The 60,948-nt window shown below is 39.0% G+C and overlaps 4 protein-coding genes across 10 annotated transcripts in view; all 4 read right to left on the bottom strand.

Annotated features, from left to right (window-relative positions):
* Positions 1–6,897: 6,897 nt before the first annotated feature.
* On the bottom strand, positions 6,898–11,152 carry LOC132859058 (E3 SUMO-protein ligase ZBED1-like). Its single transcript, XM_060889637.1, has 3 exons — positions 11,006–11,152; positions 9,883–9,960; positions 6,898–9,030 (listed from the first exon to the last, which is right to left on the bottom strand). Exons 1-3 carry the CDS (start codon positions 11,028–11,030, stop codon positions 7,643–7,645), a joined length of 1,491 nt encoding a protein of 496 aa, XP_060745620.1. The 5' UTR covers positions 11,031–11,152; the 3' UTR covers positions 6,898–7,642.
* A 14,104-nt stretch (positions 11,153–25,256) lies between these two features.
* On the bottom strand, positions 25,257–38,840 carry LOC132862728 (E3 SUMO-protein ligase ZBED1-like). Of its 4 annotated transcripts, XM_060894933.1 has the most exons (7): positions 38,687–38,840; positions 37,959–38,036; positions 37,570–37,671; positions 37,050–37,127; positions 36,777–36,878; positions 28,174–28,251; positions 25,257–27,301 (listed from the first exon to the last, which is right to left on the bottom strand). In XM_060894933.1, exons 1-7 carry the CDS (start codon positions 38,709–38,711, stop codon positions 25,920–25,922), a joined length of 1,845 nt encoding a protein of 614 aa, XP_060750916.1. In that variant the 5' UTR covers positions 38,712–38,840; the 3' UTR covers positions 25,257–25,919. The 4 variants fall into 4 exon arrangements, with proteins under 4 accessions (XP_060750916.1, XP_060750930.1, XP_060750939.1 ...); XM_060894939.1 differs by lacking the exons at positions 25,257–27,301; positions 28,174–28,251 and adding an exon at positions 34,133–36,197; XM_060894947.1 differs by lacking the exons at positions 36,777–36,878; positions 37,050–37,127; positions 37,570–37,671; positions 37,959–38,036; positions 38,687–38,840 and adding an exon at positions 28,996–29,142.
* A 12,462-nt stretch (positions 38,841–51,302) lies between these two features.
* The window catches only part of LOC132862687 (T-cell surface antigen CD2-like), a 17,383-nt gene continuing 7,737 nt past the window's right edge, over positions 51,303–60,948 (bottom strand). For 2 of the 3 annotated variants that reach the window (XM_060894883.1, XM_060894875.1), the window contains 4 exons: positions 52,581–52,859; positions 52,186–52,416; positions 51,910–52,071; positions 51,303–51,553 (listed from right to left, as the gene is read on the bottom strand). In XM_060894883.1, coding sequence (XP_060750866.1) covers positions 51,420–51,553; positions 51,910–52,071; positions 52,186–52,416; positions 52,581–52,859 — 806 coding nt within the window. In that variant the 3' untranslated portion in view covers positions 51,303–51,419. Of the gene's footprint in view, positions 51,554–51,909; positions 52,072–52,185; positions 52,417–52,580; positions 52,860–52,971; positions 53,182–60,948 lie in introns of those variants that run through there. The other variant, XM_060894866.1, reaches the window with a different exon arrangement.
* The window catches only part of LOC132862713 (uncharacterized), a 9,486-nt gene continuing 2,899 nt past the window's right edge, over positions 54,362–60,948 (bottom strand). Inside the window, exons 2-6 of one of the 2 annotated variants that reach the window (XM_060894922.1) lie at positions 56,338–56,399; positions 55,947–56,225; positions 55,550–55,780; positions 55,300–55,419; positions 54,362–54,706 (exon numbers count right to left, since the gene is read on the bottom strand). In XM_060894922.1, the coding sequence (XP_060750905.1) occupies positions 54,570–54,706; positions 55,300–55,419; positions 55,550–55,780; positions 55,947–56,225; positions 56,338–56,399 (829 nt within the window). In that variant the 3' untranslated portion in view covers positions 54,362–54,569. Of the gene's footprint in view, positions 54,707–55,299; positions 55,420–55,549; positions 55,781–55,946; positions 56,226–56,337; positions 56,548–60,948 lie in introns of those variants that run through there. The other variant, XM_060894914.1, reaches the window with a different exon arrangement.

Genomic DNA, 60,948 nt, shown 5'->3' with positions numbered 1-60,948 from the left:
CCACTCGGATTCAGGTCGGGGGGGCCATTCCTCTCAATCACGCCCCTCCATGTATCACTGTCGCTGCCCACGTGGGCGTTGAAGTCCCCCAGTAGAACGACTGAGTCCCCAGTCGGAGCACTTTCCAGCACCCCTCCCAGAGACGCCAAGAAAGTCGTGTACTCTACACTGCCATTTGGCCCGAAAGCACAAATAACAGTGAGAGACCTCTCCCCGACCCGAAGGCGCAGGGAAACGACCCTCTCGTTCACCGGGGCAAACTCCAACACATGGCTGCTGAGCTGGGGGGCTATGAGCAAGCCCACACCAGCCCACCGCCTCTCACCGCGGGCAACTCCAGAGTAGTAGAGAGCCCAGCCTCTCTCGAGGAATTGGGTTCCAGAGCCCAAGCTGTGCGTGGATATCTAGTCGGTATCTCTCAACCTCCCGCACCAGCTCAGGTTCCTCCCCCCCCAGCGAGGTGACATTCCATGTCCCTAGAGCCAGATTCCGTGTCGATGGATTGGGTTGCCTAGGCTCCCGCCTTCAACTGCCACCCAATCCACATTGCACCAGCCCATTACGGTTTCTCCTGCAGGTGGTGGGCCCACAGGAGATCGGCCCCACGTCGCTCCTTCGGGCTGAGCCCGGCCGGGCCCCATGGGGTAAGACCCGGCCACCAGGCGCTCGCATGCGAGCCCCAACCCCGGGCCTGGCTCCAGGGTGGGGCCCCGGTTGCGCCATACCGGGCGACGTCACAGACCTTGCTGTATTTTTCTTCATAAGGGGTATTGAACCGCTCTTTGTCTGGCCCGTCACCCAGGACCTGTTTGCCTTGGGAGACCCTACCAGGGGCAGAAAGCCCCAGACAACATAGCTCCTAGGATCATTCAGGCATGCAAACCCCTCCTCCACAATAAGGTGGCGGTTCAAGGAGGGGTATTTTAATATATTGTATTTATATTTAGTATAAATGCATTTTATCTTATATCATTTACTGTGTGCTTGACATTTAGCAAAGACTCAGCTAGGCGGATATTTGGTTGTTTATCCGATAAAGCTTTATCGGGTCTGAATTCATATTCCTTTCTTCTCCAATCAGGACCATGTACTACCACTTTCTGTTTGAAACAATTTCCACACATCCTTTTCATTAATAATACTATTGGAAAAAGTCTGATATTTTTGTATATTAATGAAAAAACTTCAAAAACACAAACTTTCTATGAGCACATAGAGTTATTATCTTCCAGAGGAAATGTGTTACCTGCTTTGGTGAAGGTGTGGTCTTTGTACACACGTCTAAAAGACAGTTGTTTGTTTGTGTACGGATGATGACTCCTCTCTGTTTGGAAAAGAATATTATTATTCATTCATTCATCTTCTACCGCTTATCCGAACTACCTCGGGTCACGGGGAGCCTGTGCCTATCTCAGGCGTTATCGGGCATCAAGGCAGGATACACCCTGGAAGGAGTGGCAACCCATCGCAGGGCACACACACACTCTCATTCACTCACACAATCACACACTAGGGACAATTTTTCAGAGATGCCAATCAACCTACCATGCATGTCTTTGGACCGGGGAGGAAACCGGAGTACCCAGAGGAAACCCCAGAGGCACGGGGAGAACATGCAAACTCCACACACACAAGGTGGAGGCGGGAATCGAACCCCGACCCTGGAGGTGTGAGGCGAACGTGCTAACCACTAAGCAACCGTGCCCCCTAGAATATTATTGATCATGTGACAGTTTTCTTCATCTTATTGACCAGATCACAGAGTTCCCTCAAAGAAACAGTTTGAAAACAAGAAAAGGAAGCCGGACTTGCCAGTGAAAACAGTGACAGAGCTGATAAGTGCATGGTAAAAGAGGATCGAATAGCTAACACTTTATCTGAAAAAAAAAGTAAAAATTTTTCACAGAGTTCAGTTGAGGGTTCCACATGAAACTGACAACCTGGATTTATTATTGAATTAATCGTGGAAAACAGAATTCTAGGTCTATGAGAGTGCTTCTTAATCAAGTCTGAAAAATACTTAGACCTAGCTGATGTTGCAGCTTTCTGAAAGTTAAACAAACAATCTTTGAAAAACTCACGAGACACAGTCAACGAATCCTGTTTCCATTTCCTCTCTGCTTGACGACATGCCCGCCTGAGAGAACGAGCATTATCGTCAAGCCAATAATAACCTTTCTGTCTGGATGACTTTAACTTAAAAGGTGCAATAGCATCTAAAATATTAGAACAAGTCAGTTCATCAGGCCCAATGGAAGACTCAACAGCATTCAAAATAAATCCTTCAACAGCGTTAGCATGATATATATATATTATTATTTTTTTTTTTTTTGACAAACCAAAGGTTTCTATGTCAGACACAGAGGTTTGGCCTGCCTTGGATCTGAGCTACTCTGAGTGAACAAATGCAAATGTGCCAGGCCTCATAGGTGATGGGTGTGTTTGCACAACAAAAGCAGGGAATCGAGCTGAAGAACTGTGAAAATCTCAACGGGGGGAATCACACCTTGGTACCCGCACCAGAAAATAAAAAAGGCAGTAAATCTAGTGTTAAAGACATATCATATAACGTGGACTTTTATATATCTGTCAAAAAGCCATGTTGACAATGCTGATTTGAATCATGGTTGATTTAAAAAATATAAAAAGTCCTCCAAATTTTTATGAGCATATTAATTAAAGATGTTATTTCATTATTTACTACAAGAACAAATTCGAAATCACATTTAAACGATTTTGCTTTCCCAAAAGATCAAATTAAAGAAAGATATTTAATAAATCATTATAATACTTTTAACTAAACGAAACATATAAAATTCATGGATGTTAGCTAGCCACATGCTAACTGCTACATGATTCCTCTTAGAGCAAAACACAAAATGCTATTGTTAGCAAAGCTTTGTTAGCAAAACTCTGTAAGCAATTAAATTGTTGCTTGAGATAAACATTTTCCAACAATTTCAACACTAAACTTAACACCACTATGTTATATTTGTACTTATCTCTCCAGCATGTGGAGGTTTCTAACATTCAATACAGATACAAGCATTAGTGATTTACATTCCTTAACCACAGCACAAACAATGACTTCAAAATGCCCTAAGAAGACATCATTCATTTTCTACCGCTTATCCGAACTACCTCGGGTCATGGGGAGCCTGTGCCTATCTCAGGCGTCATTGGGCATCAAGGCAGGATACACCCTGGACGGAGTGCCAACCCATCGCAGGGCACACACACACACACTCTCATTCACTCACACAATCACACACACTACGGACAATTTTCCAGAGATGCCAATCAACCTACCATGCCTCTTTGGACCAGAGGAGGAAAGCGGAGTACCCGGAGGAAACCCCCGAGGCACGGAGAGAACATGCAAACTCCACACACACAAGGCGGAGGCGGGAATCGAACCCCCAACCCTGGGGGTGTGAGGCAAACGTGCTAACCACTAAGACACCATGCCCCCCTAAGAAGACTTAAAAAATTATATTTATTTAGGTGAAAAAACTAATAGGTTAGAAATTTACAAATTATCGATGAGCAGTGTATCTATATGTGTTTCTATACCCATCTGTATATATACTATATACTTGCTGTAGGATACCAAAGGATAGTTTATGTAATCTTTAATATGAAGGTCAAATCAAAAAAGTATGCAAAAAAGTAGTGTTTAGTAGCAATTATATCAAAGCAAACGCAAACATCGCAATTTAAACAAAATAAACACATGAAAACACAGAACAATACAATATATTGAACACATAGGATTCCAACAAAATAATACAAGAATTCCCCATATAATCAACAGCAAAAAATAATCAGATTTATTTCAATAATACAAAAAAATCTTTATTTAGAAGAAAAATCTATAAACTTTGAAATTGTGGAGTTTGCCGTGAGGATACATTTATTTAAATACACTGTATTTATGGACAGAATCTTCAGTGTCAGTGGATAATTACTTATCTAATTGCCATTTCTGGTTTGTCTGCTTCTTCAATCTGCAGCTCTTATACAATGATTTTTTTTTTCAGTATTATAACATTTATGAATGGATGAATAAAGGACAGTAATATAACATTTATGAATAAGACAAATAACATGAACCATCTTTAACGTGACCATGATTACATTTGTGAAACAAGATGAACCTGCTAGACGAATGTGAGTCATGGCTGTGTTAGGTATTCTACAATGTCTTCCTTCTTCTTGAAAAATCAACATGGGCACCGACATCAACATGTTTATTATGCAGTCATACAGTAATCCCCGTTTACAAGGAACACATCAAAATCTTTGCTTTTTTAAATTATTTACTGCATATATGCATGATTCTACATAACCTCCATTTTATTTTATTCAGAGTTCCAGTGCCTAGCCAGAGAATGTATGTTGTACTTTTAGGGATTGCATTGTATTTGTTACATAAAGTTTACCAGTTATATTTTAGAACTACATAATGCCTAGTACATGAAATAAATTAAGGTACACTTAAATCATAGATCGTTAAGATCACACTCATTAAAATCTTTACTTACTGTATATACATTGTGTAATGTGTAAAAAAACAACAAAATGATGTAAGAATGGTCAGTGGAAACCAAAATCATCAACCCACTGTGGGATGGATTCAAAATCGTCAAACTTAATAATGTGTCAATAGTGTGTAGGACTCCCACATGCCTGTATGCACTCCTGACCACATCTGCATGCTATACAATAGCAGATTGTGTCCTGGAGGATTTCTGTCTGAGGTGCTGCTTGGCAGCTACATATCCTTTGATACATAACGCCACAGAGCTTCTCAAATGGTTTCAGGTGTGGGGAATGTAAGGGCCAGTCAATGGCATCCATGCCTTTGTCATCCAGAAACTGCCTACACACTCTGGCCACATGAGGCCAGCAATGTCATACACCAGGAGGAACCCAGGGTCAACTTCACCAGTATAAAGCTAAAAAAAACACAAAACTGGAGACAAATCAGTCAGGGAGGATAAGGAGAGAGCAATTGTAAACACATGCAAATCCATTCCCATTCTGGAGGTTTTCTTGCTGTTGCCTCTTTGTTTATTCTTTCATTTATACGAAAGCAGCTGAAACTGATTTACAATCTCACTTTCTTCTGAACTGGACAGACTGATATCCCTAAAGTTTAACTGCCTTGGTGATATTCTGTGATAATTGAGTATTTATTTATTTATTTATTTATTTATTTGCACAGTGTTGTTAAACTATTAAGAAATAATTAGATTAGGGAAAACAGGAAGATTAATCAGTTCATTTTCAGCTTTTTAATGACAAGAATTTTCATATTGTTAATTCTTTGATCCTATGTAGTTTTTCATTATGTCATGCATGTTTGAATTATACTAGTTTAAATCCTTGGGATATAATTTTTATAAAAAGAAATCAATGAATACAACAGAACTCCACAGAATCACTTCTCTTCTTTGACATGTTCCACAAATTGAATAAAACTTTCGTTACTGACAGGTTTTGTAGTTTCTACCCTGAAGATGAGCAATGTCTGTATTAGTATGAGCTTTTTGTGGTTTCGCTTTTGTTGAAATCTAGGTTTGTCAGACTAATAAATCTTCTCATTTGTCTTGTATTTACCTAAAGGAGGTGTGACTCAACATGCCTCCTCACACGACTCTGAATAGCATATAGTTTCACAGATGTGTAATATCACTTTCAAAAAGTAGTCCCACTACAGAATATAAAAGAATGACATAATTCATATGAATAACATGTATGACATGACATAATTCATATTAAAAGTCCTTGTCCTTAGTTATCGTGCTAAGCAATAGTGTGAAGACTGATTTTTCTACTGCGGTCTCATTGGAACGAAAGCTAAAATTTAAACTCATTGAACTTGTCTTACCCTAATTTGCATGGGTTCTGTGCACGCAAAACACTTCTCATTGCTATGCAAAAGCACAGGTTTTTTAAATAAATTCCTTAGTTTTAGAAATCAAGTTACAATACCTTGTTTCACTTTCTGTAAGTTTTACAAAAAAAGACAAACATACATAAATCCATTGCACAAAAATAGATGACTTTTCATTGCTGATGAAAATCGTCAAAGATTAAAGAGATTTATTTTCAGCATTGTTTGTCAGGGAATTAAAGACCATATTAAAAGTTTCATTATATAAATTTATTGATATCTGTGATGGTATAAATCCCTGTGTTTTGTGGATCACTTTGACCCACTGGAGATCCCCAAAGGGAGCAAATGATGTAATCAAAGGGTTAAATAATACTCTTGTATGGCAGATTATGATTTTATACAGTGTATGGACAAAGGTATGTGGTTCTTGCCAAAAACAATTTTCTAGAATGGCTTTGTATGCTGTAGCATTACATTTTTCCTTTATTATAACTAAGAGGCTCAAACCCTGGACCAACATGACAGTGCTACAATGCTCAAAAATGAGCTCCATGAAGAAATGGTTGCCAAGCTTGGAGGTCAAGAACACGAGTGACCTCAACCCCATTGAACACCTTTGTGATAGACTAGAACCCTGACTGCACCCCAGACTCATGATTGTGTCATGATAGTGTCTGATCTGGGATGTGGGATGTGGCAGCCTAGTGGTTAAGGTGTTGGGCTACCAATCAGAAGGTTGTAAGTTCGATTCCTACGTCCACCAAGCTGCCACTGCTGGGCCCCTGAGCAAGGCCCTTAATTGCTCAGGTGTATAAAAGTATGAGATAAAAATGTAAGCTAAATGCTGCAAATGTAAATGATCTCACTAATGCTCTTTAAGCTGAATGCTCATTAATCCCCACAGCCATGCTCCAAAATCTAGTGGAAATCCTTTGTAGCAACAGGGTCTTACTCTAGAATGGAATGTTTACGAAGCACATACAGTATGGTTAATTATATTTAATTTGTCTTACATGATCAGACAGTACAGTATTGCTTCATACAGTTACATTTATATCTCTCTACACAGTGTTTCAGAGCTTTTTTTTTTTTTACATACTCTATATAAATAGGTAAAAATCACAGAAGGTTTGAAAAAGCAGAAGTTAAATAAAGACAGCATTTCTTTTTTGGCATTGGCATGGTCTCTCAGCTTGAGTTACTGTCAGTCCAGCGTTTCAGATGTTCTCTCCATCTTCATCCAGGATATCTTTGGGTTCACTGGTTTTCTCCCACAAAAATGACACAAACATGCTGGTCAGTGGTTTGGTGATATTGTGTGTGAGTGTGTGTGTGTATGTGTTTGCATGGTGCCCTGTAATGGACTGGTTGTTCCATCCAGACTAAGTGTCCTCACACAATGTAGCGATCATGTTGTTGGATCACGTGTTCACATCTTGATTTGACATAAGCCTTACGACTTCATGTTTTAATTATCTTCCCAGATGTCCAAATGTCCATGATACTCCTGCATGATCACATCATGAACACTCTAGAAACATTAATAACAAGACAAATGTCTTCTTATTAATGTAAACAGAACTCCTTTGATGTTCAATTGAGTGAAGAGATGACAATGTTGCTCGATTTTAAATGCCGTGAATGAGATTTACCACAAGTGATAAGAGAATTCAAATAGTTCAGGAAAGTGTGTAGTTTTTAGAAAGTCTAGTAGAACAGCGTTTCCTACACCACCATAATTCATATCTTTTGGTGATTACCATTCAGAAACAGCATCATGTTGATATCTTTCAGCTCCAAGGATTTCCTCCTGTTGAAAAGAAACCGGGATTTGTCCTCATGTATCATCCGCTCTATTGGAATAGCAGTGGAGATCACACTGAGGTATTTGTGTGCAACCATGGACATGTCATTAGACTTGCTCATAGCTTCCCAGTATTGAAGAGGACTGTGAGTTGCTGAGACATCACCTTCAATAGCATACTGCAGGAATAAATCTTCATAATCCACCTTGCCTGAAATGTTTCTCTGGCAATCGTTACTCATCACAGCACTTGCCAGTTTGCACAGTTCTTCTTGGATCTTTGTTTTGACTATTTCCTCTTCAGTCTTCAGTACACTGCTTTTGAATCTAGGGTCCAGTGCTGTGCTAACAGTGAACCATACATTTTTGTTGATGTTTCCAAAGTGGTGATGACATTTCTCAATGAGCCTCAAGGCTACACTGTTGTCTTCTTGTCCTAGCCTTTGGAGGCTCAACTGAAGCTTATCAAGCAGAGGTATGATGTTGGAGATTTGAACATATCCACGTGTCCCAATCTCCCATGTCACGTCTTTAACAACAGTAAGAGCCTTTGTTATATTTTCAAGCAACTTCCTTTCATTTCCATTCAGCCAAAGATTATCTTCTTGTTTGTAACTGGAGAGTTGGGAAAAGTTCGGCCACTGCTTGCAGATCGTTTCCACCATGTTTAGTGTCGAAAGCCAGTCAACACAAGAAGACTGGGCCAAGTGGTCACTCCATGATGCTTCATTTTTCTGGTGGAAAAACTGAACAATATGGCGGCATTTCTTCAGCAGATATCTCCAATCAGGGCTAGCTACAACTTCTAGGATGACTTTGTTGAGAGTGTGGCTGAAGCAGGGTATGTATGTCCAGTTTGAATTTTGACAAACCTTTTTCATTCCATCAACATTAATGACCACCACCTGAATTTTCTCTGTGATCTCCCATTCTGCTGAAATTCTCCATAGCTGCCGATGAACATTTTCTGGCGTGTGTTCGCCAAGTAGCTGAGCCGTGTCCAGTGTGTAGGATTTCAGTTTCCACTTATTATCAATGAAGTGACATGTTACTGTCAGATAGGATTCTTCTTTGCTTGAGATCCACAGTTCAGCAGAGAGCACTGGGTATATGGCGGTTCTTACTGCATCCATCACTTTCCTCTTTGTGGAACCGTACATATTCACCAGTTCTTTTCGCATCTCAGAGGCACTCAGTGCAGGATAAGCACTGGGATTTAGAGCGTTCATGAAACGGCGGTATCCGTGTTCTTCAACGAGTGTTGGTGTCTGCAGATCTGTAACAATCATCTCCAGAAGGTGTTTCTTCAAATCAAAATGTTCTCCTGAAAATAAAAGAAAATAAAACACAAAACAAGAATGATATATATGCAGTCAAATCAACTGCAGTTAACCCTTGTATGTTGTTCGTATTTTTGTTACTCAGCCAGTGTTGGTGGGTCTGCTGGACCCGCTGCATTTTTAGGTTTTTAATTCAACACAATCAAAAATTTTATGTTAAAATACTCTACAGATGTTTACTTCATCCCAGTTACAAGCAATATAAACAGCATATATGGTTAATATTTGCCCTTTACCTTTATTACATCACATTTTTTTAATTAAAATTGTTTTTTAATAAAATGTAATAAAAAAAAAAAAAAAAAAGAAAATCAAATTTAATTAAGTTATGAGAGGGAAAAATCGTCAAATTTACAAGGATGCAAAGTTTTTCAAAACTATTGATGTTTATGAATATGGGTCCCACAGATCCGAACAACATACAAGGGTTAAATGAGCTTCATGTGTCTCTTAAAACATGTAACAAAATATTTAAATAATATATTTTAGTATATTGTATTTATATTTAGTATAAATGCATTTTATCTTATATCATTTACTGTGTGCTTGACATTTATCAAAGACTCAGCTAGGCGGATATTTGGTTGTTTATCCGATAAAGCTTTATCGGGTCTCAATTCATATTCCTTTTTTCTCCGATCAGGATCATGTAATTGTCTACAACCACTTTCTGTTTGAAACAATTTCCACAAATCCTTTACATTAATAATACTATTGGAAAAAGTCTGATATTTTTGTACATTAATGACAAAACTTAAATTCCTGCCACATATTACTTATGTGTACACAAACTTTCTATGAGCACATAGAGTTATCTTCCAGAGGAAATGTGTTACCTGCTTTGGTGAAGGTGTGGTCTTTGTACACACGTCTAAACGACCGCTTTTTGTTTGTGTACGGATGATGACTCCTCTCTGTTTGGAAAAGAATATTATTATTCATTCATTCATTCATTCATCTTCTACCGCTTATCCGAACTACCTCGGGTCACGGGGAGCCTGTGCCTATCTCAGGCGTCATTGGGCTTCAAGGCAGGATACACCCTGGACGGAGTGCCAACCCATCGCAGGGCACACACACACACTCTCATTCACTCACACAATCACACACTAGGGACAATTTTCCAGAGATGCCAATCAACCTACCATGCATGTCTTTGGACCGGGGGAAGAAACTGGAGTACCCAGAGGAAACCCCCGAGGCACGGTGAGAACATGCAAACTCCACACACACAAGGTGGAGGCGGGAATCGAACCCCGACCCTGGAGGTGTGAGGCCAACGTGCTAACCACTAAGCAACCGTGCCCCCTAGAATATTATTATAAACAATATAATTTTGAAAATCTGTCTAATATGTATCATTAAAACAATAAAATGAAATGTATAAATCAGCCTATATGTTTTTTACACAACAGTACGTTCAGCAAATTCAAATAACAGAAATAGTTTCTCACTATTATATTATACAAAATATAATTATTCAAGTCTTCAAGAAGTATGAAGACATGGTAACATATCTGATATGACCATGATTTAAATTCGAATACCATATTACACTAGGCTTCAACGTCATCATATTTTTGCTAGGTTATAACAACTATAATAAATGTTAATATACTATAGAACTGAAAAATTAAAAATAAAAAAATAAACAAACTTTTTTGCATTTGTTGTGGAAAAAGAAAACAGCACATTCAGAAGGTCATACCCTTACAAACAGCTTCTTAGTAAAATTTTCTATCCCACATTGCATAGAGTTCACAAAAGTATAATTTTTCTGCATAATCTTCAGTTAACTCCATTTACTTGTTCAGAGTTTCAGTGCTTTTCAACAAATTTATGATTTTTTAATGAAATTTTCCTAATTAACCTGATTACATAATGCATTTTTAAATCACATCGCTTTAAGTCATTTGTTCAAAACTTTCAAAAAGAAAAATAGAAATCCTAGATACTCACCAGGATGACTTCTCTTCTTTTCCATGTTTCACAGAGCTTTTAGTGCCTTTTTATTATACCCAGGCTTTGTTGTCTCTATTCAGGAACAATGTGTGAGTTTCTGTGTCCCAGTTAGAAATGATCTTGTTTTACGTTGTTGCTACTCCACCCCTGTGCAGCTTGGATGCAGTTTCACTTTTATTTTTGTAGAAGCTAAAGTATTACCTTGTTCTTGGGGGTGGGTTTTCTTCTCATTGGGCGTGTTCTTTTCCAAATAGTGACATGACATACAGCTAAGTATAGTGAACACACACACTGTGTAAACACACCCGGAGCAGTGGGCAGCCATTTATGCTGTGGCGCCCAGGGAGCATTTGGGAGGCTTTACACAAAATAACACAAAGTGTGTATATTTAATTATATACACACTAATAATATTTATATTTAAAAACAAATTATATATATATATATATATTTTTTTTTTTTTTTGTTTGACAAACCAAAGGTTTCTGTCAGACACAGAGGTTTGGCCTGCCTTGGATCTGAGCTACTCTGAGTGAACAAATGCAAATGTGCCAGGCCTCATAGGTGATGGGTGTGTTTGCACAACAAAAGCAGGAGGGGAATTGAGCTGAAGAACTGTGAAACGGGGGGAATCACACCTCGGTACCCGCTCCAGAAAATAAAAAAGGCAGTAAATCTAGTGTTAAAGACATATCATATAATGTGGACTTTTATACATCTGTCAAAAAGCCATGTTGACAATACTGATTTGAATCATGGTTGATTTAAAAAATATAAAAAGTCCTCCAAGTTTTTATAAGCATATTAATAAAAGATGTTATTTCATTATTTACTACAAGAACAAATTCGAAATCACATTTAAACGATTTTTCTTTCCCAAAAGATCGAATTAAAGAAAGATATTTAATAAATCATTATAATACTTTTAACTAAACAAAACATATAAAATTCATGGTTGTTAGCTAGCCACATGCTAACTGCTACATGATTCCTCTTAGAGCAAAACACAAAATGCTAGCAAAGCATTGTTAACAAAACACTGTAAGCAATTAAATTGTTGCTTGAGATAAACATTTTTCAACAATTTCAACACTAAACTTAACACCACTATGTTATATTTGTACTTATGTCTCCATCATGTGGAGGTTCCTAACAGTCAATACAGATACGAGCATTAGTGATTCACATTCCTTAACCACAGCACAAATAATGACTTCAAAATGCCCTAAGAAGACATCATTCATTCATTCATTCATTCATTTTCTACCGCCTATCCGAACTACCTCGGGTCACGGGGAGCCTGTGCCTATCTCAGGCGTCATCGGGCATCAAGGCAGGATACACCCTGGATGGAGTGCCAACCCATCGCAGGGCACACACACACACACACTCTCATTCACTCACGCAATCACTCACTACGAACAATTCCAGAGATGCCAATCAACATACCATGCATGTCTGTGGACCGGGGGAGGAAACCGGAGTACCCGGAGGAAACCCCCGAGGCACGGGGAGAACATGCAAACTCCACACACACAAGGTGGAGGCGGGAATTGAACCCCAACCCTGGAGGTGTGAGGTGAAAAAACTAATAGGTTAAATTTACAAATTATCGATGAGCAGTGTATCTATATGTGTATCTATACCCATCTGTATATACAGTATACTATATACTTGCTGTAGGATACCAAAGGATAGTTTATGTAATGGTTAATATGAAGGTCAAATCAAAAAAGTATGCAAAAAAGTAGTGTTTAGTAGCAATTATATCAAAGCAAACGCACACATCGCAATTTAAACAAAATAAACACATGAAAACACTGAACAATACAATATATAGAACACATAGGATTCCAACAAAATAATACAAGAATTCCCCATATAATCAACAGCAAATAATAATCAGATTTTTTTTCAATAATGAATACAAATATTTAGAAGAAATATATAAACTTTGAAATAGTGGAGTTTGCTGTGAAGATACATTTATTTATTAAATACACTGTATTTATGGACAGAGTCTTCAGTGTCAGTGGATAATTACTTATCTAATTGCCATTTTTGGTTTGTCTGCTTCCTCAATCTGCAGCTCTTATACAATGATTTTTTTTTCAGTAATATAACATTTATAAATGGATGAATAAAGGACAGTAATATAAAATTTATGAATAAGACAATTAACATGAACCATCTTTAACGTGACCATGATTACATTTGTAAAACAAGATGAACCTGCTATTCGAATGTGAGTCATGGTTGTGTTAGGTATTCTACAATGTCTTCCTTCTTCTTGAAAAATCAACATGGGCACCGACATCAACATGTTTATTATGCAGTCATACAGTAATCCCCGTTTACAAGGAACACATCAAAATCTTTGCTTTTTTAAATTATTTACTGCATATATGCATGATTCTACATAACCTCCATTTTATTTTATTCAGAGTTCCAGTGCCTAGCCAGAGAATGTATGCTGTACTTTTAGGGATTGCATTGTATTTGTTACATATATTTTAGAACTACATAATGCCTAGTACATGACAAAAATTAAGGTACACTTAAATCATAGATCGTTAAGATCACACTCATTAAAATCTTTACTTACTGTATATACATTGTGTAATGTGTAAAAAAACAACAAAATGATGTAAGAATGGTCAGTGGAAACCAAAATCATCAACCCATTGTGGGATGGATTCAAAATCATCAAACTTAATAACGTGTCAATAGTGTGTAGGACTCCCACATGCCTGTATGCACTCCTGACCACATCTGCATGCTACTGATGAAATGGCAGATTGTGTCCTGGAGGATTTCTGTCTGAGGTGCTGCTTGGCGGCTACATACAGTATCCATACATAACACCACAGAGCTTCTCAAATGGTTTCAGGTGTGGGGAATGTAAGGGCCAGTCAATGGCATCCATGCCTTTGTCATCCAGAAACTGCCTACACACTCAGGCCACATGAGGCCAGCAATGTCATACACCAGGAGGGACCCAGGGTCAACTTCACCAGTATAAAGGTATACAACAAAATGCCACAGAATCACCTCTCTTCTTTGACATGTTCCACAAATTGGATAAAACTTTCGTTACTGACAGGTTTTGTAGTTTCTACCCTGAAGATGAGCAATGTCTGTATTAGTATGAGCTTTTTGTGGTTTCGCTTTTGTTGAAATCTAGGTTTGTCAGACTAACAAATCTTCTCATTTGTCTTGTATTTACCTAAAGGAGGTGTGACTCATCATCCCTCCTCACACGACTCTGTATAGCATATAGTTTCACAGATGTGTAATATCACTTTCAAAAAGTAGTCCCACTACAGAATATAAAAAAATGACATAATTCATATAAATAACATGTATGACATGACATAATTCATATTAAAAGTCCTTGTCCTTAGTTATCGTGCTAAGCAATAGTGTGAAGACTGATTTTTCTACTGCTGTCTCATTGGAACGAAAGCTAAAATTTAAACTCATTGAACGTGTCTTACCCTAATTTGCATGGGTTCTGTGCACGCAAAACACTTCTCATTGCTATGCAAAAGCACAGGTTTTTTAAATAAATTCCTTAGTTTTAGGAAGCAAGTTACAATACCTTGTTTCACTTTCTGTAAGTTTTACAAAAAAAGACAAACATACATAAATCCATTGCACAAAAATAGATGACTTTTCATTGCTGATGAAAATCGTCAAAGATTAAAGAGATTTATTTTCAGCATTGTTTGTCAGGGAATTAAAGACCATATTAAAAGTTTCATTATATAAATTTATTGATATCTGGTATAAATCCCTGTGTTTTGTGGATCACTTTGACCCACTGGAGATCCCCAAAGGGAGCAAATGATGTAATCAAAGGGTTAAATAATACTCTTGTATGGCAGATTATGATTTTATACAGTGTATGGACAAAGGTATGTGGTTCTTGCCAAAAACAATTTTCTAGAATGGCTTTGTATACTGTAGCATTACATTTTTCCTTTATTATAACTAAGAGGCTTAAACCTGGACCAACATGACAGTGCTACAATGCTTAAAATGAGCTCCATGAAGAAATGGTTGCCAAGCTTGGAGGTCAGATGACGAGAGACCTCAACCCCATTGAACACCTTTGTGATGGACTAGAACCCTGACTGCACCCCAGACTCATGATTGTGTCATGATAGTGTCTGATCCGGGATGTGGGATGTGGCAGCCTAGTGATTCCTACGTCCACCAAGCTGCCACTGCTGGGCCCCTGAGCAAGGCCCTTAATTGCTCAGGTGTATAAAAGTATGAGATAAAAATGTAAGCTAAATGCTGCAAATGTAAATGATCTCACTAATGCTCTTTAAGCTGAATGCTCATTAATCCCCACAGCCATGCTCCAAAATCTAGTGAAAATCCTTTGTAGCAACAGGGTCTTACTCTAGAATGGAATGTTTAGGAAGCACATACAGTATGGTTAATTATATTTAATTTGTCTTACATGATCAGACAGTACAGTATTGCTTCATACAGTTACATTTATATCTCTCTACACAGTGTTTCAGAGCTTGACAAGAGATGTCAAGAGATGACAATGTTGCTCGATTTTAAATGCCGTGAATGACATTTACCACAAGTTATAAGAGAATTCAAATAGTTCAGGAAAGTGTGTAGTTTTTAGAAAGTCTAGTAGAACAGCGTTTCCTACACCACCATAATTCATATCTTTTGCTGATTACCATTCAGAAACAGCATCATGTTGATATCTTTCAGCTCCAAGGATTTCCTCCTGTTGAAAAGAAACCGGGATTTGTCCTCATGTATCATCCGCTCTATTGGAATAGCAGTCATTAGACATGTCATGTAACATGTCATTAGACTTGCTCATAGTTTCCCAGTATTGAAAAGGACTGTGAGTTGCTGAGACATCACCTTCTATAGCATACTGCAGGAATAAATCTTCATAATCCACCTTGCCTGAAATGTTTCTCTGGCAATCGTTACTCATCCCAGCACTTGCCAGTTTGCACATTTCTTCTTGGATCTTTGTTTTGACTATTTCCTCTTCAGTCTTCAGTACACTGCTTTTGAATCTAGGGTCCAGTGCTGTGCTAACAGTGAACCATACATTTTTGTTGATGTTTCCAAAGTGGTGATGACATTTCTCAATGAGCCTCAAGGCTACACTGTTGTCTTCTTGTCCTAGCCTTTGGAGGCTCAACTGAAGCTTATCAAGCAGAGGTATGATGTTGGAGATTTGAACATATCCACGTGTCCCAATCTCCCATGTCACGTCTTTAACAACAGTAAGAGCCTTTTTTATATTTTCAAGCAACTTCCTTTCATTTTCATTCAGCCAAAGATTATCTACTTGTTTGTAACTGGAGAGATGGGAAAAGTTCGGCCACTGCTTGCAGATCGTTTCCACCATGTTTAGTGTCGAAAGCCGGTCAACACAAGATGACTGGGCCAAGTGGTCACTCCATGATGCTTCATTTTCCTGGTGGAAAAACTGAACAATATGGCGGCATTTCTTCAGCAGATATCTCCAATGACTTTGTTGAGAGTGTGGCTGAAGCATGGTATGTATGTCCAGTTTGAATTTCGACAAACCTTTTTCATTCCATCAACATTAATGACCACCACCTGAATTTTCTCTGTGATCTCCCATTCTGCTGAAATTCTCCATAGCTGCCGATGAACATTTTCTGGCGTGTGTTCGCCGAGTAGCTGAGCCGTGTCCAGTGTGTAGGATTTCAGTTTCCACTTATTATCAATGAAGTGACATGTTACTGTCAGATAGGATTCTTCTTTGCTTGAGATCCACAGTTCAGCAGAGAGCACTGGGTATATGGCGGTTCTTACTACATCCATCACTTTCCTCTTTGTGGAAACGTACATATTCACCAGTTCTTTTCACATCTCAGAGGCACTCAGTGCAAGATAAGCACTGGGATTTAGAGCGTTCATGAAACGGCGGTATCCGTGTTCTTCAACGAGTGTTGGTGTCTGCAGATCTGTAACAATCATCTCCAGAAGGTGTTTCTTTAAATCAAAATGTTCTTCTGAAAATAAAAGAAAATAAAACAACACAAAACAAGAATGATATATATGCAGTCAAATCAACTGCAGTTGACCCTTGTATGTTGTTCGTATTTTTGTTACTCAGACAGTGTTCGTGGGTCTGCTGGACCCGCTGCATTTTTAGGTTTTTAATTCAACACAATGAAAAATTTTATGTTAAAATACTCTACAGATGTTTACTTCATCCCAGTTACAAGCAATATAATCAGCATATATGGGTAATATTTGCCCTTTACCTTTATTACATCACATTTTTTAATTAAAGAGCTACTCGTTTTTTGTTGTTTTTTAATAAAATGTAATAAAAAAAAAAGATCAATCAAGTTATGAGAGGGAAAAATCAACAAATTTACAAGGAAGCAAAGTTTTTCAAAACTATTGATGTTTATGAATATGGGTCCCACAGATCCGAACAACATGCGTCTCTTAAAACATGTAACTAAATATTTAAATACTATATTTTAATATATCCATCCATCCATCCATCCATCTTCTACCGCTTATCCGGGGCCAGGTCGCGGGGGCTGCAGTCTGAGCAGGGACACCCAGACTTCCCTCTCCCCAGACACTTCCTCCAGCTCCTCCGGGGGAATACCGAGGCGTTCCCAGGCCAGCCGAGAGACATAGTCCCTCCAGCGTGTCCTAGGTCTTCCCCGGGGCCTCCTCCCGGTTGGACATGCCCGGAACACCTCCCCAGGGAGGCGTCCAGGAGGCATCCGGAACAGATGCCTGAGCCACCTCAGCTGACTCCTCTCGATGTGGAGGAGCAGCGGCTCTACTCTGAGCTCCTCCCGAGTGACCGAACTCCTCACCCTATCTCTAAGGGAGCGCCAGCCACCCTGCGGAGGAAACTCATTTCGGCCGCCTGTATCCGGGATCTTGTCCTTTCGGTCATGACCCAAAGCTCATGACCATAGGTGAGGGTAGGAACGTAGATCGACTGGTAAATAGAGAGCTTCGCCTTGCGGCTCAGCTCTTTCTTTACCACAACAGACCGGTATATCGACCGCATCACTGCAGAAGATACACCGATCCGCCTGTCGATCTCCCGCTCCATCCTTCCCTCACTCGTGAACAAGACCCCAAGATACTTAAACTCCTCCACTTGAGGCAGGAGCTTTCCACCAACCTGAAGGGGGCAAGCCACCCTTTTCCGGCTGAGAACCATGGCCTCGGACTTGGAGGTGCTGATTCTCATCCCCGCCGCTTCACACTCGGCTGCAAACCGTCCCAGTGCACGCTGAAGGTCCTGAATTGAAGAAGCCAACAGGACAACATCATCTTCAAAAAGCAGAGACGAAATCTCGTGGTCCCCAAACTGGACTCCCTCCGGACCCCGACTGCGCCTAGAAATCCTGTCCATGTAAATAATGAACAGGACCGGTGACAAAGGGCAGCCTTGCCGGAGTCCAACATGCACCGGGAACAAGTCTGACTTACTGCCGGCAATGCGAACCAAACTCCTGCTCCGGTCATATATGGACCGGACAGCCCTTAGCAGAGGGCCCCGGACCCCATACTCCCAGAGCACCCCCCACAGATCACCATGAGGGACACAGTCGCATGCCTTCTCCAGATCCATAAAGCACATGTGGACTGGTTGGGCAAACTCCCATGAACCCTCCAGCAACCTGGTGAGGGTATAGAGATGGTCCAGTGTTCCACGACCGGGACGAAACGCCGAATTCTTCTCTCCAGTACCCTGGCATAGACTTTTCCGGGGAGGCTGAGGAGTGTGATCCCCCTGTAGTTGGAACACACCCTCCGGTCCCCCTTCTTAAACAGAGGGACCACCACCCCAGTCTGCCAGTCCAGAGGCACTGTCCCCAGGCGCCACATGATGTTGCAGAGGCGTGTCAACCAAGACAGCCCCACAACATCCAGAGACTTGAGGTACTCAGGGCGGATCTCATCCACCCCCGGTGCCTTGCCACTGAGGAGCTTCTCAACAACCTCAGTGACCTCAGCTTGGGGGATCGATGAGTCCTCAACTGAGCCCTCTGCCTCTGCTTCCTCAGTGGAAGACATGTCGGTGGGGTTGAGGAGATCCTCGAAGTACTCCTTCCACCGTCCAAGAATGTCCCCATTCGAAGTCAGCAGATTCCCACTCCCACTGTAAACAGTGTGAGCAGGGCACTGCTTCCCCCTCCTGAGGCGCCGGGCGGTTTGCCAGAATTTCTTCAAGGCCAACCGATAGTCCTTCTCCATGGCCTCACCGAACTCCTCCCAGACCAGAGTTTTTGCCTCTGCAAACACCCGGGCTGAAGCTCGCTTGGCCCTCCGGTACCTATCAGCTGCCTCCGGAGTCCCCCGAGCCAACCAGGCTCAATAGGACTCGTTCTTCAGCTTGACGGCATCCCTTACTTCCGGGGTCCACCACCGGGTTCGGGGATTGCCACCACGACAGGCACCGGAGACCTTACGGCCACAGCTCCGCGCGGCCGCGTCGACAATAGAGGTGGAGAACATGGTCCACTCGGACTCAATGTCTCCAACTTCCCTCGGGATCTGGTTGAAGCTCCGGCGGAGGTGGGAGTTGAAGATCTCTCTGACCGGAGACTCTGCCAAACGTTCCCAGCGGACCCTCACAGTACGTTTGGGTCTGCCAAGTCTGTCCAACTTCCTCCCCGGCCATCGGATCCAACTCACCACCAGGTGTGATCAGTTGACAGCTCCGCCCCTCTCTTTACCCGAGTGTCCAAGACATATGGCCGGAGGTCAGATGAAACAACCACAAAGTCGATCATCGACTTCCAACCTAGGGTGTCCTGATGCCATGTGTACTGATGGACACCCTTATGCTTGAACATGGTGTTCGTTATGGACAAACTATGACTAGCACAGAAGTCCAATAACAGAACACCACTCGGGTTCAGGTCGGGGGGGCCATTCCTCTCAATCACGCCCCTCCAGGTATCACTGTCGCTGCCCACGTGGGCGTTGAAGTCCCCCAGTAGAACGACTGAGTCCCCAGTCGGAGCACTTTCCAGCACCCCTCCCAGAGACGCCAAGAAGGTCGGGTACTCTACACTGCCATTTGGCCCGTAAGCACAAATAACAGTGAGAGACCTGTCCCCGACCCGAAGGCGCAGGGAAACGACCCTCTCGTTCACCGGGGCAAACTCCAACACATGGCTGCTGAGATGGGGGGCTATGAGCAAGCCCACACCAGCCCACCGCCTCTCACCGCGGGCAACTCCAGAGTAGTAGAGAGCCCAGCCTCTCTCGAGGAATTGGGTTCCAGAGCCCAAGCTGTGCGTGGATATCTAGTCGGTATCTCTCAACCTCCCGCAACAGCTCAGGCTCCTCCCCCCCCCCAGCGAGGTGACATTCCATGTCCCTAGAGCCAGATTCCGTGTCGAGGGATTGGGTTGCCTAGGCTCCCGCATTCAACTGCCACCCAATCCACATTGCACCAGCCCATTACGGTTTCTCCTGCAGGTGGTGGGCCCACAGGAGATCGGCCCCACGTCGCTCCTTCGGGCTGAGCCCGGCCGGGCCCCATGGGGTAAGACCCGGCCACCAGGCGCTCGCATGCGAGCCCCAACCCCGGGCCTGGCTCCAGGGTGGGGCCCCGGTTGCGCCATACCGGGCGACGTCACAGACCTTGCTGTATTTTTCTTCATAAGGGGTATTGAACCGCTCTTTGTCTGGCCCGTCACCCAGGACCTGTTTGCCTTGGGAGACCCTACCAGGGGCAGAAAGCCCCAGACAACATAGCTCCTAGGATCATTCAGGCATGCAAACCCCTCCTCCACAATAAGGTGGCGGTTCAAGGAGGGGTATTTTAATATATTGTATTTATATTTAGTATAAATGCATTTTATCTTATATCATTTACTGTGTGCTTGACATTTAGCAAAGACTCAGCTAGGCGGATATTTGGTTGTTTATCCGATAAAGCTTTATCGGGTCTGAATTCATATTCCTTTCTTCTCCAATCAGGATCATGTAATTGTCTACTACCACTTTCTGTTTGAAACAATTTCCACGCATCCTTTTCATTAATAATACTATTGGAAAAAGTCTGCTATTTTTGTATATTAATGAAAAAACTCAAAACACAAAATGCTATTGTTAGCAAAGCTTTGTTAGCAAAACTCTGTAAGCAATTAAATTGTTGCTTGAGATAAACATTTTTCAACAATTTCAACACTAAACTTAACACCACTATGTTATATTTGTACTTATCTCTCCATCATGTGGAGGTTTCTAACATTCAATACAGATACAAGCATTAGTGATTTACATTCCTTAACCACAGCACAAATAATGACTTCAAAATGCCCTAAGAAGACATCATTCATTTTCTACCGCTTATCCGAACTACCTCGAGTCATGTGCCTATCTCAGGCGTCATTGGGCATCAAGGCAGGATACACCCTGGACGGAGTGCCAACCCATCGCAGGGCACACACACACACACACTCTCATTCACTCATACAATCACACACTACGGACAATTTTCCAGAGATGCCAATCAACCTACCATGCATGTCTTTGGACCAGAGGAGGAAAGCGGAGTACCCGGAGGAAACCCCCGAGGCACGGAGAGAACATGCAAACTCCACACACACAAGGCGGAGGCGGGAATCGAACCCCCAACCCTGGAGGTGTGAGGCAAACGTGCTAACCACTAAGCCACCGTGCCCCCCCTAAGAAGACTTAAAAAATTATATTTATTTAAGTGAAAAAACTAATAGGTTAGAAATTTACAAATTATCGATGAGCAGTGTATCTATATGTGTTTCTATACCCATCTGTATATATACTATATACTTGCTGTAGGATACCAAAGGATAGTTTATGTAATCTTTAATATGAAGGTCAAATCAAAAAAGTATGCAAAAAAGTAGTGTTTAGTAGCAATTATATCAAAGCAAACGCAAACATCGCAATTTAAACAAAATAAACACATGAAAACACAGAACAATACAATATATTGAACACATAGGATTCCAACAAAATAATACAAGAATTCCCCATATAATCAACAGCAAATAATAATCAGATTTTTTTCAATAATACAAAAAAATCTTTATTTAGAAGAAAAATCTATAAACTTTGAAATAGTGGAGTTTGCCGTGAGGATACATTTATTTAAATACACTGTATTTATGGACAGAATCTTCAGTGTCAGTGGATAATTACTTATCTAATTGCCATTTTTGGTTTGTCTGCTTCCTCAATCTGCAGCTCTTATACAATGATTTTTTTTTTCAGTATTATAACATTTATGAATGGATGAATAAAGGACAGTAATATAACATTTATGAATAAGACAAATAACATGAACCATCTTTTGTACAAACAAGATGAACCTGCTATTCGAATGTGAGTCATGGTTGTGTTAGGTATTCTACAATGTCTTCCTTCTTCTTGAAAAATCAACATGGGCACCGACATCAACATGTTTATTATGCAGTCATACAGTAATCCCCGTTTACAAGGAACACATCAAAATCTTTGCTTTTTTAAATTATTTACTGCATATATGCATGATTCTACATAACCTCCATTTTATTTTATTCAGAGTTCCAGTGCCTAGCCAGAGAATGTATGTTGTACTTTTAGGGATTGCATTGTATTTGTTACATATATTTTAGAACTACATAATGCCTAGTACATGAAAAAAATTAAGGTACACTTAAATCATAGATCGTTAAGATCACACTCATTAAAATCTTTACTTACTGTATATACATTGTGTAAGGTATAAAAAACCAACAAAATGATGTAAGAATGGTCAGTGGAAACCAAAATCATCAACCCACTGTGGGATGGATTCAAAATCATCAAACTTAATAACGTGTCAATAGTGTGTAGGACTCCCACATGCCTGTATGCACTCCTGACCACATCTGCATGCTACTGATGAAATGGCAGATTGTGTCCTGGAGGATTTCTGTTTGAGGTGCTGTTTGGCGGCTACATACAGTATCCATACATAACACCACAGAGCTTCTCAAATGGTTTCAGGTGTGGGGAATGTAAGGGCCAGTCAATGGCATCCATGCCTTTGTCATCCAGAAACTGCCTACACACTCAGGCCACATGAGGCCAGCAATGTCATACACCAGGAGGAACCCAGGGTCAACTTCACCAGTATAAAGCTAAAAAAAACACAAAACTGGAGACAAATCAGTCAGGGAGGATAAGGAGAGAGCAATTGTAAACGCATGCAAATCCATTCCTATTCTGGAGGTTTTCTTGCTGTTACCTCTCTGTTTATTCTTTCATTTATACCAAAGCAGCTGAAACTGATTCACAATCTCACTTTCTTCTGAACTGGACAGACTGATATCCCTAAAGTTTAACTGCCTTGGTGATATTCTGTGATAATTGAGTGTTTATTTATTTATTTATTTATTTATTTATTTATTTGCACAGTGTAGTTAAACTATTAAGAAATAATTAGATTAGGGAAAACAGGAAGATTACTCAGTTCATTTTCAGCTTTTTAATGACAAGAATTTTCATATTGTTAATTCTTTGATCCTATGTAGTTTTTCATTATGTCATGCATGTTTGAATTATACTAGTTTAAATCCTTGGGCCATAATTTTTCTAAAAAGAAATGAATGAATACAACAAAACTCCACAGAATCACCTCTCTTCTTTGACATGTTCCACAAATTGAATAAAACTTTCGTTACTAACAGCTTTTGTAGTTTCTACCCTGAAGATGAACAATGTCTGTATTAGTATGAGCTTTTTGTGGTTTCACTTTTGTTGAAATCTAGGTTTGTCAGACTAACAAATCTTCTCATTTGTCTTGTATTTACCTAAAGGAGGTGTGACTCATCATGCCTCCTCACACGACTCTGAATAGCATATAGTTTCACAGATGTGTAATATCACTTTCAAAAAGTAGTCCCATGTTATGAGCCACACTACACAATATAAAAAAATGACACAATTCATATAAATAACATGTATGACATGACATTCATTCATATTAAAAGTCCTTGTCCTTAGTTATCGTGCTAAGCAATAGTGTGAAGACTATTCTTTTTCGTAAGATTTTTCTACTGCTGTCTCATTGGAACGAAAGCTAAAATTTAAACTCATTGAACGTGTCTTACCCTAATTTGCATGGGTTCTGTGCACGCAAAACACTTCTCATTGCTATGCAAAAGCACAGGTTTTTTAAATAAATTCCTTAGTTTTAGGAAGCAAGTTACAATACCTTGTTTCACTTTCTGTAAGTTTTACAAAAAAAGACAAACACATAAATCCATTGCACAAAAATATATGACTTTTCATTGCTGATGAAAATCATCAAAGATTAAAGAGATTTATTTTCAGCATTGTTTGTCAGGGAATTAAAGACCATATTAAAAGTTTCATTATAAATTATAAATTTCATTATAAATAAATTTATTGATATCTGGTATAAATCCCTGTGTTTTGTGGATCACTTTGACCCACTGGAGATCCCCAAAGGGAGCAAATGATGTAATCAAAGGGTTAAATAATACTCTTGTATGGCAGATTATGATTTTATACAGTGTATGGACAAAGGTATGTGGTTCTTGCCAAAAACAATTTTCTGGAATGGCTTTGTATGCTGTAGCATTACATTTCTCCTTTATTATAACTAAGAGGCTTAAACCTGGACCAACATGACAGTGCTACAATGCTTAAAATGAGCTCCATGAAGAAATGGTTGCCAAGCTTGGAGGTCAGATGACGAGAGACCTCAACCCCATTGAACACCTTTGTGATGGACTAGAACCCTGACTGCACCCCAGACTCATGATTGTGTCATGATAGTGTCTGATCTGGGATGTGGGATCCTAGTGGTTAAGGTGTTGGGCTACCAATCAGAAGGTTGTAAGTTAGATTCCTACGTCCACCAAGCTGCCACTGCTGGGCCCCTGAGCAAGGCCCTTAATTGCTCAGGTGTATAAAAGTATGAAGTAAAAATGTAAGTTGCTCTGGATAAGGGTGTCTGCTAAATTCTGCAAATGTAAATGATCTCACTAATGCTCTTTAAGCTGAATACTTATTAATCCCCACAGCCATGCTCCAAAATCTAGTGGAAATCCTTTGTAGCAACAGGGTCTTACTCTAGAATGGAATGTTTAGGAAGCACATACAGTATGGTTAATTATATTTAATTTGTCTTACATGATCAGACAGTACAGTATTGCTTCATACAGTTACATTTATATCTCTCTACACAGTGTTTTCAGAGCTTTTTTTACATACTGTATATAAATAGGTAAAAATCACAGAAGGTTTGAAAAAGCAGAAGTTAAATAAAGACAGCATTTCTTTTTTGGCATTGGCATGGTCTCTCAGCTTGAGTTACTGTCAGTCCAGCGTTTCAGATGTTCTCTCCATCTTCATCCAGGATATCTTTGGGTTCACTGGTTTTCTCCCACAAAAACGACACAAAAACATGCTGGTCAGTGGTTTGGTGATATTGTGTGTGAGTGTGTGTGTGTATGTGTTTGCATGGTGCCCTGTAATGGACTGGTTGTCCCATCCAGACTAAGTGTCCTCACACAATGTAGCGATCATGTTGTTGGATCACGTGTTCACATCTTGATTTGACATAAGCCTAACGACTTCAGGTTTTAATTATCTTCCCAGATGTCCAAATGTCCATGATGCTCCTGCATGATCACATCATGAACCCTCTAGAAACATTAATAACAAGACAAATGTCTTCTTATTAATATAAACAGAACTCCTTTGATGTTCAATTGAGTGAAGAGATGACAATGTCGCTCGACTTTAAATGCCGTGAATGACATTTACCACAAGTTATAAGAGAATTCAAATAGTTCAGGAAAGTGTGTAGTTTTTAGAAAGTCTAGTAGAACAGCGTTTCCTACACCACCATAATTCATATCTTTTGGTGATTACCATTCAGAAACAGCATCATGTTGATATCTTTCAGCTCCAAGGATTTCCTCCTGTTGAAAAGAAACCGGGATTTGTCCTCATGTATCATCCGCTCTATTGGAATAGCAGTGGAGATCACACTGAGGTATTTGTGTGCAACCATGGACATGTCATTAGACTTGCTCATAGCTTCCCAGTATTGAAGAGGACTGTGAGTAGCTGAGACATCACCTTCTATAGCATACTTCAGGAATAAATCTTCATAATCCACCTTCCCTGAAATGTTTCTCTGGCAATCGTTACTCATCCCAGCACTTGCCAGTTTGCACATTTCCTCTTGGATCTTTGTTTTGACTATTTCCTCTTCAGTCTTCAGTACACTGCTTTTGAATCTAGGGTCCAGTGCTGTGCTAACAGTGAACCATACATTTTTGTTGATGTTTCCAAAGTGGTGATGACATTTCTCAATGAGCCTCAAGGCTACACTGTTGTCTTGTTGCCTTTGGAGGCTCAAATGAAGCTTATCAAGCAGAGGTATGATGTTGGAGATTTGAACATATCCACGTGTCCCAATCTCCCATGTCACGTCTTTAACAACAGTAAGGGCCTTTTTTATATTTTCAAGCAACTTCCTTTCATTTTCATTCAGCCAAAGATTATCTGCTTGTTTGTAACTGGAGAGTTGGGAAAAGTTCGGCCACTGCTTGCAGATCGTTTCCACCATGTTTAGTGTCGAAAGCCAGTCAACACAAGAAGACTGGGCCAAGCGGTCACTCCATGATGCTTCATTTTTCTGGTGGAAAAACTGAACAATATGGCGGCATTTCTTCAGCAGATATCTCCAATCAGGGCTAGCTACAACTTCTAAGATGACTTTGTTGAGAGTGTGGCTGAAGCAGGGTATGTATGTCCAGTTTGAATTTTGACAAACCTTTTTCATTCCATCAACATTAATGACCACCACGTGAATTTTCTCTGTGATCTCCCATTCTGCTGAAATTCTCCATAGCTGCCGATGAACATTTTCTGGCGTGTGTTCGCTGAATAGCTGAGCCGTGTCCAGTGTGTAGGATTTCAGTTCCCACTTATTATCAATGAAGTGACATGTTACTGTCAGATAGGATTCTTCTTTGCTTGAGATCCACAGTTCAGCAGAGAGCACTGGGTATATGGCGGTTCCTACTGCATCCATCACTTTCCTCTTTGTGGAAACGTACATATTCACCAGTTCTTTTCGCATCTCAGAGGCACTCAGTGCAGGATAAGCACTGGGATTTAGAGCGTTCATGAAACGGCGGTATCCGTGTTCTTCAACGAGTGTTGGTGTCTGCAGATCTGTAACAATCATCTCCAGAAGGTGTTTCTTCAAATCAAAATGTTCTCCTGAAAATAAAAGAAAATAAAACAACACAAAACAAGAATGATATATATGCAGTCAAATCAACTGCAGTTAACCCTTGTATGTTGTTCGTATTTTTGTTACTCAGCCAGTGTCGGTGGGTCTGCTGGACCCGCTGCATTTTTAGGTTTTTAATTCAACACAATGAAAATATGTTAACATGTTTAACATGTTTATGTTAATATACTCTACAGATATTTACTTCATCCCAATTACAAGCAATATAAACAGCATATATGGTTAATATTTGCCCTTTACCTTTATTACATCACATTTTTTAATTAAAGAGCTACTCGTTTTTTGTTGTTTTTTAATAAAATGTAATAAAAAAAATAGAAAATCAAATTTACTCGTTATGAGAGGGAACAATCGACAAATTTACAAAGAAGCAAAGTTTTTCAAAACTATTGATGTTTATGAATATGGGTCCCACAGATCCGAACAACATACAAGGGTTAAATGAGCTTCATGTGTCTCTTACTAAATATTTAAATACTATATTTTAGTATATTGTATTTATATTTAGTATAAATGCATTTTATCTTATATCATTTACTGTGTGCTTGACATTTAGCAAAGACTCAGCTAGGCGGATATTTGGTTGTTTATCCGATAAAGCTTTATCGGGTCTGAATTCATATTCCTTTCTTCTCCAATCAGGATCATATAATTGTCTACTACCACTTTCTGTTTGAAACAATTTCCACAAATCCTATTCATTAATAATACTATTGGAAAAAGTCTGATATTTTTGTACATTAATAAAAAAACTTAAATTCCTGCCACATATTACTTATGTGTACACAAACTTTCTATGAGCACATAGAGTTATTATCTTCCAGAGGAAATGTGTTACCTGCTTTGGTGAAGGTGTGGTCTTTGTACACATGTCTAAACGACAGCTGTTTGTTTGTGTACGGATGATGACTCCTCTCTGTTTGGAAAAGAATATTATTATTCATTCATTCATCTTCTACCGCTTATCCGAACTAGCTTGGGTCACGGGGAGTCTGTGCTTATCTCAGGTGTCATTGGGCATCAAGGCAGGATACACCCTGGACGGAGTGCAACCCATCGCATGGCACATACACACTCTCATTCACTAGGGACAACAAAACATGCAAACTCCACACACACAAGGTGGAGGCGGGAATCGAACCCCGACCCTGGAGGTGTGAGGAAGGGATCATTCGTCGCAATGAGATTTTATAAGCATGATTCATACACAGAAACTGAAGAAGGGAAAACATCATTAATCATTGGCTAGATGCACAACTCCTGATTGTCTCCTGATCAAGATAATCTTACCCTTTCCAAGGTCTGCCTAAGTTGTTCATTAGCCTCAGTCTCACCATCTCATCTGCAGCTCCTTCAGACCCTCTAATATTTTACACGAACTTTCTCTGGTAATAACAATTTCTAGACACAAACAACTTCTAATCACTCGTTCAGAAGGTCATACCCTTACAAACAGCTTCTTAGTAAAATTTTCTATCCCACATTGGTCACAAAAGTATAATTTTTCTGCATAATCTTCAGTTAACTCCATTTACTTGGTCAGAGTTTCAGTGCTTTTCAACAAATTTATGATTTTTTAATGAAATTTTCCTAAATCACATCGCTTTAAGTCATTTGTTCAAAACTTTCAAAAAGAAAAATAGAAATCCTAGATACTCACCAGGATGACTTCTCTTCTTTTCCATGTTTCACAGAGCTTTTAGTGCCTTTTTATTATACCCAGGCTTTGTTGTCTCTATTCAGGAACAATGTGTGAGTTTCTGTGTCCCAGTTAGAAATGATCTTGCTTTACGTTGTTGCTACTCCACCTCTGTGCAGCTTGGATGCAGTCTCACTTTTATTTTTGTAGAAGCTGAAGTATTACCTTGTTCTTGGGGGTGGGTTTTCTTCTCATTGGGCGTGTTCTTTTCCAAATAGTGACATGACATACAGCTAAGTATAGTGAACACACACACTGTGTAAACACACCCGGAGCAGTGGGCAGCCATTTATGCTGTGGCGCCCAGGGAGCATTTGGGAGGCTTTACACAAAATAACACAAAGTGTGTATATTTAATTATATACACACTAATAATATTTATATTTAAAAACAAATTATATATATATATATATATATATATATATATATATATATATATATATATATATATATATATATATATATATATATATATTTTTTTTTTTTTTTTTTTTTTGACAAACCAAAGGTTTCTGTGTCAGACACAGAGGTTTGGCCTGCCTTGGATCTGAGCTACTCTGAGTGAACAAATGCAAATGTGCCAGGCCTCATAGGTGATGGGTGTGTTTGCACAACAAAAGCAGGAGGGGAATTGAGCTGAAGAACTGTGGAACGGGGGGAATCACCCCTCGGTACCCGCTCCAGAAAATAAAAAAGGCAGTAAATCTAGTGTTAAAGACATATCATATAATGTGGACTTTTATACATCTGTCAAAAAGCCATGTTGACAATACTGATTTGAATCATGGTTGATTTAAAAAATATAAAAAGTCCTCCAAGTTTTTATAAGCATATTAATAAAAGATGTTATTTCATTATTTACTACAAGAACAAATTCGAAATCACATTTAAACGATTTTGCTTTCCCAAAAGATCAAATTAAAGAAAGATATTTAATAAATCATTATAATACTTTTAACTAAACGAAACATATAAAATTCATGGATGTTAGCTAGCCACATGCTAACTGCTACATGATTCCTCTTAGAGCAAAACACAAAATGCTAGCAAAGCATTGTTAACAAAACACTGTAAGCAATTAAATTGTTGCTTGAGATAAACATTTTTCAACAATTTCAACACTAAACTTAACACCACTATGTTATATTTGTACTTATGTCTCCATCATGTGGAGGTTCCTAACAGTCAATACAGATACGAGCATTAGTGATTCACATTCCTTAACCACAGCACAAATAATGACTTCAAAATGCCCTAAGAAGACATCATTCATTCATTCATTCATTTTCTACCGCCTATCCGAACTACCTCGGGTCACGGGGAGCCTGTGCCTATCTCAGGCGTCATCGGGCATCAAGGCAGGATACACCCTGGACGGAGTGCCAACCCATCGCAGGGCACACACACACACACACACTCTCATTCACTCACGCAATCACTCACTACGAACAATTCCAGAGATGCCAATCAACATACCATGCATGTCTGTGGACCGGGGGAGGAAACCGGAGTACCCAGAGGAAACCCCCGAGGCACAGGGGAGAACATGCAAACTCCACACACACAAGGTGGAGGCGGGAAACGAACCCCAACCCTGGAGGTGTGAGGTGAAAAAACTAATAGGTTAAATTTACAAATTATCGATGAGCAGTGTATCTATATGTGTATCTATACCCATCTGTATATATACTATATACTTGCTGTAGGATACCAAAGGATAGTTTATGTAATGGTTAATATGAAGGTCAAATCAAAAAAGTATGCAAAAAAGTAGTGTTTAGTAGCAATTATATCAAAGCAAACGCACACATCGCAATTTAAACAAAATAAACACATGAAAACACTGAACAATACAATATATAGAACACATAGGATTCCAACAAAATAATACAAGAATTCCCCATATAATCAACAGCAAATAATAATCAGATTTTTTTTTCAATAATGAATACAAATATTTAGAAGAAAAATCTATAAACTTTGAAATAGTGGAGTTTGCCGTGAGGATACATTTATTTAAATACACTGTATTTATGGACAGAATCTTCAGTGTCAGTGGATAATTACTTATCTAATTGCCATTTTTGGTTTGTCTGCTTCCTCAATCTGCAGCTCTTATACAATGATTTTTTTTTAGTAATATAACATTTATGAATGGATGAATAAAGGACAGTAATATAAAATTTATGAATAAGACAATTAACATGAACCATCTTTAACGTGACCATGATTACATTTGTAAAACAAGATGAACCTGCTATTCGAATGTGAGTCATGGTAGTGTTAGGTATTCTACAATGTCTTCCTTCTTCTTGAAAAATCAACATGGGCACCGACATCAACATGTTTATTATGCAGTCATACAGTAATCCCCGTTTACAAGGAACACATCAAAATCTTTGCTTTTTTAAATTATTTACTGCATATATGCATGATTCTACATAACCTCCATTTTATTTTATTCAGAGTTCCAGTGCCTAGCCAGAGAATGTATGTTGTACTTTTAGGGATTGCATTGTATTTGTTACATATATTTTAGAACTACATAATGCCTAGTACATGACAAAAATTAAGGTACACTTAAATCATAGATCGTTAAGATCACACTCATTAAAATCTTTACTTACTGTATATACATTGTGTAATGTGTAAAAAACCAACAAAATGAAAGTAAGAATGGTCGTTGGAAACCAAAATCATCAACCCACTGTGGGATGGATTCAAAATCATCAAACTTAATAACGTGTCAATAGTGTGTAGGACTCCCACATGCCTGTATGCACTCCTGACCACATCTGCATGCTACTGATGAAATGGCAGATTGTGTCCTGGAGGATTTCTGTCTGAGGTGCTGCTTGGCGGCTACATACAGTGTCCATACATAACACCACAGAGCTTCTCAAATGGTTTCAGGTGTGGGGAATGTAAGGGCCAGTCAATGGCATCCATGCCTTTGTCATCCAGAAACTGCCTACACACTCAGGCCACATGAGGCCAGCAATGTCATACACCAGGAGGGACCCAGGGTCAACTTCACCAGTATAAAGCTAAAAAAAAACACAAAACTGGAGACAAATCAGTCAGGGAGGATAAGGAGAGAGCAATTGTAAACGCATGCAAATCCATTCCTATTCTGGAGGTTTTCTTGCTGTTACCTCTCTGTTTATTCTTTCATTTATACCAAAGCAGCTGAAACTGATTCACAATCTCACTTTCTTCCGAACTGGACAGACTGATATCCCTAAAGTTTAACTGCCTTGGTGATATTCTGTGATGAGTTTTACCTTATTTATTTATTTGTTTGTTTGTTTGTTTGTTTGTTTGTTTGTTTGTTTGTTTTTTGCACAGTGTAGTTAAACTATTATGAAATAATTAGATTAGGGAAAACAGGAAGATTACTCAGTTCATTTTCAGGTTTTTAATGACAAGAATTTTCACATTGTTAATTCTTAGATCCTATGTAGTTTTTCATTATGTCATGCATATTTGAATTATACTAGTTTAAATCCTTGGGCCATAATTTTTCTAAAAAGAAATGAATGAATACAACAAAACTCCACAGAATCACCTCTCTTCTTTGACATGTTCCACAAATTGAATAAAATTTTCGTTACTGACAGGTTTTGTAGTTTCTACCCTGAAGATGAGCAATGTCTGTATTAGTATGAGCTTTTTGTGGTTTCGCTTTTGTTGAAATCTAGGTTTGTCAGACTAACAAATCTTCTCATTTGTCTTGTATTTACCTAAAGGAGGTGTGACTCATCATGCCTCCTCACACGACTCTGAATAGCATATAGTTTCACAGATGTGTAATATCACTTTCAAAAAGTAGTCCCATATTATGAGCCACACTACACAATATAAAAAAATGACACAATTCATATAAATAACATGTATGACATGACATTCATTCATATTAAAAGTCCTTGTCCTTAGTTATCGTGCTAAGCAATAGTGTGAAGACTGATTTTTCTACTGCTGTCTCATTGGAACGAAAGCTAAAATTTAAACTCATTGAACGTGTCTTACCCTAATTTGCATGGGTTCTGTGCACGCAAAACACTTCTCATTGCTATGCAAAAGCACAGGTTTTTTAAATAAATTCCTTAGTTTTAGGAAGCAAGTTACAATACCTTGTTTCACTTTCTGTAAGTTTTACAAAAAAAGACAAACACATAAATCCATTGCACAAAAATATATGACTTTTCATTGCTGATGAAAATCGTCAAAGATTAAAGAGATTTATTTTCAGCATTGTTTGTCAGGGAATTAAAGACCATATTAAAAGTTTCATTATATAAATTTATTGATATCTGGTATAAATCCCTGTGTTTTGTGGATCACTTTGACCCACTGGAGATCCCCAAAGGGAGCAAATGATGGGAGTAATCAAAGGGTTAAATAATACTCTTGTATGGCAGATTATGATTTTATACAGTGTATGGACAAAGGTATGTGGTTCTTGCCAAAAACAATTTTCTAGAATGGCTTTGTATGCTGTAGCATTACATTTTTCCTTTATTATAACTAAGATGCTTAAACCTGGACCAACATGAGAGTGCTACCATGCTTAAAATGAGCTCCATGAAGAAATGGTTGCCAAGCTTGGAGGTCAGATGACGAGAGACCTCAACCCCATTGAACACCTTTGAGATGGACTAGAACCCTGACTGCACCCCAGACTCATGATTGTGTCATGATAGTGTCTGATCTGGGATGTGGGATCCTAGTGGTTAAGGTGTTGGGCTACCAATCAGAAGGTTGTAAGTTAGATTCCTACGTCCACCAAGCTGCCACTGCTGGGCCCCTGAGCAAGGCCCTTAATTGCTCAGGTGTATAAAAGTATGAGATAAAAATGTAAGTTGCTCTGGATAAGGGTGTCTGCTAAATTCTGCAAATGTAAATGATCTCACTAATGCTCTTTAAGCTGAATACTCATTAATCCCCACAGCCATGCACCAAAATCTAGTGGAAATCCTTTGTAGCAACAGGGTCTTACTCTAGAATGGAATGTTTAGGAAGCACATACAGTATGGTTAATTATATTTAATTTGTCTTACATGATCAGACAGTACAGTATTGCTTATACAGTTACATTTATATCTCTCTACACAGTGTTTTCAGAGCTTTTTTTACATACTGTATATAAATAGGTAAAAATCACAGAAGGTTTGAAAAAGCAGAAGTTAAATAAAGACAGCATTTCTTTTTTGGCATTGGCATGGTCTCTCAGCTTGAGTTACTGTCAGTCCAGCGTTTCAGATGTTCTCTCCATCTTCATCCAGGATATCTTTGGGTTCACTGGTTTTCTCCCACAAAAACGTCACAAAAACATGCTGGTCAGTGGTTTGGTGATATTGTGTGTGAGTGTGTGTGTATGTGTTTGCATGGTACCCTGTAATGGACTGGTTGTTCCATCCAGACTAAGTGTCCTCACACAATGTAGCGATCATGTTGTTGGATCACGTGTTCACATCTTGATTTGACATAAGCCTAACGACTTCAGGTTTTAATTATCTTCCCAGATGTCCAAATGTCCATGATGCTCCTGCATGATCACATCATGAACCCTCTAGAAACATTAATAACAAGACAAATGTCTTCTTATTAATATAAACAGAACTCCTTTGATGTTCAATTGAGTGAAGAGATGACAATGTCGCTCGACTTTAAATGCCGTGAATGACATTTACCACAAGTTATAAGAGAATTCAAATAGTTCAGGAAAGTGTGTAGTTTTTAGAAAGTCTAGTAGAACAGCGTTTCCTACACCACCATAATTCATATCTTTTGGTGATTACCATTCAGAAACAGCATCATGTTGATATCTTTCAGCTCCAAGGATTTCCTCCTGTTGAAAAGAAACCGGGATTTGTCCTCATGTATCATCCGCTCTATTGGAATAGCAGTGGAGATCACACTGAGGTATTTGTGTGCAACCATGGACATGTCATTAGACTTGCTCATAGCTTCCCAGTATTGAAGAGGACTGTGAGTAGCTGAGACATCACCTTCTATAGCATACTTCAGGAATAAATCTTCATAATCCACTTTCCCTGAAATGTTTCTCTGGCAATCGTTACTCATCCCAGCACTTGCCAGTTTGCACATTTCCTCTTGGATCTTTGTTTTGACTATTTCCTCTTCAGTCTTCAGTACACTGCTTTTGAATCTAGGGTCCAGTGCTGTGCTAACAGTGAACCATACATTTTTGTTGATGTTTCCAAAGTGGTGATGACATTTCTCAATGAGCCTCAAGGCTACACTGTTGTCTTGTTGCCTTTGGAGGCTCAAATGAAGCTTATCAAGCAGAGGTATGATGTTGGAGATTTGAACATATCCACGTGTCCCAATCTCCCATGTCACGTCTTTAACAACAGTAAGGGCCTTTTTTATATTTTCAAGCAACTTCCTTTCATTTTCATTCAGCCAAAGATTATCTGCTTGTTTGTAACTGGAGAGTTGGGAAAAGTTCGGCCACTGCTTGCAGATCATTTCCACCATGTTTAGTGTCGAAAGCCAGTCAACACAAGAAGACTGGGCCAAGCGGTCACTCCATGATGCTTCATTTTTCTGGTGGAAAAACTGAACAATATGGCGGCATTTCTTCAGCAGATATCTCCAATCAGGGCTAGCTACAACTTCTAAGATGACTTTGTTGAGAGTGTGGCTGAAGCAGGGTATGTATGTCCAGTTTGAATTTTGATAAACCTTTTTCATTCCATCAACATTAATGACCACCACGTGAATTTTCTCTGTGATCTCCCATTCTGCTGAAATTCTCCATAGCTGCCGATGAACATTTTCTGGCGTGTGTTCGCCGAGTTGCTGAGCCGTGTCCAGTGTGTAGGATTTCAGTTCCCACTTATTATCAATGAAGTGACATGTTACTGTCAGATAGGATTCTTCTTTGCTTGAGATCCACAGTTCAGCAGAGAGCACTGGGTATATGGCGGTTCTTACTGCATCCATCACTTTCCTCTTTGTGGAAACGTACATATTCACCAGTTCTTTTCGCATCTCAGAGGCACTCAGTGCAGGATAAGCACTGGGATTTAGAGCGTTCATGAAACGGCGGTATCCGTGTTCTTCAACGAGTGTTGGTGTCTGCAGATCTGTAACAATCATCTCCAGAAGGTGTTTCTTCAAATCAAAATGTTCTCCTGAAAATAAAAGAAAATAAAACAACACAAAACAATGATATATATGCAGTCAAATCAACTGCAGTTAACCCTTGTATGTTGTTCGTATTTTTGTTACTCAGCCAGTGTCGGTGGGTCTGCTGGACCCGCTGCATTTTTAGGTTTTTAAACACAATCACAAATTTGATGTTAAAATACTCTACAGATGTTTACTTCATCCCAATTACAAGCAATATAAACAGCATATATGGTTAATATTTGCTCTTTACCTTTATTACATCACATTTTTTTAATTAAAGTGCTACTCGTTTTTTGTTGTTTTTTAATAAAATGTAATGAAAATCAAATTTAATCAAGTTATGAGAGGGAAAAATCAACAAATTTACAAGGAAGCAAAGTTTTTCAAAACTATTGATGTTTATGAATATGGGTCCCACAGATCCGAACAACATACAAGGGTTAAATGAGCTTCATGTGTCCCTTACTAAATATTTAAATACTATATTTAGTATATTGTATTTATATTTAGTATAAATGCATTTTTAGTATAAATGCATCTTATATCATTTACTGTGTGCTTGACATTGAGCAAAGACTCACCTAGGCGCATATTTGGTTGTTTAACCGATAAAGCTTTATCGGGTCTGAATTCATATTCCTTTCTTCTCCGATCAGGATCATGTAATTGTCTACTACCACTTTCTGTTTGAAACAATTTCCACACATCCTTTTTATTAATAATACTATTGGAAAAAGTCTGATATTTTTGTATATTAATGAAAAAACTTAAATTCCTGCCACAAATATTACTTATGTGTACACAAACTTTCTATGAGCACATAGAGTTATTATCTTCCAGAGGAAATGTGTTACCTGCTTTAGTGAAGGTGTGGTCTTTGTACACATGTCTAAACGACAGCTGTTTGTTTGTGTACGGATGATGACTCCTCTCTGTTTGGAAAAGAATATTATTATAAACAATATAATTTTGAAAATCTGTCTAATATGTATCATTAAAACAATAAAATGAAATGTAAAATTAGCCTATATGTTTTTTTACACAGCAGTAGGTTCAGCAATTTAAAATAACAGAAATAGTTTTTCTCACTATTATATTATACAAAATATAATTATTCAAGTCTTCAAGAAGTATGAAGACATTGTAACATATCTGATATGACCATGATTTAAATTCGTATAACATATTACAATAGGCTTCAATGTCGTCATATTTTTGCTAGGTTATAACAACTATAATAAATGTTAAAACATGTAACTAAATATTTAAATACTATATTTTAGTATATTGTATTTATATTTAGTATAAATGCATTTTTAGTATAAATGCATCTTATATCATTTACTGTGTGCTTGACATTTAGCAAAGACTCACCTAGGCGCATATTTCGTTGTTTAACCGATAAAGCTTTATCGGGTCTGAATTCATATTCCTTTCTTCTCCAATCAGGATCATGTAATTGTCTACTACCACTTTCTGTTTGAAACAATTTCCACACATCCTTTTCATTAATAATACTATTGGAAAAAGTCTGATATTTTTGTACTGTATATTAATGAAAAAACTTACATATCTGCCACAAATATTACTTATGTGTACACAAACTTTCTATGAGCAAATAATTTATTTAAATGTGTCTGTGTCTGTAAATGTTAAGCATGATGTTTTTGAATGTTTAAACTGGTGATTAAACCAGCTCTAACAGCAACAAAAAATAATTCCAATATGATCAGAGTTATTATCTTCCAGAGGAAATGTGTTACCTGCTTTGGTGAAGGTGTGGTCTTTGTACACATGTCTAAACGACAGCTGTTTGTTTGTGTACGGATGATGACTCCTCTCTGTTTGGAAAAGAATATTATTATAAAAAATATAATTTTGAAAATCTGTCTAATATGTATCATTAAAACAATAAAATGAAATGTATAAATTAGCCTATATGTTTTTTTACACAGCAGTAGGTTCAGCGATTTAAAATAACAGAAATAATTTTTCTCACTATTATATTATACAAAATATAATTATTCAAGTCTTCAAGAAGTATGAAGACATGGTAACATATCTGATATGACCATGATTTAAATTCGAATAACATATTACAATAGGCTTCAATGTCGATATATTTTTACTAGGTTATAACAACTATAATAAATGTTAATATACTATAGAACTGAAAAATAAATAAATAAACAAACTTTCTTGCATTTGTTGTGGAAAAAGAAAACAGCACATTGGTATGGGCAAGAGTAAAAAGGTTCACAATTTATTTGTGTTGCTGCACAAGAGGAACCAACACTCCTCATGTAGCACGAAAGAGGAAGGGCCTCGATTTACTTGTGATTTTCAACAAATTTATGATTTTTTAATGAAATTTTCCTAATTAACCTGATTTCATAATGCATTTTTTCAAGTGTGATGCATTTAAATCACACCGCTTTAAGTCATTTGTTCAAAACTTTCAAAAAGAAAAATAGAAATCCTAGATACTCACCAGGATAACTTCCCCTCTTCTCCATGTTTCACAGAGCTTTTAGTGCCTTTTTATTATACCCAGGCTTTGTTGTCTCTATTCAGGAACAATGTGTGAGTTTCTGTGTCCCAGTTAGAAATGATCTTGTTTTACGTTGTTGCTACTCCACCTCTGTGCAGCTTGGATGCAGTTTCACTTTTATTTTTGTAGAAGCTAAAGTATTACCTTGTTCTTGGGGGTGGGTTTTCTTCTCATTGGGTGTGTTCTTTTCTAAATAGTGACATGACATACAGCAAAGTATAGTGAACACACACACTGTATAAACACACCTGGAGCAGTGGGCAGCCATTTATGCTGTGGCACCCAGGGAGCATTTGGGGGGAGCAATTGAATAGACTAGACATAGTATAGAGATTAATTGTGTTACTTGTAGACATGAGAAAAGTCTTTTTTTACTGCCCAAATAACGATCATCGGTTATTTTAGTCTTTTAAAATGATATTTGAAGGGGTTTACATGATACTGTTTTGAGTGTGAGGCGAAATGAGACCACGTGAGGGCGCCAAAGATCGTTGTCTTCTTTTAGTCAGATTTAAGTCATATTTACTGTAAGTCTTATAACTCTTCAACCAACTCTTCAACCTTTTGTATTTTTACATCGATTTTCCTTTGTCTATTTGCCTTACGTCTCTCCTTTCTTTTCCTATTTTTCCTTCTCTTTGTACTATCTATATGTTAACAATTGGCCATGGTGTATCTTTGCATTTATTTAGGTTTGTTGGCTGAGAACCAGTATTGTAGCCTAGGAAGATTCCTGTAACTCTATCCTGTACCTGCCAGAGTCTTACAACAGAGTTCATATTTTAGTTGTCCATTGTTTAATATTAATATTAATAATATAATAATAATGTTGTATTTATGTGTAAACATATACACATTTTTCTATATAGAAAATCAAAACTACTAAATCCTAAAGGCAAAGACACAATCATAAACAAACAGAGAGTCATGTGTGGTTTTTCCAGGTGCTGAACACACATAGTTGTCTAGAATGTCTAAATTTCTCCCATCCATAATGAATAGCTTTGGGATGAACTGTAATGCTCTTTTCATGCCAAGCCTTCTTGCAAAACATCACATCCCACAAAAAACTCCCCACAGCCAAAATCTAGAGCGCGTCCTCAGAAAAGTGAAGGCTGCTTGAGCAGCGAAGGGGGCATATGAATGTGAATGAGATTTACAGAGAAACATTTGGGTGTGATTTGGCAATACTTTTGACTCAAACAACAATGCAACAAAAGCAAACACAGTGATCTGCCAGGGTATGTAGTATTGTAGTATCTGGAAATCCCCATACAACTAATTAGAAACAGAATGCAGAAACAAGTCATGTGACAATTATGATCCTCCAATGAAAAAACAGAGGTGGTAACAATGTACATGGCAGTGGGTGGGACCTGAATGTAGACAGACAGAAAACACCCACCTTTACCCCTACAGCCCTTACCCCTACCATCGGAATAAATACATACATTCGTTCCACCTCAAATGATTGCAGATGCACATTATGCCTGTGAATAGTGATTTTTAACATTGAAACAAACAATTATAGTTACATTTTTAATTAACCTTGCTCAGAAATATTTTTTTTTCCAGGTTTATTTTTTTAAATTGTACTCTTTAATATCTTATATTGCCCTGTTTGTCTTTAGACTAGATTCTTCTCTAGTCTTATTAAGTTCTATATTTATATAGGTTCAGTTTTTTCTAAGTTGTATGTATATTTTGGCTGCTTTCAATGGGACCTCATTACTTAGCTTACCTTCCTTGATCATTAATCCTTAATTCAGCAGTTCAGTAAAAGCCTAAAAGAATAAACAGTCAACTCTCAGTACAGTTATTAAAGCGCAGAAAAGCGATCAGAGGGAAACATAAAGAGGTGCAATGACAGACTAAAGTATATTCATTTATAGCCATTTTAAGACAAGAATACAAAATGTAAACATTCATTAAATAATTATTCATTTATTCAGGAAATGTGAAAATGTGCACGTGAAACATACAAGGTTAGATCCAAATGCTGGTTTATTAGGCAATATCCCAAAACAGGTAAGGGTCAAACATCAGGAAAACCACAACATCAAAGGCAATCCAAAAACAGTAGTCAATAATCCAGGCGTAGGTCAGGGCAGGTAGCAAACATTCATAAACACCATAAACAAGCAGGGTCAAAACAAGGCAATACACGGAACAGATTGACAGCTAATACGCTCAGAATGCAGACAGTGCTTAACAATATTTCACGACATCACAGAGTTCTGAGTGAGCTTAAATAGACCAGGTGATTGCAAACAGGAAACAGGTGTGCTGAGCTGGTGGTGTAATGGATTGTGGGAAGTAGAGTCCTGATGATAAAGTGCAGCAAAGTCCTCTGCAGGCCAGCAGAGGGAGCCATCATGGCTCTCATAACAAAATTCAAGAAGTGTCAAAACTTTTTGTCGCATATTTTTTTTAAGTAGGAATTACGAGTAGCCGGGCCTGATGATTTGGAATGTTTCTCAGGTTCCGTAGGATTTTGAAGGTTCACCTGACTGGTTTAAGTGTCTTCTGTCAATATCACAAATGTGCTTTGTGCTCTTTCATCTGTGGCATTTTCCTTGGTTGGGGTTATGATACTGTAGATAGATTATTTACTGACTGACTGACTGACTGACTGACTGACTGACTGACTGACTTACTTACTGACTGACTTACTGACTTACTTACTTACTTACTTACGGACTTACTGTAATGACTGACTGACTGACTGACTTACTGACTGACTTACTTACTTACGGACTTACTGTACTGACTGACTGACTGACTGACTGACTTACTGACTGACTTACTGACTGACTGACTTACTTACTGACTTACATACTTACTGACTTACTGACTGACTGACTTACTTACGGACTTGCATACTTACTGACTTACTTACTAACTTACTTACTTACTTACTTACTTAAGAATAGTTTTCCAAAATAAACACAGTAACATATTTAAAAAAAACACCCAAACCCCTCCCACCCCTCATGCCCAAACATGCAAATTAGGTATTTTTCGTTTTTTATTTTTAATTATAAAATGAAAAAAAAAAGGTCTAGTAGCATACATATACATACATACATATACATACATACACATACATACACACACACACACACATATATATATATATATATATATATATATATATATATATATATATATATATATATATATATATACGTATATATATAAATATATACGTATATATATATACATATATATATATATATACGTATATATATATATATATATATATATATATATATATATACGTATATATATATATATATATGTGTGTGTGTGTATGTATGTATATGTATGTATGTATAAGTATATGTATGTATATACTGTATGTATAAGTAATATACATATAAAATGTACTAACTCCTCAGTTTGTATATTTCCACTCTGCCATACCTGAGAGATGTTGTACGGTCTAATGGCCAGGGTGAATAGAGTTGCTCAGTCTTGTAGTGCAGTATGACAGAAACAGCAATCTGCCCCTGAACACACTCCTCTGCCTGGTAAATATGCTGGGCAGAGGGTGGTGGGTGTTGTCCAGAATGGAGAGCAGTCTGTCAAGGGTTTTTCTCTCTGCTACTGTCACTAGTGTGTCCAGCTCCGTTCCAACCACAGATCCTTCCCTCCTCACCAGTCGTGCCACATCTCTCTTATTGCAACTCCCTCCCCAGCACACCACAGTATAGAAAATGACACTAGTGATCACAGTTTGGTAGAAGATGTGTAGCAGTTGTTTGCAGATGAAGGAAGTATAGATAGGCTCTGTCCTTTCCTGAGGAGAATGTCCATGTTTGTGGTCCTGCCCAGCCTATCATCCAGCTAGATATTTGTAGTTCCTGACCATCTCCATGGCAACCCCGTATGGACACAGGTTAAGATTGTGATTTATTCCTAAGAAAATCCAACACCATTTCCTTGGTCTTGGAGATGTTCAGCTGCAGATGGGTGGACACACACAAAGTCCTCAATCATAATACTTCTGTATTCCCCTCCCTGTCCGTCCCTGACATAGCCAACTATCACAGTGTCATCCAAGTATCTCTGAGTTGTACTGGAAGTCAGATGTGTGTAGGGTGAACAGTACAGAGAGAACGCAGTCCCCCGTGGTGCTCCAGTGTCACTGACTACAGTGTCTGAAATACATCCACTCAGCCTGACATACTGTGGTCTGTCTGTGGGGTAGTCTGTGATCTATCTCACCAGGCTTGTGTATACTCTCATTCATTCATTCATTCATTCATTCATTCATTCATTTTCTACCGCTTATCCGAAGTTCTCGGGTCACAGGGAGCCTGTGCCTATCTCAGGCGTCAACGGGCATCAAGGCAGGATACACCCTGGATGGAGTGCCAACCCATCGCAGGGCACACACACACTCTCATTCGCTCACGCAATCACACACTACGGGCAATTTTCCAGAGATGCCTCTCATTCTTTCAAAAACATTTTATTCACTTTGAAACTCGTTTCCGCAGTGATGGCATGTTAGGTACTGTCACCAAAGTGCAGCAAAAAATAAAAGTGAAAAGGTTTGTCATTAACAACCTAATTTGTAATGAAATACAAAGTACTCCAGCCGCCTATTGCTCCCACAGACAAACTGATTCACAGACTCACTCAGTAAGAAGCTCAGTACAATCAGTACAATCAGCTCCAAAGCTACCCTTGACATCTATCAGGAATTAATAATGCAGGCAGAGACAGATAATTTATTAAGCAAAGGGTGAGCCTTACAGCCACAAACAAGAGTTACAAGAGATATGAGATACAAGGAAAGAATCATTAAAAACTAGAATGTCAATAATAAAAGTAAAAGTTATTTTAGTGATATTTTACAGATCAGGTTCTACAGACCTCTTTAACCACACAGCAAAAAATATAGTTTAGGAGTTTAAAAAATGGCCACCATTATTACATTATTTGTATTAAACAAGTGCTGCATAAAATTAGATTCATTTCAAAAAACAAATGATTGTATGAATGTGCAGGCTGATGAGTGTGTTATTGAGATAAGAGCATGCTGTGTTGATGGAGCTGTTACTCATTCGCTTATGGTTAAGCAGTCAGTACAACTCCTTCCCACAGAGAAAAAAAAACAGCTAAAAATGGCCCTGTGGTTGGAAACTCTGGTTTATACCTCTCCAAATAATTGCTATGCCCAATAGTATTTTTTTCTAATAAAGTCAATCCTACACATTGTGGATGATGTATTATTGAACATGCTTTGTAGGAAAACTTTGTAGGTGATGCTGGAAATATTTGTAACTAAAATAATGGATGTAAGCAGCTTGTGGTAAATCTTCCTGCCTTAATGATAATCAGTTAAAAAATCAGATTAAATAATCATTAGCTTACTGTTGTTATAATGATATAAGAGCGTTTTTAGACTTAAGTGGATTTAGATTATTGTATTTAGGAGATGTTTTATCCATTTCAATCAACCTTTTTCACACTCATTTAACCATTTACCTTACTTATTAGCTGATAAACTACTAGCAAGCCAGCTAACCTACTCAACTCTCTCTTATGTTCACTCTCTATCCCTCTTTCTTGCACAGTCTCTGTCTCTATCTCTTTCTTTTGTTCACTCCAGTCCTCTGTGTCATCTGATACCGGGGACCAGGAGAGGGGACACCGGAAGTGGTGCTCGAAGAAGCAGAAACGCGGTAAGCAGGAGGGTGTCCGTGCTAGGCTAAAAACAATGACGCTCTCCCGTCCATTCTACTTTCAAATGTTTGCTCCCTGGACAATAAACTAGACTACATCTGACTCGAACACTCTACATGGCGAGAGTTTAGAAACTGCTGCGTCTTTGTGTTGACAGAGACATGGTTCTGTGACAGAGTTCCGGACGTTGCCATTTAGCTAGATGGGCTCACCTAGTTTCATGCACAGAAATGCAGCTCTGTGCGGTAAGGCTTGTGGTGGTGGTGTTCGTGTTTACATCAACACTGAATAGTGCAAGAACTCTGTGCTTGGTTCTAGCTGCTGTTCATCGTTAGTGGAGTTTGTGACTGTTAGATGCAGGCCATGCAATTTCACCTGCCTGTTATACAGTAGTGATGCCTCCCTCCCAGATGCACTGAACGACTTCTTCGCTCAGTTTGAGGTGCAGAACAACGTAGCGGCAAGGAAGACCATCCTTCCCCCCAACGGTAAGGTAGTCTGTCTATCCACAGATGACGTGAGGAAAACTCTATGCAGAGTGAACCCACGGAAGACTTCTGGACCAGACAATATTCCTGGCAGGGTGCTCAGTGAATGTCCAGAACATCTAGCGGATGTCTTTACTGACATCTTTAACATTTCACTGAGCAGCGCTGTTCCTACGTGCCTCAAAACAATCACCATCGTTCCCGTGCCAAAGAATTCTACAGTGTCCTGCCTTAATGACTTTCGTCCCATCGTACTGACACCCATTGTAATGAAGTGCTTTGAGAAGCTCGTCATGAGGCACATCAAGACCCAGTTACAACCCAAATGGACAATAAAAATACTTATGTATTTATGCTGTTTATAGACTTTAGTTCAGCCTTCAACACAATCATCTCTCAGGGCCTGATTAACTGGATCCTGGACTTCCTGACTGGAAGACCTCAGTGGGTCTCATCAGCAGGAACAACAAGTCAGCATATAGAAAGGAGGTGCAACAGTTAACTGCCTGGTGTAGAGCCAACAACCTGTCTCCATCACCAAGAAAGCCCAACAGCATCTCTACTTCTTACTAAGTCTGAGGAAAGCCCATCTCCCTCCCCCATCCTGACTACATTTTACAGACGGAAGATTGAGAGCATCCTGAGCAGCTGCATCACTGTCTGGATTGGGAACTGCACCATTTTGGATCGCAAGACCCTGTGAGGACAGTTGAAAAGATCATTGGGGTCTCTCTTCCCTCTGTCATGGACATTTACATAACATGCTGCATCCTCAAAGCCAACAGCATTGTGGATGACCCCACACACCCTTCACACACACTCTTCACCCTCCTGCCGACTGGAAAAAGGTACCGAAGCATTCTGGCCCTCACGTGTAACTGTGACTGTGTAACTGACCAGATTGTTTCTTTCCACAAGCCAACTAAACTGTGCCGAGCACAACACACACACACACACACACACACACACACACACAATCAGTTGTATGGACTGCACTGACCTACACCAAATACACACTCTTCCAGTATACATCCATCTATACACCACCACCCATATCAAACTGTTTACATGCTGTTTTGCACACTGTTTTTGCTCTTTGCACATGCTGTCTCACATATAATTGCTGCTATTATATTAAGTGTTATATTACGTATTCCAGTATTTCTGCACATGCAATACAGAACTTTTTGTATTTTGTCTTGCACTGTTTGCACCAGGTTGCACTGATGCACTTTTTGTGGCTAGGACTAAATTACTTAAGTCCTTGGCTCTGTCTTTGTTTTATGTAGCACCATGGTCCTGGAGAAATGTCTCATTTCACTGTGTACTGTAGCTACATATGGTTAAAATGACAATATAAGCTTCTTGACTGGACTTGATTCTCTTCATCTCTGTCTCTTATTCACTATTTTTTATCTCTTTCCCTCTTTCTTGCACAATCTCTCTCTCCCTTTTGTTCAGTCTATTCACCCCCCTCTTTTATTTACTCTCTTTATCTCTTATGTTCTCTCTCCATCTCTTTCCCACTCTCTTGCATAGTCTCTCCCTCATTTGTTCACTCTATTCATCTTTTCCCCACTTTCTGTTGTTCACTCTCTTCATCTCTCTCTCTATTTAATTCACTCTATCATTTTCACTCTTTCTTGCACAATCTCTCTCTCTTTTGTTTATTCTTTTCCCAGTCTCTCTCTCTCTCTCTCTCTCTCTCTCTCTCTCTCTCTCTCTCTCTCTCTCTCTCTCTCTCTCTCTCTCTCTCATGCGCATGCATAAGCATTTGTTGAGCGTGAGAAGTGTGTCACAGTGTGGTTGTGTGGTATATATATTATTTTGAAAATCTCCAAAGCTGAAACATGTAGTCTCGTTCAGAAGGCAGTTATACATGATTCTGAAAAACATTGAGGAAGAGCTAAATATTGCAATAATTTTTAAAGTAGACAATTTTTAATATTTGCAACATCCGAGTCAATTAAATGTTTGCAGTGTGGACAGGAGGGACAGGTTGTGCGCAACTGCCCAGAGAGGACGACCACAGGGAATATGGGGACAACTGAGAAGCCAAGAACAGCAAGATAGTCAGTACAAATGGGAGCAGTGTTTTGTGAAGAGACAGCAGGTCAGGCTAAAGCTGAAATTCAGGAAGAGGCAGTGGTTCAGGTTAGAGCTGCAAATACAGGATGCTATAGCAACTGAGGTCAGAGCGGAAACTGAGAGATGAGTGTTGATGGCTCACCGCTACCGGTTATAATAAATGATGACGTTAGTCAGTCCAGTATAAACATGCAACATTTTGAAAAAGAAATCCACGCACTGTGTGATGATAGTATCAGGGTGCAGCAAGATGGCACTTTGTTTAAAATGCCAAGACCAAAAGAAAATCAAAACGAGACACAAAATCGGGAAAATCAATAAAATTGTCTGCTAAATCGGTTGGAAAGTAAAGTTGCACTGAAGGTCAGAGAAAGAACAGCTACTGTATACTCTAGAGCAGGTCCGCAGGTTTCTTGAAACAACAAAAGTCAAAAAAGACGTAATTGTAAACGATTCCTTTCCAAATGGGCTACTATTTATAGAATCAGCAAAATATTTGATGAGACAAAGAGGAGTGGATGGACTTTATGGTCTATCGACCAGTGCAAAAACCGATGTCACATGATAGCAATGACATTGCGAAATAATAAGCATACTAAGTGTGATATACCAGTGTTTATATTCTTTTTAATCCTTATTTCTACTAATATTTTTAAGAGCATCTTTGGAATGGCACCTTTAAATCTTGGTGTAAGTGATATGAAAAAGGGAGTATTTTTTTTTTTTTACGAAACCATAGAAACTAAGGGTATTGGCATTGATTTTTTGCTTTCAGGAAACACACTTGAACAAAGACATGCAGGAGTAGCAATTCTGTTCTCAAATATTTTTAGTGCAAAATATGAAAAAACAAATGTAGTTCTGCTCAATGTTTATTCACCAGTTCTACCAAGAGAAATGTGTATTTTTTTTTTTTTTTTTTAGAAAAATTAGCTAATGAGTTCTTAGGATGTGCTTAATCTGATTTTTTAATAATGGGTCGAGACTTTAATTGTACTGTAGAAGACATCATCTCGAGCTTCATATCCGTTCAAGAAAACTAATAAAACGTATTATTGAGACTTACTGTATGAATTAGCGGATGTCTGGCGATCTAAACACAATAACGCAAAACAATCCTCATGGGAACATAGCAAAGATTAGCATTTCATTAGCTAGGCCATATAGCTTTTACTGTTTTCAGCAACACCTTCAGACTTTTAAAGCATGTAGCATGTCCCCAGTGGGTTTTTCTGATTATTCCTTGTTTACTGGCATGTTTTTATAAACAGAATAAACATAAAAGTTGATATATAGTGCATATTGGCATTAAAATACAACCATGCTGAATGTTTTTTGCAAAACATGGCCATTGGAGAAAGAACATTTTATCTTGATGAAACAGTGCTGGATGTAAGGAAATTTAAATCCAGCAATTCTGTAATCAGTACACCTTTAATGTGACCAAAGACCTCAATTGATCAATCAAGGTGCTAGAGATAGGCATCGTGAAGCTCCAGGCTTTGTGTGAATCCACAGGAGATTGTGGCCACATTCAGGCACTCAAAAACAAAAAGGGTTTATTAGTTGATCTGCTGGGTAGTAAAGCACAGGAGGCTTTGATTAGGTGAAAGTTTCAATGCACAACAGAAATGGACACATCCTCCAAGTTCTCCTTCAGCTTGGAAAAGATGAACAGTCAGAGCAGGTTCATCCATTGTCTTCACAGCACTGATGGACAGGAACTGACTGATCTGCTGCAGATAAAGTAAAGAGCAGTGGACTTCTTTTCAGAACTCTATGTGTCTGAATACAACAGAGACCTGTCAGTCGAACAACAATTCTCAGTGAACTAACACAAGTTTCACAGGAAACAACTGAGGAGATAAAACACCAACTGACTTCACAAGAGCTGGAGGCAGCATTGCAAGAAATGACGAATGGAAAGTCTCCAGGCATTGATGGTCTTCTAGCGGCATTCTGGCATTAGCGGCATTAGCGGCATAAGGCATTCTGGTCCATTATAGGAGAGGATCTTCTAACTGTGATGACCAGGGGGACATTGCCTGTAAGCTGCAGGAGGCCGGTGTTGACTCTTCTACCGAAAAAGGGGGATCTGTGCAAAGGAACTGGAGACCAGTAAGCAGGGCCGGCCCTGCACATAGGCAGAATAGGCAAATGCTAAGGGCGCCGCCCACCACTAGGGGCGCCCGTGCACCCAAATTATTATTTTTATTAATATATATGTATATGTATTTTATTACCTGAGAAATATTTTATTTATATATTTATTATACATATTTTATTGCTGTAAGAAAGGCAAGGAAAGCAAGGTCTCCATGATATAGTTTTTTTATATAGTTTGTGTGTGTTTCAAAATAAAGAAAAACAGGACAAAGCTGTGCAGTTTGTTTCTGTGTAAGTTTATGAACAAAATGATCAGAACACAATTGTCTGTGATTCCAGGGGCACCAGGTGAAATCTTGCCTAGGGCAGCAAATTGGCCAAGGCCGGCCCTGCCAGTAACTCTGCTGTGTACTGATTATAAACTCTTGTCAAAGGCAAATAGACTAAGAAAAGTAATTGACCAAGTGGTGCATAATTATCAATCATACTGTATTCCTATCAGATTATTTATGCATGATATTTGATTGATTTGAGACTATTTGGACATCTCTAGTTCATTAGCCATAAAGTATGGTCTGATTTCTCTAGACCAAGAAAAGGCATTTGATCAGGTGGTGCACCAGCACCTGTGGAATGTTCTTCAGGCTTTAGGGTTCTCTCTAAGTTTTATTGCCATGATCAAGGTGCTTTATTGAGATAACTGTGGCTTAAGTGCCCCCTTTTCTGTAAAATGTGAAATACTGTAAGGCAAAGTCTGTGCAATGTCTGGAATGCTGCACTCTTTGACATTTGAACCCATGCTATGTAAACTAAGAAAACAGTTAACAGGTGTGAAGCTAGCTGTAGATATTTTACACTTACACCTCTCAGCTTATGCTGATGACATCATGGTGGCAATAGGTGGAAATAGTGATGTTGGCCAAGAATGCTGGTGATTAACATTAGAGATTTCTGCATGGTGTTCTTGCAGTGAACGCTTTTGTGTTAATCCTTATTACTTATTACATATATAAACCTTACATTGAGAGAATTTTTGAGAGAATGTTTCATTGTTTTCTGAACTGTGGTCGATTGACAAGGTTGTTTGATATGCTGTATAGCCTGTTATCATCTTTTGATGAACATTTCAGTGAGCAGATTTGTATTTTTGGTTTTTCATATGGAACAAACAAAATTGAAAAAAGGCCGGTTAATTAATTTAAATTTTTAATGGAGAAATAATATTTGCAGATATATTTGTATAAAGATGTGGAAAGAATACAATGACGACAACTTGTGTAAAAGAAAATGGTTCTAAAAAAAATCTCTCTCTTATTAATTCTCTTCATCTCTTTCTCTTTCTCTTGCAGTCTCTCTCTCTTTTGTTCACCCTATTCATCCATCTCTCTCTCTCTCTCTCCCCCCCTCTCTCTCTGTCTCTTTCATCCTCATCTCTTTCCCACTCTCTTGTGCAGTCTTTCTTTTTTTGTTCACTCTATTCACCTTTTCCCTCTCTCTCTTGTTCACTCTCTTCATTTCTCTCTCTTATGCTCACTCTTTTTATCTCTCTCCCTCTCTCTTGCACTGTCTCTCTCTCGTTAACTCTCTTCATCTCTCTCCCATTCACTTTATCTCTTCCCTCTTATCTTTACTCTCCATCTCTTTCCGTCTCTCTTACAAAGTCTCTTTCTTTGGTCATCCTATTTATCTTTTCCCCCTTCTCATCACTTTTACCTCTCTCTCTCTCATTTCCTCGCAAAACCATTGCAACCACCACTTCAGCTACTGCTGACTTTCCCCCCACTTCATAACAGGACATGAAACCAGAAAGTTTGCTTAAAAAGTTATGTAGGAGGGTTATTGTGCCCATTTTTATAAAAGAAAAACATTATAAGATTTCCACAGGCATGCATTTTAAAAACTGGCTAATAATTAATTAGTGTAAAATAAAACACAGATAAATTATTTTGCACATAAATTTCACAGATTTATTATATTTACTTTTGTTGTTGACTCTATAGCCTAAAATATGTTAAAGTAATGAAGCCCGTGTCTTTTAACTGAAATGTGGTTTGGTGCGATCTACACAAATAATACAGCCATAAAAGTGGCAAAGTCTTCAAACAGTTTTTATTTAACTACAGATGACAAGTAAAGTATTTTTTAAGTACAGTTCAATTACTAGTCATGTGAACAATAAATAAAATTTAAAGAGTAACTCCATACACACGTCTATACAATAAGAACTGGATATCACACCTGACTTTTATTTACTAATCCGTCTTCTGGTTTCTGGGTTTAGATTTTGTCTTATATTAGACTTGAGCTACTTCTCTGGCAGAAATATTATCATAAATTTCCACTGTTGCAGACTGACCTTGTGTTGTTTGGTTCAAATGTTGATCACTACAAGACTGAGAGGTGTTGATGTACAGTACATTTTGTTTATCTGGGGAAAAAGACAGGATTTATCATTACAAATACTTATCCTTTGTTAAATAATATGGTAATCATTTAATCATTTGTGCAATAGTAGCTCTTCTGTGGGATCGGACCAGACAGGCTAGCCTTCACTCTCTACAGGCATCTATGAGCTTTGGGCACTCTTGACACTGTCACTAGTTTACTGGTTGTAATTCTTTAGACAACGATTGTCAGCTACTAGATTTTACTACATTTTAGAGCAATTTATTGAAGACTTTATCAATAAATACATCGTTACTGGTTTACTACAGTAGGTCAAAGACTAAGAATAAAATCAGACTAAAGAATGCCTACTAATCATTTAGGACAAAGTGAACATACCTCGCATTTGTCTCGCTCTGCATTTACAGAAACAGCAGGCAACAGTCACCATCACAATCACAAACAGTGCAAAAGATCCTCCAGCAGCTAAGATGTTGTCCATAACCCAACGGTCAAAGCCAAACAATGTATCACTTGAATTTTTCGCCTTGGTCTTTAAACCTGTTAAAGAAATCAACCATAATCTTTCGTCAATGAGGTTCTTATCATATTCACAGATCATGCCAAGTTTCTTATAGAACGTGCTTGAAATAAAAGTTCATGACAAATACTTACATGATGCTTCTACTGAATCACTTGTATTATTATGAACTGGATTCTGGGCAGTACATGTATACTTTGTAACAGTGTCCGCCTCAACATTTATTAAAACTTTTGCATTCATCTTGAAATCTTCCCCATTTTTTTCCCAGGTGAAAGATAGATCTTTACTGTCTTCAACATCACATATGAAGTCAATCTTCCCATCCTGACATGTAACATTCACTCTTGGCTTTGAGACTTTTGCTGGTAAATAAAGACAGACAGCATCATGAGTATATTAGAGGCTGTATTCTGTATTTGAAATCATATTTAAGTATTTTTAATAGGAACTATTGAGAATTAAATACTTTTACATGTAAATATGAAAAAAGCATGAAAAAAAAGCATTTTTATTCCAAATATCTTACCATAAACACAGACGGTTTTTGTGTATGAGTTTAAGTTCTGGCCTCGTCCATCAAAAACCTCAACAGTGTATGATCCAGCATCACTCAATTTCACATCTGGTAACTTTAAGAAGTTATTTTCCACGATCCCTGGTCCTTCTTGTTTCCTATTTCTTTTGGGCACTAACACTTGATTGTCTTTTTTAATAGTGAATCGATCATTATCCTTAAGTGAACTGTCAGTCAGTTTAAAGCTCATGGTCTCACCTTCTAATTTATTAATGTCACATGTGCTACAGTCTGCAGATAAAAATTGTACAGACATTTTAATCCATGAACAAAATACAATTGAAATTCAATTCAAATTCAATTCAAATGGCAAAAAAACACTACTTGAAAAGCAAAGACTTACATGATAATGTAAAGAAACAAAGGAACAGGACAGCAACACTGACATCGGTGTACATCTTTCTTCTGAAAAAGATTTCAAATGGATGAAAGAGTTTCAGGTTTCTGTTTTGAGCTAGAGGTCTACTAATGCAACAGGCAGGACAGGAGGTGTAACTTAAACTTAACATGGCAGAATGTCTCCACCTTTAGATGAGCTTTGCTTTCGGTAAAAGTTTATGATATGGAAACGATAAGGAAATACTTCTGTGTCTGAATGTGCCACTTGTGTGTACAGTACGTCAACTCTTTCCAACAAGAAACAAGTCATTTGAGTTGAAAAGGTAGCTTACTAAAGGTAGAACTCAGAGTTATTTTTTCTTGATTTCTTTACCAGCCCTACTTTACTTGCCTAGTGCTCATCTATGTGTTTATACTCTTATACTGTACGTCTGGAATTGTTGTTCAGCCTTAAATGATTGCAGATGCGACATTACTCATGTATAGGGCGATGATTAATCTTTATATCATTGTAGGTTTTTTGCTGATTTTTCTTTATGACATCCGTGATCGATATTCAAAGTATTCGAGTAATGTGCAGTCCCTATACTTCAGTTTAACAGGGGGTTATTTGAAGGCTGCGTATCCAGAGCGGTGAACTGATTGTAAAACTCATCTATCCGAATTTGGATTCTCCCTTTCATCCTGGGCGATTATTATTGCAGCTCGGTTCTTTCTCCGCTGCGTGCCGAGCGAACAATATCGGATTATAACTATTTAACAGGACTTCTGCTGTTGCCGTCTGGTTTCTGTGATTGTTTTAACTGACATCTTCTGGTTTACTTTTTTTTTATTATTATTATTTTTTTAATAATGCCATAAACCAACAATACAACGAGATATATTCTTTAAAGTACAAATACACAGCAACTAAAATAAAAGAAATAACAATGCCAGAGGACAAGAACAAAATTATAACAAACAAAAGGAAAAGGAGAAGGGTGCTACCTTATACATCATATCTACAATTACACAAAACAGAACAATAAAGTTTGAAGTCATTTATAAAGCAAAAAAAAAAAAAAATGGTTTACTTTGTTTACTTTTACAATTGTTTACTTTGGGGTGGAGGATCGTGCATTTATTGGGGCTGGCCTAAGGACGACGTGGCCGCTCCTTTGAGCCCTGTTTTCCTCAAACTTTTAACAAAGTTTTTCGTTGTTTGTTTGTTTTTTTTCTTTTTAAGATTTGTATATTGTGAGTCATACTGTGCTGTGGTGACTGTGTCCCATCGTGTTACGGTGCAATTGTGACTTTAATTTGCATTTCATTCATTTCTGTTTATGAGGTTTTGAAATAAATATTAACTGAAATGTGGTTTGGTGCGATCTACACAAATAATACAACCATAAAAGTGGCAAAGTCTTCAAACAGTTTTTATTTAACTACAGATGACAAGTAAATATTTTTTTTAAGTACAGTTCAATTACTAGTCATGTAAACAATAAATAAAATTCAAGGAGTAACTCCATACACACGTCTATACAATAAGAACTGGATATCACACCTGACTTTTATTTACTAATCCATCTTCTGGTTTCTGGGTTTAGATTTTGTCTTATATTAGACTTGAGCTACTTCTCTGGCAGAAATATTATCATAGATTTCCACAGTTGCAGATTGACCTTGTGCTGTTTGGTCCGCATTTTGATCACTACAAGACTGAGAGGTGTTGATGTACAGTTCAAACTTTTGTTTATCTGGGAAAAAGACACAGGATTTATCATTACAAATATTTATCCTTTGTTAAATAATATGGTAATACAATTATAGCAATTTATTTTAATCATTTGTGCAACAGTAGCTCTTCTGTGGGATCTGACCAGACAGGCTAGCCTTCACTCTCTACAGGCATCTATGAGCTTTGGGCACTCTGGACACTGTCACTAGTTTACTGGTTGTAATTCTTTAGACAACGATTGTCAGCTACTACATTTTACTACATTTTAGAGCAATTTACTGAAGACTTTATCAATAAATACATTGTTACTGGTTTACTAGGTCAAAGACTAAGAATAAAATCAGTCTAAAGAACTCTGTTTGAAGATAATATTCTAAGAAAAGTTCAGAGACAACAATTATTATTACTTTTTAAGTTTTCAAGTTTTCATGTGCTAGCAGTAACCACTGCATACCAGGAACTCTCCACATGACCATCCGTGTTAGAGACACTCTGACCCAGTTATTAATTCATCACAATTTGACCTTTGTCAAAGTTGCTCTGATCTTTACAACTTTAAAACCTGACTGTTCACTTAATGCCTACTAATCATTTAAGAAAAAGTGAACGTACCTCGCATTTGTCTCGCTCTGAGTTTACAGGAATAGCAGACAACAGTCACCATCACAAACAGTACAAAAGATCCTCCAACAGCTATGCAGTACATAACCCCACGGTCAAAGCCAAACAAACCTGGTAAAAAAAATCAACCATTATCTTTCATCAGCGAGGTTCTGATCATATTCACAGATCATGCCAAGAGATAAATATTTAAGTTCCTTATAGAACGTGCTTGAAATAAAAGTTCATGACAAATACTTACATGATGCTTCTACTGAATCACTTGTATTTTTATGAACTGGATTCTGGGCAGTACATGTATACTTTGGAACAGTGTCTGCCTCAACATTTGTTAAAACTTTTGCGTTTGTCTTGAAATCTTCTCCATTTATTTCCCAGGTGAAAGATAGATCTTTACTGTCTTCAACATCACATATGAAGTCAATCTTCCCATCCTTACATGTAACATTCACTCTTGGCTTTGGGACTTTTGCTGGTAAATAAAGACAGACAGCATCATGTATATTAGAGGCTGTATTCTGTATTTGAAATCATATTTAAGTATTTTTAATAGGAACTATTGAGAATCGTGTTTAAATTAAATACTGTTACATGTAGATATGAGTAAAAAATAGCATATTTAATTCCAAATATATTACCATAAACACAGACGGTTTTTGTGTATGAGTTTAAGTCCTTGCCTTGTTCATCAAAAACCTGAACAGTGTATGATCCAGCATCACTCAATTTCACATCTGGGAACTTTAAGAAGTTATTTTCCACGATCCCTGCTCCTTCTTGTTTCCTATTCCTTTTACGGACTAACACTTGATTGTCTTTTTTAATAGTGAATCTATCATCATCCATAAGTGAACTGTCAGTCAGTTTAAAGCTGATGGTCTCACCTTCTAATTTATTAATGTCACATGTGCTGCAGTCTGCAGATAAAAATTGTACAGACATTTTAATTCATAAATAAAATACAATTGAAATTCAATTGAAATTCAATTCAAATGGCAAAAAAACACTACTTGAAAAGCAAAGACTTACATGATAATGTAAAGAAACAAAGGAACAGGACAGCAACACTGACATCGGTGTACATCTTTCTTCTGAAAAAGATTTCAAATGGATGAAAGAGTTTCAGGTTTCTGTTTTGAGCTAGAGGTCTACTAATGCAACAGGCAGGACAGGAGGTGTAACTTAAACTTAACATGGCAGAATGTCTCCACCTTTAGATGAGCTTTGCTTTCGGTAAAAGTTTATGATATGGAAACGATAAGGAAATACTTCTGTGTCTGAATGTGTCACTTGTGTGTACAGTACATAAACCTGTCCAACAGGAAACAAGTCGTTCTAGTTGAAAAGGTAGCTTAAATATCTGAGAAGTGTGAAATTAATCAACAGTAGCATACCCACAGGTACTTCCTTTCTACAAAGAAACTTGGGTCTAAATGGATTTTTAGTTCATGATGGTACCAACTAAAGATACTGAAACATAGAGTCTATATATATATATATATATATATTTTTTTTTTATAGAACTCCGAGTTATTTTTTCTTGACTTCTTTACCAGCCCTACTTTACTTGCCTAGTGCTCATCTATGTGTTTATACTCTTACAGTATACATCTGGAATTGTTGTTCAGCCTTAAATGATTGCAGATGCGACATTACTCATGTATAGGGCGATTATTAATCTTTATATCATTGTCAATTTTTTGCTGATTTTTCTTTATGACATCCGTGATCAATATTCAAAGTATCCAAAAAAAAAACAGACGTTTTTGTCTTCGATCAGACTTATTTGTTCAGAACATCCCAATGCTTGATTTGATTGAGATCTGGTGAAATTAGCTATCACAATTAGGCTCTTGTGAAAATCACTCATACATTTATGCTTGCTCTTTTTTCCTGGTTCCAAAATATTAAGTTTAAGAACTGAAAGTTGAACTTTACAGAACACACTATAATGAGATAATCATTGGTATTCACTTCACCTGTCAGTGGTTATGTCATTGCTGATCGCGGTATGTGAGCAGGATTACCTCCGCCAACAAGAAATAGTTGTTCTACCTTCAATAATTGCAGGTGCGAAGTTGCTCCTCTATAGGGCGCTGATTATTCTCGTTAAAGCCGTGCGTTGTTTTGTAAATGTATATATCTCAGCTCAGTGACTAATAACTTTGTTAAGTTGTTATTGTATTGTAATATAGCAGCCTTGCTTTCTGTTACGATGCAGGACACAGGCGAGTGAGGATCCAAATGCAGATTTTAGAGTTTTTAAATCATCCAAAACACAAATGCAGCTAAACAGACAGGCAGACAGAACAAGGCAACAAACAGGGCTAAACAGGAAACAGGAACAGGCACACCAACATCCAACATGCAAAAACGACCAACACCAGGGAAGTGAACAAACAGAGTATATATAGCTGACAGGAACCAATGACAAAGCAGAGACAATCAAAGACAAAGACAACACACCTGAGGAGATGAATGAGTACAATTAATGTCCATGGAAACCAAAGAGTGGGTGGAGCAAACAATTAGCCACAGGGAAAGACAGCAGACAGAAACAGGACAGAAACACAGACAGACTCATTACAGAGCCCCCCCCTAGGAGTGGATTCCAGACACTCCAACGCAGAACCGGAGGGTGGTGGAGCGGAGGCGGAACAGGGGGCGGGAAGGCGGGCCAGGTCTATGTGGCGGCAGAGGGCAGGGCAGAGCCGGCGAAGCTGGAGGCCAGGGCGGAGCCGGCAGAGCAGGAGGCCAAGGCGGTGCCGGCAGAGCAGGAGGCCAGGGCGGAGCCGGCAGAGCCAGCGACCAGAGCGGGACTGGAGGCCAGGGTGGTGCCGCAGGCAAAGCCAGTGACCAGAGCAGGACCGGAGGCCAGGGTGGCGCCGCAGGCAGAGCCAGCGACCAGAGCAGGACTGCAGACCAGGGTGGTGCTGCAGGCAGAGCCAGCGACCAGAGCAGGACTGGAGACCAGGGTGGTGCCGCAGGCAGAGCCAGCGACCAGAGCAGGACTGGAGGCCAGGGTGGTGCCGCAGGCAGAGCCAGCGACCAGAGCAGGACCGGAGGCCAGGGTGGTGCTGGAGGCGCTTTGAACCTATAAGGATGGACAGGAGAGGGAGAGATTGACAGAGACAGGGAGACAAAACTGGGGACTGATAGAGCAGATAGGCAGAGCCATTCGGTATCAAGCCCTTCAGGCAGGACAGAGAGTCTACGGGGCTTGGGCGCAACCATACTCGCTGGTTCCATCGACCCGGTCGGTTCGGCTGGTTCTGTCGACCTGGTAGGCCCGGCTGGTTCTGTTGACCCGGTCGGTTCCGTTGACCCGGTCGGTCCGGCTGGCTTGGTTGACCCGGTCGGTTCCGTTGACCTGGTCGGTTCGGCTGGTTCCGTTGACCCGGTTGGTCCGGCTGGCTTGGTTGACCCGGTCGGTTCCGTTGACCTGGTCGGTCCGGCTGGCTCGGTTGACCCGGTCGGTCCCATCGACCCGGTCGGTTCCGTCAACCCAGTCGGTTCCGTCAACCCAGTCGGTCCGGCTGACTCGGTTGACCCGGTCGGTCCCATCGTCCCGGTCGGTTCGGTCGGATCCGGTGTCTCAGCGGGTTCGGCGGGTCCGGGCTCTTCGGCGGGTCCGGGCTCTTCGGCGGGTTCGGGCGCGTCGGCGGGTTCGGGCGCGTCGGCGGGTTCGGGCGCGTCGGCAGGTTCATGTGCGTCGGTAGGTTCAGGTGCATCGGCGGGTTCGGATGCTTCAGGTGCCTTAGGTGCTCCAGCCGGTGCCGTAGGGATGCCGGCCGCCCGAACCGGCACCATCGGGGTGTCCGCCAGCTTGGCGATCAGCCGGTTCCCCCGGGCCTCGCCCGAACTCTCCGGTCTGGCACCCATGTGGACGGGTTCGGTCACCGGCGTACACAGGCCTGGGTCGGGCCGAGGTACCGTAGGGGCCTCGGGCGTCCGTGGCTGGCCTGGCTCCGCAGCCCACAGACCCCGATGCCTACTGCCCCCCCCCAAAAAATATTTAGGGCCGGTGTCCGACTCTGTCCTGTGCACGGTTAGGGAGGACCCGCCCAGGAGCAACGCTACGTTGGCCAGGTCCGTGAAAGGCCCCACCTCTCGGCCCAATGGCACTAGGTAGCGCAGCCCGTCCTCCAAACCATGCCGAAAGATGTCCTTCAGCTCCTTCTCGCCGAAGTCCACCCGATTACATAGGTCCAAAAACTCCTCGATTGGGGAATTGTCTTGACAAACACAAAACAAAATTTTTGCTGGATCCATGTTGTGGTTGGTCGTTCTGTCCCGGTGCAGGACACAGGCGAGTGAGGATCCAAATGCAGATTTTAGTGTTTTTAATCATCCAAAACACAAATGCAGCTAAACAGACAGGCAGACAGAACAAGGCAACAAACAGGGCTAAACAGGAAACAGGAACAGGCACACCAACATCCAACATGCAAAAACGACCAACACCAGGGAAGTGAACAAACAGAGTATATATAGCTGACAGGAACCAATGACAAAGCAGAGACAATCAAAGACAAAGACAACACACCTGAGGAGATGAATGAGTACAATTAATGTCCATGGAAACCAAAGAGTGGGCGGAGCAAACAATTAGCCACAGGGAAAGACAGCAGACAGAAACAGGACAGAAACACAGACAGACTCATTACACTTTCCTGATGTTGTAATTACAAGGCATTTTCTATAAGGTTTACAGGCACAACAATTTTTCAAACCCAGGAGACTCCACCAGCCTTAAAGTCCACCATTGACCCACTGGGTTTCTGTCATGGTTATTATAGTTAATATATAAAATTACAGAACAATATTATTCTGGGCTTAGCTTATGGAAAAGAAATATGAAAGTAATTAGTGATTTTTTTACTAGACACCTTATTTACTCTCTTATCTGAAATTGTCTTGCTCACTATATTGACTTTCACCTTAAATTAATTATTACTGAAGTAATTGTACACATCCCAAAACTGGAGATTTGACTAATTACACTAAAATCTCTCATGTGTTTACCAGTCTAATAGTTATGATCATAGATTTGAAGCATAGCTTACTGAATTGGATACAAATTTTGTGTTAAGGGGTTAAGTGATACAGATCTTTTTATTTGTAAGTAGAACTGTGAGTGGTTCTTGAAAAACTGACCACAGCAGGGTGCTAAAAATATTTTTAGTAACAGATAAGCTGTAGTAACACACACAAACACAGACTAGCATCTCACAGATTAAAACACTGACTAAAACCCTGATACGATCAGTAGATATTCCTGTAGTAATCTGTAGTTTCTGTGCTCATCGTACTCAACATAATCTTCATTTAAGATTTCTACTTGAATTTAATTATTAAAGTATTTACATTTAACTGTACTTTATGTGCTAAAAGAAAACCTACTGACTTATTTTAGTTACATTAATATGATAATAAGTTTATATGAACCTCTCTGATCACACAGGATCTGACATGGTCCTGAGACATTAACACTGTGGTGCAGAAGGAGGCCTGGCAGCATCTTTACCATTCCAGATGCTTAAAAGACTTTAAACTGGTCTCCAAAGTGCTAAGAACCTTCTACACCTGCATCACTGAGAGCATCCTGATGAGAAGCATCACAGAATAGTTTGGGAACAG

This window comes from Tachysurus vachellii, chromosome 2, assembly GCF_030014155.1.
Source record: "Tachysurus vachellii isolate PV-2020 chromosome 2, HZAU_Pvac_v1, whole genome shotgun sequence".
Lineage (NCBI taxonomy): Eukaryota > Metazoa > Chordata > Actinopteri > Siluriformes > Bagridae > Tachysurus > Tachysurus vachellii.
Note: the sequence above shows the minus strand (reverse complement) of the source record. Positions and strands in the feature narration are given on the sequence as shown.

What these genes read in the sequence shown, in the direction of transcription:
- LOC132859058 (XM_060889637.1), bottom strand. Translation starts at nt 11,030, where the DNA reads ATGGAAAAGAAGAGAAGTCATCCTG. An exon ending in AAAGAAGAGAAGTCATCCTG is followed by an intron (nt 9,961 to 11,005) that starts GTGAGTATCTAG and finishes TTTTCCAAACAG; the next exon opens with AGAGGAGTCATCATCCGTAC. An exon ending in CCACACCTTCACCAAAGCAG is followed by an intron (nt 9,031 to 9,882) that starts GTAACACATTTC and finishes TTTTATTTTCAG; the next exon opens with GAGAACATTTTGATTTGAAG.
- LOC132862728 (XM_060894933.1), bottom strand. Translation starts at nt 38,711, where the DNA reads ATGGAGAAGAGGGGAAGTTATCCTG. An exon ending in CCACACCTTCACCAAAGCAG is followed by an intron (nt 37,672 to 37,958) that starts GTAACACATTTC and finishes TGTTTCAAACAG; the next exon opens with AAAGTGGTAGTAGACAATTA. An exon ending in CCACACCTTCACTAAAGCAG is followed by an intron (nt 36,879 to 37,049) that starts GTAACACATTTC and finishes TGTTTCAAACAG; the next exon opens with AAAGTGGTAGTAGACAATTA.